The sequence below is a fragment of the Camellia sinensis genome, chromosome 8 (genome assembly GCF_055761805.1).
Source record: "Camellia sinensis isolate YWXY chromosome 8, ASM5576180v1, whole genome shotgun sequence".
NCBI lineage: Eukaryota > Viridiplantae > Streptophyta > Magnoliopsida > Ericales > Theaceae > Camellia > Camellia sinensis.
The window spans coordinates 25,443,774-25,515,862 of NC_138968.1; the positions used below are offsets into that span (position 1 = coordinate 25,443,774).

The window sequence follows — 72,089 nt, forward strand, 5'->3', positions numbered from 1 at the left end:
ACCAACTTTTAGGATCCTCCCAAGTGTATACATCACAAATATGTGGTTCAAAGTTCAAGAAAGTGGGCCCAAGGTGTTCAACATTAGCCCGGAAGGAGGGGTTCAAAAGGGTCAAGTAACATTAGTGGCCGGCCACCAACTTTTAGGGTCCTCCCATGTGTGTACATCACAAGTATGTGGTTCAAAGTTCAAGAAAGTGGCCCCAAGGTGTTCAACATTAGCCCGGAAGTGTGAAAAACGGGCATCGGAGGGCGTCGGAGCATATATAACTGGTTGCTACAACAATTACTGGCCTCCCACCCTTCAGTGACCTTCCCAGTGATAAAACAGAGGTACCTGCCAAAAATGAACGAAAACCGTTGCAAAACGAATGTTCGGGGGCCAAAACGCGCAGTTCGAGGTCCCGAAAATGGGCTGTTAAGCACCGAAAGTGGCATTTGGCCACGAAGTGGGTTTCTCAGACCCCAGTGTCCCTCAAAAGGGAGTAGAAAGGAAGTATGCCAAAAATCAGAACAAACGGAGATGGTTAAGCGGTCCCGAACCGAGGCACACGGCCTGACAGCTCCGAAAACTGGGAACCGGACTCCGAAATGGGCAAAATGGCCTACGGCCACCAAATGTAGCCCACGGCCACTGAGAGATGGTCTGCGGGACCTCTCCCTCCCCTCAGGAAAAGAAACAAAGAAAACCGAGCCTGGTTCGCAAACCGAGGCAAAGCACAAAAGAGGGTTCGGAAGTCCGGAGGCAGGGCTCACGGCCGCAACTCTGAAACTTCTGAACGAGCACATTATGCAACATCACCAAGCGCTCAATCAGTGACGTCTGAGTCTTAAGGTCGGTCAAAAATGGGGTGTCTACAGTAATGTGTTGAGATTGTCAACCTTAATTGAAATGGAAATTTTGAGAAGAGCATGAAAAATGAAATTTTCTTTAAAAAGCATGGCATAGCATGATCATTTATATTTTATTGAGATTTGGCATAACTGTATATACTTTGTTAGAATTCTCTACTGGGCTTTATGCTCACCCCTATGGGATTTGGTGTAGGTAAAGATGTGGTGATCCTGCCAAACTAAGGGCGTTGATATGTTTTGGTGAAGAGTAGTTTAGCTCTTATTTTGTTGTGATATTTTTGTAAGCCAAGGACTAACGTGCATAGGTCCGAGAGACTACTTTTGTGTAACCCAGCTATTGCCTTGGAAGATGTAAGCCCTTAAGGGCATTTTATTGTTTTGAGATTAGATGCTTCACAAGCTATAGATTCATGTATTCTTTTGTGTTGTGAATGTATACCGCATGTGGAACTTTTGTATTAAACCCATTTATTATATATATGAAGATGGAAAGGTTGTTATTATTGTATAGTGAATGCTTGTTAAATTGGGAAGTTCATGTTGAATTATTTTCGGGGCGTGACAGAATAATAGCGTCAATATTATCAAAATAAATAATTAAAATCATACATTAATGTTAAATTAAAATTAAATTTATTCTTTTATAACACAAATTGTAACATCAAATATTTTTTTTAAAAAAAATAGCATGTGTATTGCATGGGTCAGCTGTTAGTATATATTATTAAAAGTAGTGTTTTTTTTTTCCTACTTAGGTTGTTACATTCTCAGGCTTACATTTTTTCTAAAAAATCCTCATCAACTTGTCTTTTTTTCCATTTACTTATAAAACTTTATACAAATTCAATTTCAATTATAATAACTAATTTTAGATGGACTTTATTTGAAAAATACTTAATTTTCATATATATAATTATAATTTAATTATTATGATATTTGAAAAAAAATTATCTCGATATACAAATAAATAAAAAAAATAAGACAGAATGTGCTTAATTATGTGCATTACACGGATTAAATTAATTTTTTTTATATTTTTATTTTTTGTCTATCTTATTAATCTCTTAATATAAATTTATATTTAATGATATATATAAGTAGTGTTTTTCCTCAAAATTTTTCTCTATTATGTGGCATATCTCTTTTCCATTTTTTTAAGTGATTTTTTTTTTAAAGTGCCATGTAATATACCCTTATACTGAATTATTACTTCTAAAATCTAATATTTAAAAGATTTCTACTTAATCTAAACTATCCATAAATAAAATTTAAAATAATTATATGTACTAAAATTGAATATAGGATTAATTACTTAAAAATCCTAATGACAGCATGTGTGGTAGCTTAAGTCCTGTGTAAAAGTTTTTGAACGCACAAGTCCCATTTTGAATTGCAATTGACGTTCTTGCCCTTTTGATAGATCACGTCAATTTGTAAGTTGAATGATGATAACTTAATAAACTCAGAAGCAACGTAACAAAATCAAATATCAAAATTAGGAATGTTGGATTTAAGATCTGGAAATCCGATCTGTAGAAAGATCCGAAATGTTCTCAGTTTTGGAGTTTTGGAATTATGAATATTCTCAATTTTAAAACTAAAAATAATTTCAATTTATAATTACCAAAACTAAGAAATTTTTCAATTTTTTTCAGTACTAACTGAGAATATTATCAGTTTTGAAAAATTTCTCAATTTTTTCAAGAATAAAATTGAGAATATCATCAATTTACTCTCTCTCTCTCTCTCTCTCTCTCTTACCCTCACCTTCATCTTCCTTTTTCTACACTTTGCAAATCTGAAAATGTCCAGATCTGGTTCCAGATAGACATGAATGGGTTACAACAGTGAGAGGCGGCGACGGCGACAACAAGCAGTGGGCAACTATGATGGCGAGAAGCGATGGGAAACGATGATTATGTCTTCCTTCCTCCGAAAATCATCGACCTGAGATCCGACGATTGATAGGCGAATGGGTCTAATTCTAGGTTTGGATTGGGATCGAGCTGAGAATTGGGTCTATGAAGAAAGTACTGTTGTTTAGAGACCAAGGAAGGGAGATGAAGAGGCTAAGAGAGGAGAGTTGACAAGTAGAAGTGAGGTTGCAGCCATGAGTACTTTGCTTTTATGGATCTGCTAATAGTGATTCATATATGAAGTGAAAGAGTTAAAAGAGTTATAGATAGAGAGAGAGGAGAGGAACGAAATGGTAAGAGAGAGAAAGAGAGAGTCATTGAGAGTGTAGGGAACAAAATGTTTGCGGTTTTCAATTTGTATAAGTAAATTGGTCATATAAAATTAACATAGGACTTATAAGTTTAAAGTTTTGTGAGTAGGACCTAAGCTACTATTAATTGTCAAAACAAGACTTTTGTGTAAATGCCCCTTAAATATATTTCTTATCTTTTCGTCTATCGTATTTATATTTTATTTTTAATTTATATTGAGTTTCCTATTTAACATGAAAATTTTTATTTATCCAAAAAGTATAAGCATTTTAAAAATAGATGTTAAAGAAAAATCAATACTCAACATAATTAATTTATCTATTTTTTCTTAATCTAACCTCAACATACTTATATTTAATTTTTTAAAATATTTTTTTTTATAACTTCCATTCCTACTTTTTTTTTCGCCCAACGGAATAGAAAAAATAAATAATTAGAATTACTTTTAATTGTATGTTACTATTTTTCTTTTCAATTTAACTATTATTTTAAATATCAAATTGAGTGTTTATTTTATTATGTTATCATTTAATATCATATAAAATCATTATTTATTTATTTGAGTTGCACTTTTATAGCACGATAGAGTTAAGACTATTAAAATACACATAAATAATTGAAATAAAATTATTATTATATATATATATATATATTTGTTTAAATAACATTTTTATAGAATGATAAGATTAAGATTATCAAAATAAATAATTAGAATCATTCTTTAATTTTAAATGACTTTTTTTCTTCAATTTAATCATTAGTTTTAAAATTAAAATGAATATTTATTTTATTATATTGAAATTAATTACAAAAGTATTATATATATATATATATTGAAATTATACTTTCATAGTTTAACAAAATGAAAATTGCACTGTATATTTCGTAATATATTTTTTAAATTATATACATAGATATATACCTAAATAATTCAATTAAAATTATTGAATATTTATTTATGCTATATTTTATATCATGATAAAATTAATATTATTTTTTTGCATGCATACATTACAACATATTTCTAAAAATAATTTATATATAGACATATATAAATAATTTAATTAAATTTTATAAAATATTATTTAAAAAAAAATTAACCCTTGCGATGCAGGGGTCAACTACTAGTAAATATACTGAGATTAATGTGACTTCTATATCAGTTGGCACAATCATATGTCATTTATTAAATTTCTATCTCCGCAACTTGTTGATTGTTTAAACTTTGAAGAGAAGTAATCTGAAGTATGTTGCAGAATTTCTAAGGGAGGGAGGAGAGTTTACAAAATTTAAAGTTGCTAGACTGAGATTTAAACTTTTCAGTTTGTGTAAAATTTTATTAGAATTGAGAAATTTCTCTGTTTTCAAAAATTTTGTATTTAATATGGATCTTATTTTATAAATATCCACAAATAGTTTTCAAATATGTAAATTTTATGAAAAAAATACAGATGTGTAAAATTAAATTGAAAGATGTTGCTTTGATGTTTGGCAATAAAAATATTAGGGAAGTGGGATCCACCGTCTTTCATGGTTAATACACTCAACAAACATAAAACAAAATATTTTGTGGGGTTTGAAAGAAAAGTATTGAAAAAACTACACTTTATCTAGCTCAACTATAGGTTATTATCACTTTACCCATGTTGATTAAAAGTTGTTACATTTTGCCCTTTTGATCTTTTGATTTGTTTCAATTTCAACCTTATTTTAACATTTTGTTATGAAAATAGGATGAAAAAAATGACAAATGATTTGTAATGTCAATTTTACAAGAAAAATGCTCACATAAAAGTTGGTTCATATACATGTATGTATTTTCCCTTGTGGTCAAGAAAGTGCCATGAGTGTATATTTTCTCACATTTCTTCATTGGAGATGAGATATTTTACATATATGTAAACAAATAAAATTAGCATGTATAACTCATACATTACTTTTTTGTCCTAGTTTATAATAGAATGTATTAAAAGATTCAAATTGAAATTAATTAGAAGACTAAGGAACAAAATATAACATATTAAAATATATTTACTAAATAATTGTTTCTGTTTATGAACTTTATTTCCTCAATTTAATTAAAATACACAAATTGCAATATAAAGTGATGGTAGCAACAATTAAATTGATGTTGTGAAATATTTGGAAAACCATCAAAAGAGATACAATTTGAATTTTAATGAGTTTCGGGCCAAAATAAAAATAGGAAAAAATTTTACCATGTGAGAAGTGTGGCATGCCATGTGGTAAACCACATAGTGTGATGAATAGTAATGTATAGTGAAGGTTCTATCACCTATAAATAGGTGAGTTTGCTTGGTAATGAAGATATAAAAAAATTGTATATTACATGTGTAATCTTTTATTTCCTCTTCTATTATGGCTTTTCCTTCTTTATTTTCTTTAATTTTATAATACATTATCAGTACGAGATTCTAGCCAGTTGAGAACACAAAACAACTAGGTGGTTGTAGTAAGTATAAATAAATTCTAAAGTTAATTTTATATTTCCTTAATATATTTACATGGTACTAAATATATTATTTTTGTTAAATTTAGTAATCATGTCAAATCTTTCAAAATTAGAATTCTTAGCTCTTGACATTTCTGGAAAAAATTATTTATTTTGGATTTTTGATTTTGAGATCTACCTTGAGGCAATGAATCTTGGAGATACCATAAAACATGAAAATGAAGCATCCCTCAGGATCACGCAAAGGCAATGATATTCATTTGCCATCATCTCCAAGAAGAATTAAACAATGAGTACCTCAATGTAAAAGATCCACTAATTCTGTAGAATAATTCAAAGGAGAGATATGAGCGCTAGAAGACTGTAATCCTCCCAAGAGCCTGTTATGATTGGTTGCACCTGAGGTTGCAAAATTATAAATCAGTTAGTGAGTACAACTACTTTATTTAAAATAATCTCTTTATTAAAATTATGTAGAGAAAAAATTACTGAAGAAGATATGCTTGAAAAAAACATTCTCCACATTTCATGCTGATAATATCCTCCCGCAACAACAATATAGAGAACGTCGTTTTTCAAAGTACTGTTAATTAATTTCATGTCTTCTTGTGGCTAAACAAACTAATCAATTGTTATTGAAAAATTATCTAACCGGTGTAATGAAGCACAAAAGTAGGCAGTCATTGATATTGGGTTCGGTGGCCTCCTCGGGTTAAAGTGTACCCGTATAGATCACAACTTATGCCAATGGTTGGTACAGAACTTCGATCCCGACACTTCTTCATTGACTGTTCATGGCCGTCACCTGAGGCTCACCTGTAAAGAAGTGCATGTCTTATTGGGTATACGGTCAGAAGGCGATGACGTGTGTAGACACCCCATTTTTGACCGACCTTAAGACTCAGACGTCACCAGTTGAGCACTTGGTGATATTGCATATTGTGCTCGTTCAGAAGTTTCAGAGTCCCGGCTGCAAGCCTTGCCTTTGGACTTCCGGACTCTTTCGTGCCTTGCCTCGGTTTGCGAACCAGACTCTGTTTTCTCTGTTTTCTCTTCCCGAAGGGAGAGAGAGGTCTCGTAGATCATCTCTCAGTGGCCGTAGGCTACGTTTCGTGGTCGTAGGCCATTTTTTCCATTTTGGAGCCCGGTTTCCGTTTTTTCGAAGCCGACGGCCGTGTGCTTCGGTTTGGGACCGCCTAACCACCTCCGTTTGCTCCGGTTTTTGGCACACACCTTATTTCCTCCCTTTTGAGGAACACTGTGGCCCGAGAGACCAACTTCGTGGTCGAATGCCACCTCCGGTGCTTAACAGCCCATTTTCGGGGCCCCGGGCCGCGCGTTTCGGTCCCCCGAATCTCCGTTTTGCATCTGTTTTGGTTCATTTTTGGTGGAGACCTTATTTTCATAGTTAGGAAGCTTGTAAGAGGGTGGGAGGCCAGCAATTGTTCTGAAAAGCCAGTTTTATTTCTTCATCGCTCTCCGACGCCCGTTTTCCTCACTTGAAAGCCAATGTTGACCACCCCGGGGCCACTTTCTTGAACCCTAAACCTCATATTTGTGTTGTACACACCTGGGAGGCCACCAATATTTGGTGGCTGACCAGTAATTGTGCCTGACCCTTTTGAACCCCTCTAAAAAATGGGTTTTTCTCTCTCCTGGTTCCCATGCTCCGGGTTTCAACCACTTAGTTGTGTTGTGCAGACATGGGAGGCCACCAATATGAGGCGGCCGACCAGCAATTGTCATTGACCCTTTTGACCCTTGGTCAGCCGGCCATGGGGGGTGGCCGGTCGGCCCCCTGAACCCTCAAAACCTAGACGGCCATGACCCCCTCACCTGGTTCCTTACAGATATGCCCTCTTTTTCCCCCCAGATCCTGTATCCGAGGGGGGGTCTTTTGGGGGGAAAATTTGAATTTGATTTTCCCCCCTTTTCCCTTGACCTCTCCTCTATATAACCACCACCCCCCCTTTATTTCTGAGGGTTACAAAATTGGTTTTGAGCCTTTGCCTACAACTCTCACTCTCTCTCTACTTCAACCCTCTAAACCCTAAAAGCCTTGCACCATTTACACTACAACACATAACACAAGACCTCCACACTCCATTCCAGTAACTTGAGGCTGTTTTTCAGAGGATAGGAGCACCATTTCTTGGTCCAAAAGCTGATGTGTTGCTGCTCTACAAGGGTGAGTCTTCATCCTCCCTTTTCTAGCCTTTTCTTGGTTCATTTACAAGCCATACTTGTTAGCTTTTTTAGGCTCCGACCCAAACTGTAAATAGTCATACTTTGATCCCCTTTTCATGTTTGATCAAGGACCTCCTGCTGTTTGAGGTCCCCTACTACCACTTGCCTCTTTATCTCTCTTTTAGGCCAATTTTTGCATAGTATTGTAGGCTTATTTGTGAGCTGTCTTGGACTTTGCCATAAACTGTGAAATATCTTGTTTTGTGCCCCCCTTTAACAACATTGTTGAAAGGCTCTCCTCTGTTTGAGGCCTCCTGCTATCACTTGCCTCTTTATCTCTCTTTTAGGCCAATTTTTGCATAGTATTGTAGGCTTATTTGTGAGCTATCTTGGACTTTTCCATAAACTGTGAAATATCTTTTTTTGAGCCCCTCTTCAACTTTGTTGAAGGGCTCTTCTCTGTTTGAGAACAGCAGCTACCACTTGTCTCTTTACCCCTCTTTTAGGCCTTTTCTTGCATGATAGTTTGGCCTTATTTTTGATTATTTTCGTGGCTTGATGTAAACTGTAAAGTAACTTATTTTGAGCCACTCTTCAACTTTGTTGAAGGGATCTTTTCCATTTGGGGCCAGCTGCTATCCCCTTGTGTTTAATATCTCTTTTAGGGCCATTTTTGCATGATAGATTAGCCCTATTTGTGTTCATTTTTGAGACTTGCTATAAACTGGAAATATGCATATTTTGGGACTTTCTTGCATCTGTCTTCATTTTTCATGATCAAATAATGCATGCTTTGTATAGCTGTAAGTCATTCCATGTGCCTAGTTTTGAATTTCGAAGTTCATTCCATGCATCGGGTGCCATCTTTCCATGTTTCGGGGCTGTTTAGTATCACATTTCAGCACTAAAATTTGCATGTTTGCATACCATATTCCATGCCTTGCCATGCTTTGGTAGAGTGGCATTTCTATGCCTTAGGTTCGGTCCTCGGTTTGCGTGCACGCGTGCACGTATTTTGAGAGTCTCATTTTTCATCTAATGGCTACTGATGTGAGTGTGGCTGAGGTCCATTCATGTTGGTGTAAGTCCATTATGCATTGTGTATGCCATTTCGATTCATAGCATTGCGTATGCTAGGTTGTATGTTAGAGCATTGTGTATGCCTTGTTACATCGTGCATTGTGTATGTCATCTCATAGCATTGCGCATGCTAGGTTGTATATTAGTTGTATTCATGCATGTCATGCATATTGCATTGTGCTTGGGATAGGAGTTAGCCCGAGCACGGGACACGAGGGACGTTTCGTACTTTGAGTGACGGAACGTGTCTCAATTCCCAGTCACCGACACTCCGGATAATCCATGATGAAGTTTAGGTCTTATTGTGTTTATATGTGCATTCATTTCATATTGAGTCGTGCAATTCGACTCCTCGGCCATCATGCATCGATATGCGTAATTGGTGGCACGAAGATCGAGGACTATACTCCCCTAAGAGTAGTCATGCATACATATGTGAAAATACTTTGCCATGCCCCTTTGTTGCTCTCTGTTGCAGCAAATCAGAAATCGGTAGCCTTCCAGAGCTTGGCACGCATTCCAAGAACAGCTGCAAATAGAGGCAAATCGGGGCATCACAAGGGATTTTCTGACAAAGGCAACCCGAGCATGCATCATTCATCATCCGGAGCAGATTTGAGGCAGTCCCTGGCTTGCATGCCAATTTATTGCTCTCCCAATTTAATTTGTTAATTAATTAGGATTTTGTACATATTTGGACTGTAATTATTCATTTGGGACTGTATATTATTTATTCGGACCCTCTGTGCGAGGGCAATGTTGTAATAAGTGTGCGTGTGTGTAATGTATGTCTTCTAACCCCACGTCTTTCTCCCTTTTATTTACCCGCTTATGATGACTAGATTAGGGCATGTTTCAATTAGCATACAGTATGATAGCATGCTTGCATTCATTTCATCTGTCTTGAATGCACCAGGCTCGGCGCATCATACTAACTGCATTGTATTTTCAATTCCAAATTGAATACATGTTAGCTGTAGCATTTCATATGCCATGTCTAGAATAGCCGAGCCTGCTATAGTTGCACTCTTGCATGTGTTGCATTAGGCATTTCTGTATAATTAGGATCATGCATGGATTTCTAATTAGCTTCTGTTTTGGCTTGGAGTACTCGGTAAGTTTTATGCTTTAGCATCCTTGCATGCGTGTGAGTGACTGCCATGAATAGTATGCTTACCATGAGGCTATATGCTTATGTGATATAACTGCCTGAATGCCTGTGGGTGAAGGTTGGGTCATTTGGATTGGAACAATTCATCAATTGTGAGTTTTAAGCCCACTAGACAGTGGCAAAACCATGTTTTCTAAGCCCACCTGAGGGTGGCAAAATCTACATTTTAAGCCTACTTGCGAGTAGCAAGCCACTTTCAAATAAACAAACACGAGATGTTTTTTTTCCAATTCAGACAATCCAGTCTATACTTGTGTGCTGTGCGCATCACATAGTAAATCTAGGCTAATAACCAGATTAAGAACGAATAATGTTTTCAAAAATAGATATCATGGTTAGTAGAGGCCGACCTTTGATCGGGCGAGCGGGGGTGCTCACGAAGTGACGTTCCCCAATCGTACCCAAGTTCACGAGCCGAGGCAACTTTGGTGATGACAGACACGTGGCCTTAGGCAAACGAGTCAGGATTTCCTAAATTTTCCCAAAATAAAATATTTAGGTGGCGACTCTGTATCTGGCAAAGCAATCCATGTTTGGCACTTCTTTCAAAATCTGTTTTCTCAAAACGATTTGTCGAATTTGGACTCTTTGGTTCAGATTTAGAATCGTGACAATTTGAGAGTCCGAGTTGTAGTTACCCCGATACGAACGGAACGGGACTCACCCTCCCGGGGCGTTCGGGGACGTCTACGGTTTCTAGCGACTCCGCTCGGGAGTTTAGAGAACTTGACTCGAACTCATGATATCTTGTTGTGACTACACTTGTGTGTTTCTTTGCATTGCATGTGCATTGGTGCGCCTAGGACACCGTGTTTGCCATCTGCTATTCCTGAACGGTTTGCCGGAGGCTTGTCTTGTCAAGGCATGTTCCTGAACGGTTTGCCGGAGGCTTGTCTTGTCAAGGCATGACCATAAGGCTGACCGGTTATGGGCTCTGCCAGTATGGGAACACAAACTCCGGTTTTACCGGGGCACCCTTTTCGACCATTCGACCTAGTGCATATTCAGATCCATAGTGACCATTCCAAACTACGACAGGTTGCTTACCCGATATAGGTTGTTTGAAACCGCTGCGTGCGTAGTGAAACCCTAGCTCCTGACAAAATAGGACAGGGAAAATCCTACCCCAACATAGGGGTGTTTTGGCTCTCACTTATCTGCTATGTGCTTTTAGAGTGCGTCTCTACAGGGAAATGCATGTATCAGTTTATGAGTTTGGGGCATCAGGCCTGTGGGCATCAGTCAGTGTTTGAGAATCAGTTATCTGCGGGTATCAGATTCAGTCTTTGGGGACAGTGATTCAGGGATAATGATCAGTGATTGAGGACAGTGTGTGTTCAGCTTACCGACCGTGTGTTGTTATGCCCGGCTGTGTGTCGTGCATTTACTTTAAGCTGTTATGCTATCCGTTTATCTGTTTATTTATTTCCTTATTGCTTTATTTATCTTTTTACTAGGGGACAGTTTTAGCACAATTGCATCTGACCAAGTAGATATTCCCCAAGCACCCTGGACAAGAGGTCGCCGACTCAATCGATCCGAGGATCTGGTTGACGGACAACCAGTGTTTCACTCTCTACCCCCAGTTATCAGACGGAGGCCAAGAAATCGCAATGTATCCGAGCAGAGGTTGCCAGAGCAGTGGATTACCCCATCAGTGGACAGTCAGATTGAGATCCCGATTGTCGCTATAGAAATAGACCTGACAGTAGTTCAGACAAATCAGGGCAGTATGGCGGCACCGACAGGAGTTGAGGAAATGATGCGTTAAATACAAGAGACCATGAGAGCCATGCAGCAGGACACTGTTCGCCAGGATGAGTTTGCCAAATAACAGGCCGAGATCATGGCCCAGCAAGCAGAATTAATTGCCAGGCTGCAACAACAAGTCGGAGTATCTGCTTCACACCCGGTTCCTCCTCCACCGGGAATCCCAGCACCCGAAGAGGCACCAAATGTCCAGGAAGATACGGACATACCAACAGGGCCAGTTCCGCCCCCAATTCTGCCCCAGCTATCTAAGGCACCTACGCCTGTCAATCAACCGGACTCTCCCTTCGAGTTCGAGGTAGACCATACAACATTGAAATTGAGCAAGCTCAAGAAGTTATTCAAAAAATCCTAGGGGGTAAAGGCTATCCCGGATATCGAGGACGGATATACCGACGTGGCTGTAACGTTGCCGGATAGATTCAAAATGCCGCAGATCGATCGCTTCGACGGGTCTGGGGATCCCATGGTCCACCTCCGGCTATTCTCAGATATATTACGGCCAATGGGCCTCACCAGACCCCAGAAGCTTTCGCTATTCGGCCGGACCCTGTCAGGCGTGGCCGCTATCTGGTATGCGAAGTTGGAGGATGATGTCAAGCGAAGTTGGGATGAAATGGCCGAGGCCTTTGTTGTGCAATACTCTTACAACACCCAAATTGAGATTACAACTCGTGATCTCGAAACAACAAGGCAGGAGCCCAAGGAGAGTTTCTCGGATTTCGTAACCCGATGGAGGGCGAAGGCCTTGGTGATGACTTTAAGTTCCACCGATAAAGACCAGATCAGGATGATTGTGCGCAATCTCTAGCCAAAATTGATGCAAAAGATGATTGTACTCCCCTTCCCCACTTTTTCAGATCTGCACGAGATGGGGGTACAGATTGAAGATGCAATGAAACCGGGTCTGATCGACCAAGATAGGGAGCAACCAAGGAGGACTTTCAACCGTAACAACAATGCAGACCCGAGTGGCGCTGCAACTGCAAGAGCTTCAGAGGTGAGCATGGTCACCACCATTCTCCCTCCCCTTTCAAGACCCATGGCAGCCACGCCCTTCTCCGGTGCAGCCGGAAGCAACACGCAGACCACCAAATACCAACCCAGAGGCCAAAGAACCTTCACACTCTTATACATGCCCCTGTCCAAAGCTCTAGGGGTATTAATCAGGAAAAAGCATTTGAAGCCCCTGGAACCGAGGCCACTACCAAATCCACTCTCTCCCTCTCATGACCCAGCAAAATACTGCGCGTATCACCAACAACACGGTCACGACACCGACCGTTGTTTTAGATTGCGTCACAAGATCCAGGATCTTATTGACAAGCAGGTGATTGCGCCTCCCGACAAACCCAATGTCACAACCAATCCTCTCCCACCGCATAACCAAGCTCCCCCTCCCAATAGAATCAATTTTATCCAAATTGGGGTCGCATCTTACGATCCTAGTATCTATATCACCCCATCCCACCTACCCAAGCCGGAGGTGCTCCTTCCTGACTGCACTGACTCTTTGTGCATGTTGGACATCTCCACAACCCAACCAGAGCCAACGGTGGTGACCATCGAAGATGGGGCAGGGCAGACTTCAGAAAAGAATGGAATTGTTGAGTCTGGGATTGAACAGTTTGAGAGTTTTGCTAGGAAAGTCTATGATCCGAGTGAGTACATCTTGTCAACAGGCCAGATTGGGCTGGATATAGAATTGCCAGAGAAGGAAGAGCTGTGTGTGATCCAGGGGGATGGATTTGAGCAAGGGGCAAATGATTTGACGGCTGTGGAGGAGGACTTTGCCAACCTACAGTTTTTCGATGACCAAGAATCAGGGGGCGCGGCAGTCAACTGGTTTGATTATGAGGAATCGGCAGAGGCCACTAGATGGCTGGATGATCAACCGGATGTGGTGGAAGAGTCCCAACTAGAACAGAGCCCAGCAGGGGCAGGAATATTAGCTGTGGCCGGAAGGGCCGGAAGTCAGATTACATTGCTGGAGAGCGCCGGTACGAAGAATTTCGCTCAGAATAGGAGCATTGTGAATGCAGGGAAAGCTGAACAACAAACTGCGCTAACGCAGGTAGAACAAGAAAAGATTTGGGATTCTGAGAGAATCCGGAAAGCCAAAGTCCATGAGGGGACTGAAAGTGTTGTGTGCACAAAGACAGAAGATGCTGCGGGTATGTGGATTGAAAGTACTGAGAGTACAAACATATCGGAGCCAAACAGGTGTCTGTCGGCGGCCGATGGAATGTGGTGGGAGGACGATGATTTATGTCTTGCCCACACAGATGAAGATTGGGGAAACCATCAGCCAGACGACACCTAGTATGTCGGAGAGGTCGACTATATGACGAGAAGTGGGCGGTATTTCATGCCCCCGCACCTGGACCAGCCAGAGACATCTGGGAAGGATAAAGAAGCTGAGAAACAGAAGGAGAAACAGCTTGAAGAGGAGGCTGTACTCAAACAGTTAAAGAAGATACAAGCAGACATCTCTATCTGGGGACTGCTTATGGCTTCACGAGTGCACAGACAGGCTGTCCTATTTGCTATGGACAAGGCCAAACTCTCTATAGATACCACACTAGAGCAGCTGGTTGGACTGGTCTTTCCGGGAGGAGGTTCCCCGACACTAACCTTTTCAGATAAAGAACTGCCGCCTGAGGGCGCAAATCATAACAAACCCCTTTACATCTCCGTGGAATGTAGAGGCAAGTGGGTGCCAGTGGTTCTTATCAACACGGGATTCGCCATTAATGTATGCCCGTCAAGGACGGCATATGCGATCAGGTTGAAGCCCGCGGACTTCGTGCCGACTACTCAAGTGATCAGAGCCTATGATAACACCAGCAGAGAGGTGATGGGGACTGTCAAAATTCAGACCCAAGTTGGTCCAGGACAACACAACATTGAATTCCATGTCTTGGACGTTCCCGTAACCTTCAATCTACTCTTGGGGCGGTCGTGGTTACACCAAGTGAAGGCAGTCTCTTCCACTTTGCATCAAATGCTGAAGTACCCTCACGGGAAAGGGGTGGCCATTGTTTTCGGGAATTCATCAATCTATCCACCGCCAGAAGTGTCTACACCAGTCTTGGAAATCGAGCACAGCATGGAGGATGTGTTCTTATCAGGGTTTACTCTGGCTGAGGCTCGGGTTGTGCAGAATATCATGGCCGTTAATAAGGGAGTATATGTCAGTGCTCAATCTGTATACCTCATGAACAAGCTACAACACATCCCCATGATGGGATTAGGAAAGAGTAGCCGGAAGGGCGTCGCAGCATTGGCCGAAGTGCCACACAACCCTCATACCTTTGGCTTGGGATATCTGTCCCACCAAAGAGGACTAGGTAAGGAAGGGAAAGGAAATGGCTGGAAGAGCCAGAGCAAAGCAAGCCGGGAAGCCTTTTGAGCTGATGCATAGGCTCATTCAGGGTACCCTAAACGGACGCTTCGTCCAGGAAGGGGAAGATTTTCCATTTTGTGGCTTCCCAGAGCCATGGCTGAATGCGGAAAGGAAGCGCATGCTGGGGTTTGAGATTTTCTTTGACCTGCAATTATCCGGGGATGACGTTGCCGAAGAGTAGACAGACCTATCAGCTGAGGTTGAACAGAGTAAGAAAGTACAGTCTGAGGACACCGAACTTGAAATGGGGGTAGCACTGGCATGTCTACTTTTAGATCCTCCGATCGACCAGGAGTGCTTGGGGGATAACTTTTCGGTATGCATGGTCGGGAATGAGACGGCTGCGGGCCCGCCAGCAACTATTTTGGATGCATCCATCGTACCCTCTCTCATTTGGCAATATGAAGAGGGATTTTTGTCCAGCAGCACCGAGTCAGGCAGTGAGCCGGAATCTGATTCCACCGAGTCTTGTGAGTCGGAATCAGGTTCCAGCTCGACTGAGTCTAAGTCTGGTAATCCTGGGGATGATAACCCGGATGCCACAGTCTTGTCTAGGTCGTCTTTTTCTTTCTCTTTTAAGTCTGTTGTAACCGAAGAATCGGACGATTTGGATGTGCTTAATGAGAATCAAGTAGCAGTGGTTTTTGAGTACTTTTCTGTGCCTTTGATTTATTGCATTAACTCAGACTTTCAAAATTTTGATGAAAACGACGAGGACGAAGTTCCTCCGGTTTTGCAACGCTTAATTGAACAAGAGCAAGAAAGATTTGTTAAAACCCTGGTTGATGAAATCACTACAGTAAATATTGGTACTAAGGAGGACCCGCGGCTGGTCCAGATCGGGTCCACGTTGTCTTCAGAGGAACGCGAGCGCTTAGTCGCTTTATTAAAAGATTTCAAAGATCTTTTCGCGTGGTCCTACGAAGACATGCCTGGAATCGATCCTGAGATTGTACAGCACCGAATCCCTCTTGAACCCGAGGCCCGACCTGTTAAGCAGAAACTCAGGAGGATCCGCCCCGACTGGGCTCTCAAGATTAAGGAAGAGGTCACCAAGTAAATCGACGCAAGCTTCCTACTGGTATCCGAATACCCTACTTGGTTGGCCAACATCGTTCGAGTGCCGAAGAAGGATGGCAGGATCCGAGTGTGCGTGGATTTCAGGGATTTGAACAGAGCTAGTCCAAAGGACGACTTTCCCTTGCCGCATATTGATGAGTTGGTGGATTTCACAGCAGGGCATGCTTTGCTTTCGTTCATGGATGGCTTCTCAGGTTACAATCAGATAGTGATGGCACCAGAAGACAGGGAAAAGACTGTTTTCACCACCTCGTGGGGGACTTACTGCTACAGAGTGATGCCGTTTGGATTAAAGAATGCTGGAGCTACATATCAACGGGCCGCGACTATAATATTGCATGATATGATCCCCAAAGAGGTTGAGGTGTACGTGGACGACATGATTGTCAAGTCCAAAGAAAAAGAGGGCCACTACACCGCCTTGCAAAAGTTCTTTCAAAGGATCAGAGAATTTCGGTTGTGGCTAAATCCTCAGAAGTGTACGTTCGGTGTTACAGCGGGAAAAATGCTGGGATTTCTGATTACACAAAGGGGCATCGAGGTCAACCCTTCAAAGATCAAGGCCATCTTAGAAATGCCACCACCAAGGACTGAAAAGGAGGTGCAAGGCTTTCTAGGTAAAGTGCAATTCATAAGACGGTTTATCTCAAAATTAATCTTGACTTGTGAATCACTTTTTGGTATCCTGAAGAAAGGCAAGAAATTCCAATGGGACGGCCGATGTCAAGCTGCTTTTGAACAAATCAAGGAATATTTACAGAACCCGCCCGTGTTGTCACCGCCAGAGTCGGGGAGACCGTTGATATTGTACCTTTCAGTGACCGAGACCACAATGGGCTGTATGCTCGTATAAGAGTCAGAGGACAAGGTGGAGAGAGCCATCTACTATCTGAGCAAGAAGATGCTAGAGTATGAGACTCGCTATACGCTGTTGGAGAAGGCTTGCTTAGCTTTGGTATGGGCTACCAGGAAGCTGCGGCACTACCTGTTAGCTCACTCCGTAATGTTGGTTTCACGACTCGATCCCATCAAATATCTTTTCGAGAAACCGGCACTTACAGGTAGGCTAGCTCGTTGGTTGTTATTGCTCTCCGAATTCGACCTGAAATATGTAACAAGCAAGTCAGTCAAGGGAAGAGCAGTAGCAGAATTCTTAGCCGATCATCCAGTGGAAGGAGGTGAAGCAGTTGAATACTTATTCCTAGATGAATCCATTTTGCATATCAACGACGAGTATTGGACGATGTACTTTGACGGAGCGTCAAATCAGTACGGGTATGGGATAGGAGTGTTGCTGATAGCACCCGACAATTCCCGTATCACTCTAGCCTTCAAACTCCGGTTCAAAGTCTCGAACAACGAAGCAGAATACGAGGCATGCATTACCGATCTAGAAGCGGCCCTAGAACTAGGAGCAAGACGGTTAGACGTCATCGGGGATTCAAGCCTTGTTGTGTCTCAAGCAAAAGGAGACTAGAAAGTCAAAAAAGAAAAGATGATGATGTATCACCAGACCTTGGACTTGTTAATTCCTCGGTTTGAAAAGCTAAACTTTGCTCATCTTCCAAGAGAGAACAACAGGTTCGCAGATTGTTTAGCAACTCTATCTTCCATGATAGACATCCCGTTTGGAATCCGGATGCGTCCAGTCATCATTGACCAGAAATTTACGCCAGCCTATGAGTCGATCGCTGCTATAAATGAGGTTCAGGACGAAAATCCCTGGTATTATGACATTTGGAATTTCTTGGAGAATGAAGCATATCCGCCAGGGGTAAATGCCAAGGATAAAAGGGCGATAAGAAGAATGGACGTTCAGTTCATCATCTGTGGGGGTAAGTTGTATAAGAGAGGTCATCTGGGAATGCATAAGCTGTGTGTTGAAGCCGAGGAATCGAAGCACCTGATGGAGGCCATCCATGGAGGAGAATGCGGTGCGCATATGAACGGAGTAATGCTAGTACGGAAGATCCTCAGACAGGGTTACTACTGGTCCACCATGGAGGAGGATTGTATCGGTTTTGTTCGGCGATGCCACAAGTGTTAGATTCATGCAAACCGCATGAACATCCCGCCGTCGAAGCTGTACAACATGACTTCGCCATGGCCATTTTCAGTTTGGGGAATCGATGTGATCGGGGCTGTAACTCCAAAAGGGTCGAATGGGCATGAGTTCATCCTAGTCGCGATAGATTATTTCACGAAGTGGGTCGAGGCCCAATCGTATGCGGTGTTGAAGGCCTCGCACATTGCAAAATTTATCAGAAACAACATCATCTGCCGCTACAGGGTCCCAAACGAGGTCATTTCAGATAATGGTTCCCACTTTAAGAAGGAAGTGATTGACTTGTTAGAAAAACACAACGTGGCTTTCCATAAGTCATCCACATACCGGCCGCAAACCAACAGAGCGGTCGAGGCCGCCAACAAGAATATCAAACACATACTGCAAAAGATGGTGGAAACCTACCGGGATTGGCCAGATAAGCTGCCATTTGCTCTGTGGAGCTACAGGACTTCAATTAGAACTTCTACCGGAGCGACTTCGTATTCATTGGTTTATGGGATGGAGGCCGTTCTACCTATCGAGATTGAGGTTCCGTCATTGCGAGTGTTGGCTGAGTGTCAAATAGCCAAAGCAGATTGGCAGCAGAGCAGGTTTGAGGAACTCATGCTCTTTGATGAGAGAAGACTGAAAGCACTGTACCATGTTCAGGGTTATCAGCGCAGAATTGCCCGGGCTTTCAACAAGAAAGTTAAGTCCAGGAATCTAAAGGAAGGAGATTTGGTGCTCAAGGACAACCGAGCTCCCATCCACGACCCAAGGGGCAAGTTCAGACCCAATTGGATTGGTCCCCTACATTATTAAAGCTATCTGGTCAGGTGGAGCTGTGGTTCTGATGGATCTAGATGGCCTAGAGTTCTCCCAACCGATCAACATGGACAAGTTGAAGAAATATTATCCCTGAGAGGCTCGCTAGGCCGAAAACCCGAAAGGGCGACCTAGGCAAAAGTTAGAGCATAAAAAAATTGGAAAACATAAAAACTGAGATCGCAAGGTTGAAAACCCGCAAAGGGCGGCCTTGGCAAAAGTTAGATAAAAGGAGAGTGAAAATACTCGAGTGAACCTAAGCCTGAACTACGTAAGGCTTGATTCCCATTTTCGGGATACGTAAGCAACTTCACCCTGAAGTTCAGCCATAAACTTTTCCCCGATCAACTTTTTCCATTTGATCATCTCAGTCATCTTTGTCTATCAGCATTTAAGGGCTTCCATTGGAATCTCCGGTGTAGTGCTATTCAGACTAGGGGCAACTTTCCGTTGCCATGCAGTGCCGCGGTACTCTTCAGACTAGGGGCAACTTTCTAGTTGCAGGGATCCGAGGTTGTGCATCTCAGTGACAGATCTCAGGCGTGTCCAGTTTTTGATCCATATCGAAAATGGTTTTGAAAAGTTTTAATAAAAAGTTGACTTTGTTCAAAATTAATCTTTCTACAACTAAGACCATTTTGGGACCAAAGCGGAAAATTTTCAGTACCACAACCTTCAATTTCATTGATTTCAAAACAGAGTTCTCCTGCTCTTGCATATAATTGAAGTTGCTTTCTATTACATTCATAAAGAAAACTTGAAAGTACTAATAAAGCAATAAATCCGGGGCATAGTCAAGTCAGGTGTCCTTGCGCCCCCTCCCAGAGCTGGTCGAAACTTCTGATACCGAGCTGGGCCCAATCTGTGCCTCTTCATTGAGCCAATCCATGCACTCGTCAGACAAAGTATAACTGAAAGTGGGAGTGGGGGCCAGGAGTTCTCTCGTCCTCCATGCTGTGGCATATCGGGCAAGCTGTGCACCTCGAACTGGGAAGACAGTCAGATACTCTATCCCCTCTGGCAGGCAAGTCTGATCATGACCAAACTGGCGTTGGACCCGGAACGGAAAGTAGAATACACAGTGAGTCAGACCAACCAACTGGATCCCGGTCTGCCGGAACATACTATAGCTCATTGCCGGGAGATTGAGCCAAGGGTAGCGCCAGGCGATGCGATCTGCAGACAAATTGCACATCCAGTCGAACCACCATCCCTCATCAAAGGCATCGATTAGGCGTTGTCGAAAGAAGTAGCCGCGAGCTAAGTAGGCGGGGCAAGAGTCCACGACTTGCAATTTATCCATCAACCATACCTGGAGAGGGATGAAAAATGAGAGAATAAAGAATAGAGAGATGTACGTTGAGAGAAAAGTAAGACGTGAGAAAAATCGAGCATGAGGGCCGAGTGATGTGAGCATTACATATGTGAGATTGGGTGGGAAACATTACCCGCAGTAGTAGTGGACTCCCCGCAAATCTGGTCGTCTCCCGGCGATGGGAAGCATCCAAGCCCATCAGCGTCTCAGCCAGTGTCATCGCAATACAACTCTTTCCATCCTTCAAGTCTTGAGCAACTTCAATCAAGCGAATGCTAGATCCACTAAAGCCCAACGCAAGCAGAAAGTGAGATAGCATACACAAACAAAGGGCATGTTGTCGGAAACCTTGCCAATGATGGTCGCCACGGTCACCGGCGTCAGAAAAGCGATAAATCAATCCGAGGATGTCCAGTTCCCCATTACAGGTCAGAGACCGAGCGTCATGCGTGGTGAGTCCACACATCCGCCCTAAAGCTTGGGCGTGACCAAAGCGAAACTGAGGCAAGATCTCTTCACAACTTTCAGATTCCATCAAAGCTTGAAAATCTTCGAAAGTTAGACATACCTCTTGCTCGCCGAAGCTAAAGACATGCGTTACCGGGTTCCAAAACCTTGCCGCGGCATGAAAGAAAGGAAGGTGTAGCGGAGTGCGGCTCAGCGTGAATAGTGCATTCAAGCCAAAGCCTTGGAAGTTCAACTTTTTCGAGCCGTCTAAAGAAACAATCCAAGCTGTGAGATTTTCGACGAGAAACGCTTCCATTTTGGTGCAAAACTGAGATGAAATGAATGAGACACAGAGCTAGGACTTTTAAAGGGGATAAGGCACTGTTCGGGGGGGGACATGTGTCGAAAATTTGGTGGTGGCTGGGCTAAGTGGCTGGCCGGCCACCTTTTCTAGCAGGCCGGCCACCTCTTCCCCCCCTCAAATGCAAAAAGCTGGTCGGCCAGCTCCCAAAAGTGGCCGGTCATGCTGCAATCTGCGTATTTGGCCCTGTTTTACTCTCCAGAAGAAAGTTCCTAGCATTTCCATGCATCGGGAGTGTCAAAAGCCTCCATCTCTCTCTGTTTCGGATGCGTTTCGTCGCCCAAATCGTCCGAAATACACTTTGTTTATGGAGTTATTGTTAAATCTTGCTTATCGAGTTGTTGTTTTGCTTATCGAGTTGTTGTTTTGTTGGTCGAGCTGTTTCGTTTACCGAGTCTTGTTTAATCGAGTCGCCGAGTCTTGTGCATTTGAGTTGTTACTCTTTGTTTATCAATTTTGTTGTGTTTTGCTTATCGAGTTGTAAACTTGCTGAGGTTTTTTTTGTTGTTTCTAAGTGAGATTAGGTTGTTTTGTTTGTCGTGTCAGTTCGCTACCTGACTTGGCACATACACAATGCACATTTACCGTTTAATCTCTTTACTTGCAAAATGATGCGATGCGATGCGATGCTGAGAACATAAAGTACAACACTTTTTCAAAAAAGCTGTTTCATTCCATCATGCTTCCTTTGTCACAACATTCTACAACAAAGGTACAAGTTTTACAAAAAATAAAACTACTTAATAATGTACAATGTGCTACAACTACTAGTAAAAAAGATAAATAAAGCAGGAAACAGCTGCACCAATGCTCTCAAGAGCAGGAATAAGAGGCCCTCTTCGTCCTCTTCTGCGGAACAGGCTCTGCACCACCGGCACCATCTGAGTTGGAACTGTCATCCTCAGGATCCTCCTCAGCCTCCTCTCCACACCCAGAACCAGGATCGGAACCCTCCTCTCTGTCAGCAGAGGTCTCTGACTGACGATCTGTAGCCTCCTCCTCCTCCTCGTCCTCATCGGGCTCCTCCTCTACGATGTGTGTCCTGCGTCTGCTAGACGACTCCCCTCTCCCGGCCCCGCAAGAAGGCCGAGATGGCCCGGCTCCCCGAGAAGGTCGAGATGGCCCGGTCTGTGGCGGATATACTGGAGGCATCTGAAAATAAAAAAGTGAAATTTGAATACATCAACTCAAAATGTGTGTATCAGATACAGATGCAAGCAAACTACACGAAATGAGGGTACATGCAGATACAGTATATGAATGTGGTGTGTCAGATGTGCTCTACACGTGCAATTAATCAAAGCAGTAAAATGTTCAAGGTCATCATGTCATCAGAAGTACGATAAATGTGAGAAAACTAAAGAGTACCTGGAAACCCATGATGGACAGCTGCGCCTCTTTCCGCAAGACCATGCCCTCGAGTGAGGCCACCAATCCGATCACCCCCTCTATGTACTCTCTGGGTGGCTGCAGATACAAGCTCAAATCATCAATGAATAAAGGAATGTCTAAGTATTTGAATGATAGATGGAAAGCAGTGGGGCATACCGGCGGTGAGTCGGGATCAATGACATATAGATGATCAGGCATGGGAGGCTCTATCGGAATCGGATAGGAGGTCCCGTATCGCCATCCTGTCAACTCGGTCGGCATGTCTGGCCATCCGGCATGATGATGAGTCGGAGGAATCGGGGGGACCAGTCCAACCCCTCCTCTCGATGTGCCAGCCCTGCTAGTAGAAGGGGCGCCTGCAGCCCGAGCTCGACTCAAAGACGGCATGTCAGTAGACCTCCTCGAGGGAGTACAGACACCTGTCAACGGAGGCATCAAGTAGGTGTGACGGTAGGTCGCATACTCCCCGTCCTCTATATGCAGCAGTGCATTAGTGCCCAGTCTAGCGTCAATGACACCCTGGGGAGTAAGCCTATCAGCGAGCCGCATATCGTCCGGAGGTGCTGAGGGAACACGCGGCTCAGGAAAGCCCATAGTCTGACGAAGGAAGCGTTCCCCCAAGAACCAGGCCCTACCAACTGGCCCCTCGAACAAGATCCTATACCGGGAAGAGCCCCATCCTCCGAAAAACTAAAATCGAAGGTCCCCACCCAAAGGCAACAGGGCTGCCAGGTAATCTGCGGGTAACCAAAGCATAGGCTGATCAGAAACCGTAGATGTACGGAATAAACCAGAGATGAAAACATTGGGAATTGGGAGTTTTGGATTACTTCTAACGGCTGCACCGTGTCGAAGTACTGCCGTAGGTAGAGAAAAGTCTCCCGAGGCCACGGCCGGTACTGGCCCTCGAAAACAAGCGAGTAAGGGGTCACAAGGGGCGCCTCCACCTCCAGCTCTGGCGCTAGTATGGGAAAATATGCGAAAACCCCATAACTGCAGAAAACGGGGCAAAAGCCATCAGAATGCAGAATGCTGAGTGCAGGATGTCAGGACAGAGTATAAAGTGTGCCGTGTGTGCAATATACATACATTGAAAAGTAGAAATGTAAATCAAGAGGGCAGAAGGTACCTCCCAGGTTCTCCAGTAGCCGCTAACTATGTTCCCCCGTCCACGGGAGGTCGCGCTCATATAGCAATAGAGGGGTAGCCAAGCTAGCGCCACCCCAATCATACCGACTAACCTGTGTGAGGTCTGCATGGGCACCCAACAGATATAGCCCAACGGTGTTCCCCTTGTCGGAGAACAGAGTGGTCCCGAAGAGGAACATCAGAAACCCGCGGGCGTACTGTGTAATCTCCTCCAGAGTCTCGGGCTCAGTATGCCTAAAATGTGAAAAAAACCAAGTGTACCGGACTCGGCCCGAGGATCGGTCGACCGGTGGACGAGCTCCCAGTAAGTAGATCCAAGCGGCCTCCCACTGGCCCATATCCTCGTCATATGGGATCGCCCAGCCTCCCACGTCAAGGCCGGTCAATACGGCAAAGTCGAATGGGGTCATAGTCATATCCCCGGCAGATGAGAAATGAAAGGAGTTGGTGGTGTCCCACCATCTCTCTACCAGGGCGCCCATCAACATCCTGCTAGCTGGATAACGAGATATCCCGGCACAAAAGGGCCCGAATCCTGCTAGATCAACCCAATCGCGGACGGCCTCTAGGAGCTTCGCGTACCAATCTCTCGCAACAATGGAGCCGTATCCCCGTGTAACACGGGAGGACACCTGCATTCACGGTGAATACATATATTCAGTTTCAGAATGAAATAAACCAGCTGCGTGCAAATGAGATATACAAGCTGCGTGCAAATGAAATGTATAAGCTATATGCAAAATCAAATCAGAATTCAAGTGTTTGGGCTGCGTGTTCAACTCTTAAAATCAGTGGGCTGTGTGTTCACCTCAACAATGGGCTGTGTGTTCAGAAATTCAGAGTTTGGGCTGTGTGTTCTACTCTCAAAATCAGTGGGCTATGTGTTCACCTCAACAATGGGCTGCGTGTTCAGAAATTCAGAGTTTGGGCTGTGTGTTCTACTCTCAAAATCAGTGTGTTGTGTGTTCACCTCAACAATGGGCTGCGTGTTCAGAAATTTAGAGTTTGGGCTGTGTTCTACTCTCAAAATCAGTGGGCTGTGTGTTCACCTCAACAATGGGCTGCGTGTTCAGAAATTCAGAGTTTGGGCTGTGTGTTCTACTCTCAAAATCAGTGTGCTGTGTGTTCACCTTCAACTTGGGCTGCGTGTTCAGAAATTCAGAGTTTGGGCTGTGTGTTCTACTCTCAACAAGTGTGGGCTGTGTGTTCACCTTCAACTTGGGTTGCGTGTTCAGAAATTCAGAGTTTGGACTATGTGTTCTACTCTCAACAAGTGTATGCTGTGTGCTCACCTTCAACTTGGGCTGCGTGTTCAGAAATTCAGAGTTTGGGCTGTGTGTTCTACTCTCAACAAGTGTGGGCTGTGTGTTCACCTTCAACTTGGGTTGCGTGTTAAGAAATTCAGAGTTTGGGCCATGTGTTCTACTCTCAACAAGTGTGTGCTGTATGCTCACCTTTAACTTGGGCCGCGTGTTCAGAAATTCAGAGTTTGGGCTGAGTGTTCAACTGTCAACATATATGTGTGCTGTGTGTTCACCATCAGGTTATGGGCTACGTGATCAGGAATTCAAGCGTTCAAAACGCAAACAGAATACTGTATCATGGGCTTAGGCTTCGTTTGGGAACAGGCTAATTTAGTAACTTTTTGGCTATTTGGCTAAAAATGTAGGTAAAAAAAAACTTGTATGTTTGGGATGACTTTTTGGCTAATTACGAAAAGATGTGCAAAAAGTAGAGAGAAAAGAGAATCTTTGACTTTTTGGTATGGGTTGTTGGCTTTTTGGCTAATTTAGTAACTTTTTGGCTAATTGGCTAAAATAGCCTCTTGCCAAACGAGGCCTAAGCGTCAGAACAAGCTACGTGCTAAAAAGAGCAGATATGCATAGCAAGAGGCATGAAACGTACAAAAATGCGGAATACGTTGCAAAAAAAAAAAAAAAAAGGCGAAATAAATACCTCTCGTGTCTCATGAGAGAGGTGAGACTCCGGCTCTCGCAAAAGCAGATCCCCAGGCGCTCGATCATCAAAATCAGTGAAGTGATAAAAAATAGCCCGCGAAAGGATATGTGCTCGAGGGGCGTACCTCTCGGGTATAAAGGGTCGAACCCTCGGAGGCAGAGCCATAATATTGGGATCATCCCCGGCACCCGGAGGACCTCCACCGTGAGGAAGATGACCGGCCATTTCAGAAAATCTGCAAAAGGAGCAAAAATGAGCAAAATGAGCCAAAATTGGAAAAAGTCAACAAAAGTCAACTCTCGGGAAATGAAAAAGTCAACAAAAGTCAACCCCCGAGGAAATCTTTCAAATGTTGAGACAAACTTACCTCAAGTGGTGAAAATGAGAAAAGAAGCACCGAAATCAAAATTGAATCGGTCCAAAGTGACGAAAACTGAAAGATTTCACGAAAACAACTTGTGTGGGGCGTTGGAAAACGCGTATAGAGCTCAGATCAGAAGAGGAAAATGGTCTAGGAAGGTAGAGAAGGTGTTTTCGGAGCTGAAGTTGTGAGGAATGAGGCTTTGGCCGAGTGTATTTAAAGAAATGAGAGCAAAATGACCAAGCTGCCCCGGATTTGGGCTAGGGGGTCGGCCGACCACCTTTTGTGGCAGGCCGACCACCCCCTCTGCAAAATGCTAGTCGGTGGCCTCTCCCTGGGATGAGACCTAGTCGGTGGTGTTCCCCAAGTGCCCACCAAGCTCTCTGCAAATTTTGGGAAGAATTGGAGTCCCCGGGACCTGAAAAAGTACAAGAGAAGTGCACTTTCCGTCGCGAAATCGCTCTACCGGAACTTCAACCCCAACTTTCGATGCGTTGTTCATCGTTACTCGTCAAAAGTGAGATGTATCCTTTTCGAACATGTTGTGACCCCTCCGAGAGGTAAACCGAAGGTCGCAATTGAGTCACCCTCATCGAAAACTCGCATTTCTTTGCCCGTCGTTTTACGACAAATTCGCGTTCGAATTCACATTTATTCTGCATTGTTATACGCGTCACTTACATTCTCATGCACACCACTCATACTATTGTGCACGTTTCACAGGTGTTGTCAAATCCTCGTGCTTAACCCGCGTTGTCACGTGCGTTACTCCTCGCATTGCGATGCACCTTTCTATCGACGCCGCGATTGTTTGCATTCAATATCACTTTGAACATGTGTTGCTGATTATGTTGTGCTTGTCGAGTTTCTTTCTTTTGCAGGCACGATATTGTATGTACGGTTCATTTGAGGCTGGTGCGACCAGACAAACCGCGCAAGTATTGTATCTTCTCCGTGGGAGACGTGGCGAGAATTGAATAATTCTCCGCATTCTTAAACTGCATGAAATGTAGTTGTTGCTTTGCGTTCTTGCTTAAAACTGTTGCATCTATTGTGAATATGTGCTTCATTACAGCTTGCTGCATTTGCATGATCATTGAGATACCTTCAGCTTCTTGCATTGTCGGTTACATTTTACCCCTGCCTGCGGGCATGCCTGCGAGCACACCTCTGCTTGCCTTGCCTGTTTGTCTAAGTCTTCGGTCTTGTCAAAAATGGGTCATCTCTGGGCTTTGACATTCACTCCCGTCACTTATGACTTCCGAGTTCTGTCAAAGAGGGGCAACTGTAGACACCCCATTTTTGACCGACCTTAAGACTCAGACGTCACCAGTTGAGCACTCAGTGATATTGCATATTGTGCTCGTTCAGAAGTTTCAGAGTCCCGGCTACAAGCCTTGCCTCTGGACTTCCGGACTCTTTCGTGCCTTGCCTCGGTTTGCGAATCAGGCTCTGTTTTCTCTATTTTCTCTTCCCGAAGGGAGAGAGAGGTCTCGTAGATCATCTCTCAGTGGCCGTAGGCTACGTTTCGTGGTCGTAGGCCATTTTTTCTATTTTGGAGCCCGGTTTCCGTTTTTTCGGAGCCGACGGCCATGTGCCTCAGTTCGGGACCGCCTAACCACCTCCGTTTGCTTTGATTTTTGGCACACACCTTATTTCCTCCCTTTTGAGGAACACTGTGGCCCGAGAGACCAACTTCGTGGTCGAATGCCACCTCTGGTGCTTAACAGCCCATTTTCGGGGCCCCGGGCCGCGCGTTTCGGTCCCCCGAATCTCCGTTTTGCATCCGTTTTGGTTCATTTTTGGTGGACGCCTTATTTTCATAGTTAGGAAGCTTGTAGGAGGGTGGGAGGCCAGAAATTGTTCTGAAAAGCCAGTTTTATTTTTTCATCGCTCTCCGACGCCCGTTTTCCTCACTTGAAAGCCAATGTTGACCACCCCGGGGCCACTTTCTTGAACCCTAAACCCCATATTTGTGTTGTATACACCTGGGAGGCCACCAATATTTGGTGGCTGACCAGTAATTGTGCCTGAGCCTTTTGAACCCCTCTAAAAAATGGGTTTTTCTCTCTCTTGGTTCATATTCTCCGGGTTTCAACCACTTAGTTGTGTTGTGCAGACATGGGAGGCCACCAATATGAGATGGCCGACCAGCAATTGTCATTGACCCTTTTGACCCTTGGTCGGCCGGCCATGGGGGGTGGCCGGCCGGCCCCCTGAACCCTCAAAACCTGGACGGCCATGACCCCCTCACCTGGTTCCTTACAGATATGCCCTCTTTTTCCCCCCAGATCCTGTATCCGATGGGGGGTCTTTTGGGGAGGAAATTTGAATTTGATTTTCCCCCCTTTTCCCTTGACCTCTCCTCTATATAACCACCACCCCCCCTTTATTTCTGAGGGTTACAAAATTGGTTTTGAGCCTTTGCCTACAACTCTCACTCTCTCTCTACTTCAACCCTCTAAGCCCTAAAAGCCTTGTACCATTTACACTACAACACATAACACAAGACCTCCACACTCCATTCCAGTAACTTGAGGCTATTTTTTAGAGGATAGGAGCACCATTTCTTGGTCCAAAAGCTACTGTGTTGCTGCTCTACAAGGGTGAGTCTTCTTCCTCCATTTTCTAGCCTTTTCTTGGTTTATTTACAAGCCATACTTGTTAGCTTTTTTGGGCTCCGACCCAAACTGTAAATAGTCATATTTTGAGCCCCTTTTCATGTTTGATCAAGGACCTCCTGCTGTTTGAGGTCCCCTACTACCACTTGCCTCTTTATCTCTCTTTTAGGCCAATTTTTGCATAGTATTGTAGGCTTATTTGTGAGCTGTCTTGGACTTTGCCATAAACTGTGAAATATCTTGTTTTGAGCCTCCCTTCAACAACATTGTTGAAGGGCTCTCCTCTGTTTGAGGCCTCCTGCTATCACTTGCCTCTTTATCTCTCTTTTAGGCCAATTTTTGCATAGTATTTTAGGCTTATTTGTGAGCTGTCTTGGACTTATCCATAAACTGTGAAATATCTTTTTTTGAGCCCCTCTTCAACTTTGTTGAAGGGATCTCCTCTGTTTGAGAACAGCAGCTACCATTTGTCTCTTTACCCCTCTTTTAGGCCTTTTCTTGCATGATAGTTTGGCCTTATTTTTTATTATACTCTTGCCCCGCCAACTTAGCTCGCGGCTACTTCTTTCGACAACGCCTAGTCGATGCCTTTGATGAGGGATGGTGGTTCGACTGGATGTGCAATTTGTCTGCAGATCCCATCGCCTGGCGCTGCCCTTGGCTCAATCTCCCGGCAATGAGCTATAGTATGTTCCGGCAGACCGGGGTCCAGTTGGTTGGTCTGACTCACTGTGTATTCTACTTTCCGTTCCGGGTCCAACGCCAGTTTGGTCATGATCAGACTTGCCCGCCAGAGGGGATAGAGTATCTGACTGTCTTCCCAGTTCGAGGTGCACAGCTTGCCCGATATGCCACAGCATGAAGGATATCCCCGTGCAAATAATTTTAGAGTCCGAGTTGAGTCAAACTCGGGACGATATCCCCGTTCAAGTTTGGCTTCGGAGCGGTGTTAGGTATACAGGAGGCACATGGGATATATGTGTAGGCCGGAAGGAGAGGGCCGAAGTGGTGGAGTTAAGGAACAAAGAATTTAATTATGAATTTATTAGTATAGTGTGAATGGTACTGATATGTACATGATAAAAAATATATATAATATAAAATGATCTTGATAAATTATGAAATTTGAGCAGAAGCATGTATACGTGATTCTAGACAACTTTTGTGTTTTATCTTTTTATTAAAAAGATCGATTAGAACTTATAATCGGATGATCTTGATTATTGTTGGTTTGATTCATTTTAGCAAGGCAGATTTTAGAGGCTATTTTAACCCATGAAACGAGCTCATTTTTATTGGTTTCGCGTAAACTGAAGTAAAACATTATTCTGCACACGTTTCATGTTTTAAAAATTTTCGAAAAAAATCATCTTAGGGCAGTTTTGGTTCATTTTCAGCTTCAGATTTCTCGATTGAATTCTGTCTAGATTTTTATATCAAGTTTTTCTCTTAACCTGTTCAGTTTCTGTTAAATTCGTTCACGTTGTCTTATAGGAAATTTGATTCTGTACAACTTTCGTTCTTTGAGTTTTGATCAATTCAAATTATTTAAGTATGAAACGGTATAATTTTATATTTTTTTTTAATAAGTTACTTATGATTAAATTATACTAACTTTATTTGTTTTGCAGGATGGTGAGTCTTACTAACTTTTTATGCAGGGCTGACCCACCACATTTTTTATTTCTATTTTGTCTATTCTATAATCAATTTATATTTTGTTGTGTACGGACAAGAAACTAAATCCCACCGTATCTCGGGAAACTACCCATTCGTCTCGGTACGGTTGGAACTACTTGTCTTGTCCCGTGATAAGAATTAAATGTATTTTTGTCTGTGTCTGGTGGACACATGGGTGTTAAATCTTGTACTCATACCAGTATACCCCGTATACTGACCCGTTTTGTCTCTTGGCAACTCGGGTGTGTTCTGTTTGAGCGCAGCTGAGTTTCCTTTGCAGGATTAGTTGAGGCTACGGTGGTGACGAGAAGTAACTAAAGTTTTTGGGCATATCTCTTGGATTTCTTTTGTTTTTTTTGAGCTTAGGCTTGTTAGTAGTTTATGTATTTATTATTATTATTTTTTTTTTTTATGACTTTAGTATTAGAATAATTTGGCATGGTTTGTAACCGTACTTTATTTAAGTTGTTTTGACTAATTGTTGCTACCTTAATGTTGAGGTATTTGTTAGTTATGAATTTAGGGTGGATGGTTTGGTTAGCGTTTTAGTTTTTTTTTGTTTCACCCCTAGGATTTGGATGATGGAATATTAATTGGGGTTTAGTCCTAATTTAATATTTAATTGTCCAAATTTTGAGGCGTGACAGGCATGGTAGCAAATGAGTGTAAGGTAGCTATAAGCGGGGGAGACCCATCGGTGCAAAAGACAAAATTTCTTGAAAGATGAAAGCTCAAGAATAACCAGTTGATACTTTAGAAGAAACCATAAATAGATCTCCTGGAGAGATCATACCCACAAATGAACGCACCCCTGAAAATGTTAGAACCATAAAACAGGCTATAGTAAGTCTATCCAAATCTCCTATTTATGAACCTCCAGAAGAGAAATCTCTTAAAAAGTTATTCCCTGAAGGAGAAAAGGTACTTAAAAATAATGAGATCTCAATACATTATATGAGTACAGGAGAAGTTTGGGATAAAAATCAAATTGTTGTCGACAACATATTTTCGTTTAAAATTGCTCTTGACATTACCAGAAGTAATGCTGAAAACATTATCAAAAGTGATGATGTATTGCGCAAGGTTTCTCCCAGAGACTTGGTATTGATTATGAGGAAACATATTCACCCATAATGGATGCAATTACATTCAGATTTTTGATTAGCTTGGTAATCACAGAAAATTATGCATACAATGGATGTAGTTACAACATATTTATATGGATCACTAAATAGTGATATATATATATATATATATATATATATATGTATATATGAAACTCCCTAAAGGATTTAAAATGCTAGAAACATCTAATTCAAAATCCAGAAGTATTTATTCAATCAAGCTACAAAGATCTTTATACGGGTTGAAACAATCCGGACGCATGTGGTATAATCGGCTCAGTGTATATTTGTTGAATGAAGGATATGTGAATGATCCGATTTGTCCATGCATTTTTATTAAGAAATCAGAATCCGATTTGCAATTGTTACAGTATATATTGATGATTTGAATCTTGTAAGAACTCCAAAAGAGCTTACAAAAACTGCAAAATATTTAAAGAAGAAATTTGAAATGAAAGATCCTGGAAAAATAAATTTTGTTTTGACCTGCAGATCAAACATTTGTGAAATGGGATTCATATACATCAATTAACATATACAGAAAAAGTCTTGAAGAAGTTTTATATGGATAAATCTCATCCTTTGAATACTTTTATGATTGTTCGATCTCTTGATGCAAAAAATGATCTTTTTTTACCTTGAGAAGATAATGAAGAACTCCTTGGTCCTGAAGTACTATATCTTAGTGCAATTGGTGCTCTCATGTATTTTGCAAATTGTACCAGGCTTGGTATTTTCGTTGTCAATTTATTGGCAAGATATAGTTCCGCACCAACCCGAAGATATTAGAATGAAGTAAAGCAAATATTACATTATCTTCGTGGAGCAACTTATATGGGTTTATTTTATTCAAACAAATCCAAGCCGCAGTTAATCGAATATGCAGATACTGGATATCTTTCTAGTCCACATAAAACCAAATCATAAACAGGATATGTTTTTACCTATGGACGTACTGCTATATCTTGGCAACCAGTAAAACAAATATTGATTGCTATTTCTTCAAATCACTCAGAGATACTTGTTGTGTGGGTGATTTTCTGACCACACTGCCCGCTTAGTAACCACCTGGAGAGCACCGGCAGAATAGATGGCACCTAGCCGACCTGCAACAGAAAGAGAAGTCTCCGGCGGTAGTTCAACCACCCGGGGGCACTCCGATGATCAAGTCAGTATATCTCTCAAAGATAATCAAGTGCTAAACTCACAAGCTTGAGAATCAAAAGCATACCTTAGATCCATGGGGGTGCCTCTCTTTTATAGCCAACATAAACCTAGTCCCAATAGAAGCCTAACTTCTATGGACTCAGGATTACTGCTAATCTTAGACTCCTAGTAAGATTAGGATAAACTCTCTAAGAGTCTTTATCTTTACCCAAACTGAAGTCTTCTCCCAATCTAGGACTCTTGTCCATATCTAGGTTGAGTTCCCTCTTTATTCTAGGACTCTTGTCCTTTATCTGCTTATCTCGGATTCCGATATCTTTAGAGATAACCTCGGCCTTGCCGAGATCACCTCGGCGTCACGACCAGGACACCTGGTACCTCGGCTGACACGTCGGCGTCACCTTGCCACGTGTTGGTACTCAGAAAATATATCCCCATACTTGTAATTCATGAAGCAAGCCGAGAATGTATTTGGCTTAGATCCATGATCCATCATATTCAAGAAAGATGTTGATTGCCATCAACAAAAGATAGTCCAACTATATTATATGAAGATAATGTTGCGTGTATCATACAGATCAAAAGAGGTTATATCAAAGGTGACTGGATTAAACATATTTCACCAAAATTCTTTTACACACACGAGCTCCACAAGAATAGTGATATTGATGTTCAACAAATACGCTCAAGTGATAGTCTGGCAGATCTATTTACTAAAGCATTACCGATTGTAACATTCAAGAAGCTGATGTATAATATTGGGATGCGTCGACATAAAGACCTATTATACAGCATTAAGAGGGAGTCATCAATTTTAGTAGATTTGTAGATGGTATTCTTTTTCCTTTGTCTAAGGTCTTTTCCCCACTGGATTTTTCTTAGTTAGGTTTTAACAAGGCAATCTAAATAAATCATATATAAGAATATTATACTCTTTTTCCTTCACCAAAGGTTTTTTCCCACTGGGTTTTCCTTGGTAAGATTTTAACGAGGCATATTCTTAGTATATGGTTATTCATGAAGGAGTATTGTGGAATATTTAGATAACCATAAAAAAAGATGGAATTGGAATTCTAATGAGTTTTGGACTAAAGCGAAAATAAGGAAAAATTTTATCATGTGGGAAGTGTGGCATGTCATGTGATGAACCACATGGTGTGATGAATAGTGGTGTATAGTGTATGTTTTATCACTTGAGTTTGCATGGTAATGAAGATATAGAAAAATTGTATATTACATGTGTGATCTTTTATTTCCTCTTGTATTATGGCTCTTCCTTCTTTATTTTCTTTAATTTTATAATAATTGAGATACTAAAGGATTTTAGCAACCTTGTGAAAGAAAATTTGAGCTTTATTTGGAATCAATTCAATTTAAAAAGATATAAAGCTATGATACATACATATGTAATGTAATGATAGTATAAAGAATTATAAAATCAAGTCCACTTAAATTTGATGCACTACTCGTAAGAAGAATATTCTGCGGGTAAGGTTAAGACAATAATTTACCAAACTTTCATTTGTCTTTTTATTCATGTCATTAAGATGTTGGCCTTAATTATTAAATTTGTGAAAATTTTGAAAAGAAAATAATTACAAATGGAAGTTTTATATATAAAAATTCATACAACATTTTTACAATTATGAGTCACATTAATGGATATTTTGTATTGAAATGAATGAGCTATGACGTCACATTATTCTATTTCAAATTTTAGTAAAATTTTTATATTTATATTGGCATTACCCAGATAAAAAGATAGGAAAAAGGAATTAAATGAAAGATGCACCTTTTGCATTTGTTTGGTTGAATTAGGAAAATAAGAATAAATGATTATATATGTCATTTTCTTTTGTCTTGAGAAAAATAGTAGTTTTAAAAAAAAATTAAAATCCAAATATATAAGTGAGAAAATTCATGGATTTTTTTTTTTTTGGCTAGGCAAAAAGGTTGGAAGGGAAGGATCAACCAACATTTCCTTCTGAGCGGACCAAAGGAGCTTCTATTTACTAACTACTAGGAACCACCCGAGCTAGAGGGGTCTAAATGAGCGAACAACTGGCGTTCTGTTGGTCAACAAACAAGTCTGAGTCACAATTTAATCTTAATCTCACTAAGATTCTAATCGACAGAAGTTTAGAACAAATATAGATGAAAATAATGTCACCCCATGAAGACTCAACTCGAGAGCCACTTGCTCACAAAATGAGAGGGAGATCCCACATGGCACGTCACTACATTGGCGGCAATTCATGGTAAGGCTTGTTTTGACAAGTGCCTAAAAGGTGACTTTTTGACTTTTAACCTATTTTGAGTTAAATTATTTTTTTTATTTTTTTTTACGTTTTTTTAAAAAAAATTAAATAAAATCAAAAAATTAGTTTTTAACTTACTTTTCAAAACAACTCTTAATACAACATTTTTATGAAGTTTTTTAGTTAGCTAGTTAGTGCATGCAAAGACATTCATGCGTTATTTCATTTGCAATTGAAAAGTAATGAAGACAAGATTTTTTTTTTTTTTTTTTTAAAAAAAACTAGAAATATCTCTAGATGATACACAACTAGGGGTGTAAATTGGGCTTGGGCAAACCCATTTTGGGTCGTCCAGGCTTCAACCAAAATTTGAGTAGGGCTGAACCAACCCACGGGCTAAAAAATTAGGTTCAGGCTCAGGCTTAGGGGGTATTCAAGCATTGAGCGGGCCAAGGCTTGGACTCGAGCTTGGATCGGGCTTGAACATTTTTTTTTAAAAAAAATTTCCGATTTTTTTACCAAATTTTTTTTTTCACTAAACATGACATTGGGCTTTGGACAGGCCGGACTTTGAGTGAATCTTGAGCGAGTTGATGGACCAAGCCAGACGAGTTAGATTTCAAAATGACGACCCAAGTTCAAGTCCAAACCCAAGCCCAATATCTCGAACTAGGCTCAAACCCGAATCTAAACGGGCCAAATCCATCCCAAGTTGCGGACAGATTTTGAGCCATCCACAGACCGTTCAGCATTTTTACGCACCTCTATCTAATTTATTCTACAATAGAATAGTAACAGAAGACAATGCTACAAATGGAAATGCCAAATGACTAATCCACTAACTAGTTGTCGTCACCCAATTCATGTGGGGCTTTTGTTGCACCAACTTTAAAGTGAATATTTCGAATTAAAATTTTATAAAAATTGAAAGTGCTGGGTAATCTTTCTGTATATGATTTTTGATTAAAAAATAATTCTTTTAATCTTACTAACATATTGTTGAAAAAATAGTTTAATATAGGCATATTTTTTAATTCAATTTTAAGTGAGCCCTATGCGTCTTTTGGGGTGGGTCCGAAGAGGTGACGTGTTCCTTGTCGCGTGACAAGTCACACGGTGAAAACGGAACGTCAAAACCATTGATAAGTGAAGAGGAAGTTGACATCGTTTTTGAATCAAACATTAATTTTTATTTGATAAAATTCATTTAAATTTTTTCAATAAAAAATTATTATGGGAATTTAATTTAATTCTAAATTCAAATTTTGAGTTCCTGAATGGTTTTCTAAAGTTTGTAATTGTGATAATTTAATTTAATTCTAAATTCAAATTTTTAATTCCTAAGTGATTTCCTAAAAATTGATTAAATTATTTAAATAATTTAATAAAGTTATTCCATTCAGTGAAAGGTTTTATTGATTTAACTATTCTAATAGTTTAAACAATAAAGGTACAACAGTTTTGTAACTGTTCACCTTTGAAACCTTTTTCAAATTTTTTGAAAATTTGCAACGGTCATATCATCTATGAATAGTGTTGCACTTTTTCACTTCTTTGTTGAACCTGTTCGGGGCTAAGGGTTTTTGCCTATATATATTGCCTGATTCCAGCAGTCTTGGAACCGGAATTTCAGTCTGAAATTTTTCTCTTTGCTGTCCAGATTTCTTTTAGTGCATTATTCTTCATTTATAATTTTAGGAATAAATATTCAGAGAGTTAGAACACGTTTGGTTCGCCGAACAAATTGTTTGGAGTACTACTACAATTTGTGAAGATCATTGTATCTTGGGAGATAAACGCCACTCAACCGTAAGTACCGTAGCAGGGCGAATCTGTCTTAAGGACAGAGTATCACACACTCGACTTTGTCTTTGAATTTTTAATTCGGTTCGATAAATAAATCTGATATGTTATTTATTTATTTTGTTTGATTTTATTTCAAATTATTTTATTTACATAGAAGATTGTTCCAACAATATTTCTCATGAATTGTGTTAAAATGTTGATTTTTTATTATTTTTTATGAAAGTAAATTGTTAATCTCAAAAGTAGATATAAGAGCATCTCCAATGAATTACTAAAACAGTTGCCAAAGTCATAATATAGTAGCTTGGGAAAAAATGGCTTCTCCAATGACATGCTATAGTAGCTGCCAAATCATGCGCCAAATTTGGCAGCTGTTTTGGTAGCTGCCAAATCTGTCAAGTCACCAAAAACCAACTGATTTCTTCCTTCCCTCCTTCCATTTCAGTTGAGACTTTTCCAGAATGATTGAAGTTTTTTTTTTTTAAACGAAATTCACCAATTTGTTTAAAACAAAATTTACACAAAATTTCAGTAAATACCAAATTAATCATCTTCAATATCGAATTAATTATCTTCAAAAAATCACCAAATTTCAGCAATATCATCTTCAAATAATCAACAGGAATATCAATAGACATTGTCAAATGAATTTCTCAAATGAAAAATATCAACAAAAATACTAATAAGAAAAATATCAACAGGAATATCATCTTCAAAAATACCAACATAAATAATCTCAAATTTATTTCTCAAATAATCTCAAATGAATTTTAGAAGAAAAATACGTGGATTTGAAATAATCCAGGTTGAATTTGAAATACCTGGATTTAAATAATCTCAAAGATGAAGTTGATCTGAAGCTCATCGATCTGAAAATGAAGATAAGAGAAAGTCTCATCGATCCGAAGTTTATTGATTCGAAGATGAAGTTGATCCGAAGCTCTCTCTCTCTGATCTTTATTGATCTGAAGAGTGTGATGAAATTGATCCGAGAAACAAAGGGTTCTTGTGGAGACATGGAGAGAGAGAAAGTGAGAACCAGGGAGAGAGAGAGATGAAAATAATGAGAGTGAGGGAGATAGAGGCTATAGTGAGTGATGAAAAGTGATGAGAGGATAGAGACACACATAGATTAAAGAGAGCAGATGTCAGCAAAGGGGCTATTCTTCATATTTGAGTAGATCATTCTAGGAGATTGATATCAGCTGTTGATTAATAACAATTCAACGGTTGAGATTCAAGTATGTTATTTTGTTCATTAAAAAAAAAATTAAAATAGAAGTGAAACATACGCACAATAATATTTTTGTAATGATATATTTTTTGGTAGGGTGAATTATATTTAAATTAATTTTTCTAATTTTTTATTATTTTTTATTTTTTTATATTTGTTTAGTCGTGAATAATATAAATATATAATTTTTTTTAGAAATAATTAAAAAAGATCACAAAAGATAAAAAATAAACAAAAATAAAATTTCTAAAAAAACTATATCCAAACAACAACTAAAAATTTGGAGGGAAAGTTGGTTGAGTTTGCCAAAATAGCAAGTGACTATTGGAGCACCATTACTATAATTTGGCAAAATAACACTATTCATTGCCAAATTGTGGCAATAGCAAATGTGTTATAGCAACAACCATTGGAGATACTCTAAGAAAAAGTTTTAAAATATGATTTTTTTTTAGAGTGAAGTATCAATAAATCTTAAAAAGTAATCTTGTGAACAGTTTAATCCTTTATTTTTTTTATGAATCCAAAAGTTTTATTAAATTAAAAATTACACAAAAGAATAGTAACTTTGATCGAAGGCTAAATGTTACATATTTGACCCACTAACATATAATTTATTAGTCTATTTATTTGTATTATTTTATAATTTTGTGTGATTTTATATGTTTGTATATATTTTAATATTTATACATAAATTAGTATAAATAATATATTTTAGATAGTTTATATATCAATATATTATAAAGTGTACAGTAAAATATTGTGCACTTTATGAAAATTGAAGCCAAAAGTGAAAAGAAAAAAAGAAAGAAAAGAAAAAAACTAAAAACAAACAAACAAAGGAGGTGGTGGTAGCTAATCATCCCACCCCTTAATTATATATAAATATATATATTTTATTATAATATTATATTGTTTATATTATTATTATTTGTTTTTTTTTTGCAGGTACTTTGCCTATAAAAGGAGAAGAAGAAAAGAAAAAAAAAAAAAAGAAAAACGCGGGGGGTAGGAATGGCAACGGGGCGGGGCGGGGTCGGGGATCACCCTCCCCGTCCCCGATCCCCGAAGACCAGAAAATCCCCGTCCCCGCCCCAGATCCCCGACGGGGACACCATCAACCCCCCCGCCCCCGCTCCCTAACGGGGATCGGGTTTCCCCGATCCCGAAAAATCCCCGACCTGTTTTTGTTTTTGTTTTTTTTTTTAATTTTGTTCAACACAGAAACACAACAATTTTTTTTTTAAATCTGTTTCTTCATGATCATCAACAATCATCATCAACTTAAAAATAAAAAACTTAAAAAAATATAATCTGAAACACAAAACACACACAAACATAACTATCATCATCTTCATCATCAACAACTTGAAAAATAAATAAATAAATAAACAGATCTGAGTGATGATGAACTGGTGATCAACAACAATTTGAAAAAAAAAACAAAAAACAGATCTGAGTGATAAGCCGTATGCCGTCGTCTAGGTCAAACACCGGAGCTGCGACGGAGGCCGGATATAAGTGGTGCTGCGACGGAGGAGGAAGTGATGTTGAAATCTGCGGCGGAGGACGGCAGAGGCTGTGTTGTTCAGATCTGCGGCAGAGGATGTGGTGGTGGAGGATCGACGGACTGAGGCCGAACAGAGCCGCCGTGGCCATTCTTAGAGCTGTGGTTGCGGGGGTTCTACGAGGAGAGAGGAGCCGCCGTGAGTGAGGGAGAGAGAGACGATGGCGATGTGAATGTGATCTGTGGAGGAGGAGAGATGTGAGGAATGGAGAGAGAGAGAGAGAGAGAGAGTAGATCTGCTTTATGAGAGAGAGTAGATAAGATGGAGATGAAATCAAAAAAGTATGAATAAATATATACCTAAATGAATAAAAGATAGGGTTATAATATTATAATATATATAATAATATAGGATTATAATATTATAATATATATAATAAAAGATAGGATTATAAAAAGATAGGATTATAATATTATAATATATATAATATTTATCAATCGGGGAGATCAACGGGGCGGGGCTCGGGGCCGGGGCGGGCCGGGACTGAAACGTGTGTCCCCGTCCCCGGCCCGAATATCGTCGGGGATTTTTTTTTATCACCATCCCCGGCCCGTCGGGGGTATTTTTCGGGGAATAACCATTATATTCGGGATCGGGGGGTCGGGTCCCCATCGGGCCGGTTTCAGATTGTCATTCCTAGGGGGGGCTCGCAAAGGGTTTAGGCCCAAGAGATGAATGAGAGAAAAATAAAAAGAAATGGACAGTGAGAGAGTTTAGCCTGTAAATGCTTGAATTTATTTTTCTGTCTTAAAATAGAGATGGAATCTTAACTAAATAATTATAATAAGTTGTATTTGGTATTTTTAATTTTAATTTGATTTGGATATAATTGTATAATTCTAGATATTTTTAGTGCAATAAATATTGTACTCAAATTATGTTATACAATGGTTTTTATTGCTGTAAATTAGAATTGTTAAACGAGTCATATCCAGTAAGACGGGTTGTGCATCAATATAGTTTAGTTTAATTTAGTTTAGTTTAGTTTAGCGGTGATAGTCCATGCTAAGCAAAGATAATTTGTGACTTTCTGATTTCGATATACAAATCTTTTTGCCAATGTATTTTAAATCAACTTACATTACAGTATCCAAATCAATGATTTTCTAAAGACTGAGTACAATTACTCTCAATTATGAGGTTAATGGTGGATTTGAAATCCTAAGATATTTATTTTATTTTGTTTAGTTAATTGTTTAATTAATTAGTTTAATTTTCACTCCAAATATTTGTAAATAAATCTAAATTTCTAAATTAAATTATTCGTCATTAGTTCTTGTGGATCGACATCTGATTTTAACCGCTATTCTACAGAGCAATTGTGTTTATTTGGTTTTAAATAAAATATTTTTGTGTGCAAACGACCATACCAAACTCAATACATTTGTGTTTAATTTTTTAGGGAAAAAAGTGGGTTTCTCTAAATGTGAAATTACACATTTGGGCAATCCACAGTATAGAAGTTTTTGAATTTTTCCTCATTCTGGAGCAAATCCTACATTACGAACAAAAACGTAACACTCTAATATAACGCTCTAATAACGTAACATTCCAATGTAGCATACTAAAAAATTCCTTAGTCTATTTTTTTCAAATGTAACAACATAACACTTTAAAAAAAAAATTAGTGTACTTTTCCTAAACGTAACTCCCCAATCTAACACACAAAAATTTATTATTGTACTTTTTTCAAATGTAACACTCCAATCAATGTTATCCTAAATGTAACACTCTAATATAATACACTCCAATATAACACATACAAAAATCCTAAAAATTTCCTAGCGTACTCTTCCCAAACGTAACACTTATGGTGTGAAATTATACATTTGCCCAAAACTTACTAAGAAATTTTTGTACTCATTTTGGAATGATTTGAAGAATCCCGTATCATTTTTTTTGAGTGTTATGTTTGGAAAAAAATACACTAATGAATTTTTTTTGTGTTATATTGGAGTGCTATACTAAGAATTTTTTTTGGAATATTATATTGGAGTGTTACATTTGAGAAAAGTACACTAAGGAGTTTTTTTGAAGTGTTACATTGGTGTGTTACGTTTGAGTATTACATTCGAATGTTACAGTTTGAAATTATACATTTGCCAAAAACTTACTAAGAAGTTTTTATACTCATTTTAAAATGTTTAAAGAATTTCATATATTTCAAGTCATTTTTATACTCTCTTTGAAATGTTTTCCAAAAAAAAAAAAAAAAATCATATAAAAATTTATCCCAAATTTGATTCTCATAGATTGTGTATATTACCTTTTTAACACAAAAGAAAAAAACATAATAGAAATAAGGCTATAACTATAAATCCAATTTCTAAATAATATATGATCCATAAGAAAATTGTTGGAACTAAATGGATAAGCATTCCTCAAGATGAGATTTATTGGTAAATTTTCTTTTTTTTTAAGGGATTGGATTCAAATCTGGACTAGAGAGGAGCTATTTGGGCCAATGGGACCTACTACGAGTCATGTTTTGATGATCTAAATTGTTTATTGTTTAGAGTTCTTTTTGTATATAATTTATAAAAAAAAATCAAGTTAATCTGATAATTGTACCATCTTCATCTTATTATGTTTTTCTCTAATAAAATGAATAGCAAGTATGTTTTTTTAAAACAAAAATGTTTCAGACCCTCACTGGGGGTGACCCCCAGGACCCCAGTGGGATGTGACTTGCCGAGATTTTTTTTTTTTTTCTAATGACCAATCCCCACGTGTGTGTGCGGGTGGTGGGGGTGTGAGCAGTGTGAGGGTCTCAATCACGTTTGTTTTTAAAATTGACCATTCATTTTTTTAAGATAAATGCGATAAAATAAATATGCTACAATTAGCTGATTGATCTAACTTTTTTTATCTTTATTTTTATAGATAATATATACAAAAAAAAATAAATAAATAAAAAACTTATAAAATGAACAGTTTATACCAACAAAACAGAATTCATAATAGGTACCATTGGCCAAATAACAATTCTCCAATCCAGATCAAAACTGGAGAAAATCCGATCTTTTTTTAAAAAATCAAATTATAGTTTTTTTTAGTCCAATGTCAAGTGTTTAAATAGACTTATAACTAGCTAACAATGAACCTTTTTTAAAGTCAAATTATAATATTTTTTAGTCCAATGTCAAGAGTTTTTGTTTGATTAAGTTGGTTGATACTAAAAACACACAATAAATAAATACTTTAAATAAATTAATAAAATAAAATATCATATTTAAATTATAATTATTTTATTTTTTTCACAAAAATTAAAAAATTGTTGCCAAACAAACTTTTTAATTCTAAACTAAAAAAAATTCAACTCCAAAAAATCTAACTAATTTTTTTTTTTTTTTTTGTTGCCCCAACCACTAACAAGAAGTAGCTAATAATGAATTTTCTACGTTCAACTCTTTAGTACATGTTTACCAAGGAATTTTTTGGGCAAGAAATTTTAATCATTCTATTTTGTTTCAGTTTTTAAAATTTACTTTTAAGAAAATTTGTTTTTTTATTTTTCATATATATATATTTTTTTGTTATTGTGGGGATATATTTTCTGTATACCAACACGTGGCATGGTGACGCCGACGTGTAAGCCGAGGTGCCACGTGCCCTGGTAGTTAAGCCGAGGTAATCTCGGAGAAGCCGAGGTCATCTCCGAAGACATCGGAATCCGAGATATGGGGCAAGAGTCCTAAGGCACAAAGGGGATTGAACCAAGATAAGGATAAAACTCTCAAGGAGTTTATCTATATCACTTAAAAGAGTCCAGAGTAAACAGTGAACTAGAATCCATAGAAGTCATACTTCTAGTGGGACTTGGATTGAGTATATTATAAAAGAGAGGCACCCCCATGGGTCTAAGGTATGTAACTTATACTTTGAGTATTCAATTTAGTACTTGATTATCTTTGAGAGATATACTGACTTGATCGTCGGAGTGCCCCCGGGTGGAAGAACCACCGCCGGAGCTTTTTCTTTCTGTTTCAGGTTACTTTAGCCATCTATTCTGCTTGTGCTCTCCAGCTGATCACTAAACGGGCAGTGTGGTCAGATTTTCACCCACACAATTTGGCGCCGTCTGTGGGAATCAAAGGAAGAATAGATGGCCAGTAACGGACAGCAGGAAAATATTGGGGAGGACGCTCCCACTGGGAGGGACAGCCCAATTGATCTTGATATCGAAGGAGATAACCGCAATGCAGAAGCCCGTGACCAGGGTCACAGAAAGAACGACGTCATCCCAGAAGGCGACACGTCAAAAAGAGCTAACCAAGGAAAATACTACAATGAAGATAACCTCCAGGTATGGAGGGACAGGTGCCTACGGATGGATGAGGAAGTAAAGGAACTAGCAAACAAGTTGGCGGACCTCCAGTCAGTCGTCAACTTCATGATGCAGAATAATGTTATGCAGCCACCATACCCGCTGCAAGATACGCCGATGCCAGCGAACAACACTCAGAAAGAGGTAAGAAAAACAATCCCCGAGGTCCCTCAGCATACCAGAAGCGGAAGGCATTCACACCGACCTTCCAGGGAAGTCGGACGAGAAAAGCGGAGGCAAGAGGAGTCCCGACGGACACACCACATGAAGAATCCAGACCCCAAAGAACATCGACATGTTCAGGGGCAAGTACTCCATTTTGACACATCCCATGAAGAAAGATCCAAACGACCCCACCACGAGGCCGAAAGCAGTGTACCAAAAAGACTAAAATCCAAAGACAGCCGAGCTCCAGGGAGGAGCAAAGAAGACTTAAGGAACTACCTCAAGAGGAGGCAGCAGAATGCAGAAGCCGAGGTAAACTCCCCAGTGAAACCGAAGACAGCCTTCTCGGCGGAACTGGACAAATTCGAACCACCCAAAAGATTCAGTATGCCGAGGTTTCAAATCTATGACGGTAAATCGGATCCAAACTTTCATGTTGGGTTGTACCTAAATTCAATGGCGTTGTATAGCGGGAACGAGCCATTGCTCTGCAAAGTATTCCCCTCATCCTTTGGGGAAATTGCATCTGATTGGTTCTATAAGTTACCAAAAGGAAGCGTAAAGACATGAGAAGGCTTGGCCGAGATGTTTGTGGCCAGATTCGTGACCAACAAGCTGCAACCCCTGAGGGTTGATGCTTTGATGGCTCTACGAATCACCAAGGAAGAAGGCCTCAGGGCCTATGCGAAGAGGTACTACGAGGTGTTCAACCGAATACCTGAATGCAACCAGGAAATAGCAGTCGTATCCTTCAAGAACGGCCTGAAAGATGACTGCCCACTACGGAAATCTTTGGCAAAAACATTGCCAAAAAGCATGGAAGAACTCATGGCAAGGATTGAGAAATACGCCAGGGCCGAGGAAGATACATCGGGAAACAAGGAGGTGAAACAAGAAAAGGGAAACGGCTCGCCAAAGCGAGGCCGAATCAACAATGGACCGACCAAACAAGAAATAGAATTAAGAAATAAACAGGCAGTAACAACGGTATTCCGGATCCCAATCCATAAAATCTTAGATCGGATTCGAAATCAACCTTATTTCAGGGCTCCAGCAAGAGCACCAGTGGAATTCATGGGAAGGAACGTTGGTAGACGTTGCGCCTACCACAATGAAGAAGGGCATCCAACTCAAGGTTGCAAAGCCTTAAAAGCACACTTGGAAGACCTAGTAAGACAAGGCCTTCTGAGGGACTTGGTCGACGAGGCCAGAACGAGGGAAGAACAGGCAAGGTTGCCTCAAGCACCAGCGGCACCCCCTCCCCCAGCACAGCTACCACAAGCAGGAGAACCGAGGGTGGTTAATGTGATCCATTCAAGGGTCAACGAAAATGAAGTCAGAGGAGAAACCCAGAGGGTAAAACATTTACAGCATATCTACCAAGTCGGGGAAAAGAGACATCGGCCAGAAGAATGCCAAGGGCCAATGATAGCCTTTACTGAAGCCGACCTAGACCTGGTCCAACATCCGCATAATGATGCCTTGGTAGTATCCCTCCAGGTTGGGGAGTGCCAAGTAAAACGCATCCTAATAGACCAAGGCAGCTCCTGTGACATCATGTACGTCAGATGTTACAAAGAGCTAGGCCTTCACCCTGATGACCTAGAACAATCCAGCGGCCCGATGGTCGGCTTTAATGGAACGCCGACATGGCCACTGGGCGCAACAAGCTTGGAGGTACAAGCCGGCACTAAGAAAATCAGGACGGAATTCCTGGTGATTGACACACCCTCACCATACAACATCATCCTGGGAAGACCGTGGTTGCATGCAATGGGGGCAGTTCCCTCGACGTTGCATCAACTACTCCGGTTCCCAACAGAGCATGGGATTGAAGAAGTCAGAGGGGATCAACTACAAGCCAAAAATTGCTCCATGGCAGCAATAAAATCCACCTGTAGTATACGAGAGCCAAAGAAAGCAGAAGTTGAAGACGAGGACATGGAAGTCCTAGAAGACGTCGGGAAAGAGCCAGCCGAGAAAAGCGAAGAGGCGCTAAAGAAAATCCTCGTCCAGGAGGGCGACGAAGAACGGTTTTTTCTTCTCGGCTCAGGCTTAGCTAGAGAAGAAGAAAAAGAACTGGAAGATTTTTTAAGGGCAAACATAGAGGCGTTCGCCTGGACACCTTATGAAATGCCTGGCATTGACCCCGAGGTCACTTGCCACAGTCTGAATGTCGACAGATCGGCAAAACCTGTGATTCAACGAGCCAGAAGGCCGACGTTAATGCACGTCGAAGCAGTCGAGGAAGAGGTAGACAGACTCCTTGAAGCCAGGGCCATCCGAGAAGTCCAGTACCCAACGTGGCTGTCCAACACAGTAGTAGTAAAAAAGAAGAATGGCAAGTGGAGAGTTTGTGTAGACTTCACCAGCCTCAACAAAGCTTGCCCGAAAGACAGCTTTCCTCTGCCCAAAATCGACCAACTGGTAGACGCCACCTCGGGACATGAAAGGATGAGTTTTTTAGATGCATACAGAGGGTACCACCAGATTGCTATGTACCCTCCAGATGAAGAGAAGACCGCGTTCATCACCCCGAAAGGCCTGTACTGTTACAGGGTAATGCCTTTTGGGCTGAAAAACGCAGGAGCAACCTATCAGAGGTTAGTGACAAAGATGTTTAGACACCTGATTGGCAAAACGGTAGAAGTTTACATCGATGATATGGTCGTAAAAACCAAGGAATCAAAAGGTCATCTTGCCGACCTAAAAGAGGTCTTTGACATACTCAAAACATATCGGCTCCGACTCAACGCCTCAAAGTGCGCATTCGGAGTTGGGTCAGGTAAATTCCTAGGATATCTGGTAACAAGAAAGGGCATTGAAGCCAGCCCAGACCAAATCAAAGCCATCCTGGAACTACAGAGCCCAACATCGGCAAAGCAAGTTCAAGTGCTCACTGGAAGGGCCGCAGCCCTAAACCGATTCATCAGCAGAAGCTCAGACAAGTGCAGACCCTTCTTTAACCTGGTGAAAAAAGCCACAGACTTCCTGTGGACAGAAGAATGTGAAGCTGCCTTAGCCGACCTAAAAAAGTACTTGACCACAACCCCGGTCCTTTCTAACCCAATCCCAGGGGAGGAATTGTTTTTGTACTTAGCAGTCTCTGAACACGCAGTCAGTGCAGTGCTAATCCGAGAGGAAAAAGGGGAGCAAAGGGCCGTCTATTACGTAAGCAAAACTCTGGCTAACGCGGAAACAAAGTACCTACCACTGGAAAAATTGATGCTAGCCTTGGTAATGGCCTCAAAGAAATTGAGCCATTACTTTCAGGCACACAAGATTGTGGTTCTAACAGAGCACCCACTGAAGTCCTTATTACATCAAGGAGACTTAACAGGAAGAATAGCAAAATAGGCAGTAACACTAGGCCAGTTTGACCTAGAATTTAGGCCAAGAACAGCAATAAAGGGCCAAGTTTTGGCCGACTTCGTCGCAGAACTCACACCTGAAGCCATCACACCTCGGGCTCCGTCGAGCCAAGAGGAACATTGCCCCGACAAGCAAAAAGAATCCCAGTCAAAGACAAAAAAGCAAGAGAAAGAAAAGCTCAGACCATGCAGCATCTACATCGGCGATTCATTCAGACTATTCGTCGATGGAAGTTCAAACCGCCAGGGAGCAGGAGCAGGAGTACTGCTGATATCTCCAGATGGAGAAATTGTAGAACAGTCCATCCGTCTGGGGTTCAAAGCCTCCAATAATGAAGCAGAATATGAAGCATTAATTGCAGGGCTAAAGCTAGCAGCAGCAGCAGAGGCAGACGAGGTAATTGTTTTTTGTGATTCACAATTGATTGTTAACCAGTCAACAGGGGAATTTGCAGCCAGGGACGAAAGAATGTCGGCATATGCAAAGGAAGTCATCCGACTGGCAGCCCTATTCCAAAACTGCAGATTACTCCAAGTAAGCCGAGATGACAACACCCACGCCGACGCGTTAGCCAACTTGGCCAGCTCAATTCAAACTGGAAAAACAAGGACAATTATGATCGACTACATGTCGGCCCCGAGCATAGATAAACAAAGCATTGAACAAGAAGCAATGTGCGTGGGCCTTGGACCAAGTTGGATGGATGCAATCATTGCATTCCTAAAAGAGGGAAAGCTGCCAGAAGACCATAAAGAAGCACATAAAATTAGGCTGAAATCGGCCAGATTCAGTCTAACAGAGGAAGGCCATCTCTACAGGAGGTCCTTCACCGGATCACTTTTAAGGTGCGTACATCCTTTGCAGGTTGAAGATTTCCTTTACGAGATTCATGAAGGAATTTGTGGAAGCCACGCAGGGGGCAGATCGTTAGCCCACAGGGCCATTACCCAGGGGTATTGGTGGCCCTACATGCAAAAGGATGCCGAAGCTTATGTAAAGAAGTGTGAACAGTGTCAAAAGTTTGCACCTTTGATACATCAGCCAGCTGCCGACCTAAACCCAGTATCCAGCCCCTGGCCGTTTGCCCAATGGGGCATGGATCTGGTTGGACAACTTCCCCAGGCAACTGGGCAGAGAAAATACTTGCTGGTAGCAACAGACTACTTCACAAAATGGATAGAGGCAGAACCTCTTGCCAAAATCCGAGATGTGGATGTCAAGAATTTTATTTGGAGAAACATAATCACCAGATTTGGGATTCCAAGAGCTATAGTTGCCGACAACGGAACACAATTCGACAGCAAACTTATCAAAAACTTTTGTACAAAATTCAAGATCAAGAATTATTTCTCAACACCAAGTTTTCCTCAAAGCAATGGGCAAGCAGAGGCATCCAACAAAGTAATCCTGGATGGAATAAAGAAGAGGCTCCAGGCAGCAAAGGGAAAGTGGGTGGACGAATTGCCCAACGTACTTTGGGCATATCGGACTACGCCGAGAAGATCAACAGGAGAATCCCCATTCGCCATGGCATATGGCACAGAAGCAGTCATCCCATTGGAGATCGGCATCCCAGGGATCAGAACCCAGGGAGTAGAGAATGGCACCAATGACATACTCTTAGCCCAAGACCTGGATTTATTGGAAGAACGAAGGGAGAAGGCTACAATTCAGCTCGCAGTATACCAACAACAGCTTGCCAGAGCTTACAACAAGAGAGTCAATCCAAGAGATTTTCAAGTTGGCGACTTAGTCCTAAGAAAAGTCGTCGGGAACAAGAGGGATCCCAGGAAGGGCAAGCTTGGCCCAAACTGGGAAGGACCCTACAGAGTTACTTCAGTACTTGGGAATGGAGCATATCGGCTTGAGGACAATGAGGGCAAAGCATTGCCCAGACCTTGGAATACTTGTAATTTGAAATTTTTCTATCATTAGAAAAACATCATTGTTTGGCCGATGTTATCAATAAAATCTTTTCAGAATCCTTTCAACATGATCGATTGATAAAGTTATGCATGGATGTTTTTGAAGACATATCAAACTCAAAGCTAAGCCGATGTTATTCCTTAATCCACTTGTTGAAATTTGTAGCAATTTACAAGTTGGAATTAAGCTGATTCCTTATCTTCACTTGTTGAAATTTGTAGCAATTTACAAGTCGAAGTTAAGCCGATGTTATTCCTTAATCCACTTGTTGAAATTTGTAGCAATTTACAAGTTGGAATTAAGCTGATTCCTTATCTTCACTTGTTGAAATTTGTAGCAATTTACAAGTTGAAGTTAAGCCGATGTTATTCCTTAATCCACTTGTTGAAATTTGTAGCAATTTACAAGTTGGAATTAAGCTGATTCCTTATCTTCACTTGTTGAAATTTGTAGCAATTTACAAGTTGAAGTTAAGCCGATGTTATTCCTTAATCCACTTGTTGAAATTTGTAGCAATTTACAAGTTGGAATTAAGCTGATTCCTTATCTTCACTTGTTGAAATTTGTAGCAATTTACAAGTTGAAGATAGGCCGAGGTTATTGCTTAAGTTCTCATAGCAATGTGTGGGTCGTTTAAACCCAAGGGAAGATGCTTAACACTTGTTGAAATTTGTAGCAATTTACAAGTTTATGTTAAGCCGACGTATGATCACCCGCCGAGGTATACAGTAAGTTACAGGTTAAAATAAAGGCTAAGTATATTGTTCATTACTTGTTGAAATTTGTAGCAATTTACAAGTAGGTAGGACTAAGCTTACTATTTAATACTTGTTGAAATCTATGAAAAGATTGCAGGACAGTATCTTGCCGAAGTAAAAGTTTCATGGTTATACCCGAGGTATGAAACCCCGAGGAGATTGCATAAAGAAAGCAACATGAGGAAATATGCAAAAATTTTCTAAGCACAAGACTATATATCACAAGATTGAAACATTCAAAGAAAGAACTGTTGCAGTTACATACTGAAGAAGCCACGTCGGCCAAAAGAAAGAGTTCTACATTACCCAGAAAGTACAAAGTGCAAAGTACAGAAAAAAAAAGGAAAAAAAAAAAGTACAAAAAACATTTTCAAGATTCTTCAGTATCAGCCACTGCAGGAACGAGGACCTCGGACGATTCAGGTGGAATCTCCTCGGCCATTTTCTCCGCTTGTATTTCGGCATCTATCTCTGCCAATGTTGTGTCAAGACTTCTTTCAGTCAGAAGGAGGTCAGATGATAGATACCCTTGAACAGACTCCCTGGGCACTTCCTCAGCATCATCACCCCCCTCATCTTGAGTTAAGTCCATAACCAGCTCAGCAGGAGGAGGGGACTTGACTTCGGCAACACTCTTGGGTTTTCTCACCAAGGCCTCACCATCATCTTTTTCTTCATCTTCCTCCTCGGCCTCGGACTCTGATTCACCTTCAGGAGGAGGTGGAGGAAATGGTAACGGAATAGCGTCGGCCTGACGCAATGGCGAGTCAGCAGGAAGGTCAAGCTTCTTTATCAAGGACATCCAACCAAGGGAAAATCCCCTGTTGCATGCCTGCCTGACTTGAAGCTTGTAGTCCTCTGTGACGTCGGCCATACCTTGAGCATAGGCCTTTTCATCGGCCTCTTTGATTTCGGCCTCTTTAGTGGCCAGAGCTTGCTGGAGTTCTTTCTTCGCTTGAGCCTTCTGAACCTCGGCCTCTCTTTTCTCGGCCTCAGCAACCTTTTTAACGGCCTCAGCAGCCTCGGCCTTCTCAAGAGCTAGAGTTTGAACCTTAGTTGCAGCCTCGGCTTGATCCTCCAATTTTTTCATTTTTGCTTCAAGAGACCTAATCTCTCTCTTCATAGAAGATGCTTCCCTCTTCATATCAACCAACCTTTGATGATTTTCAAAGGCTTGCATGGAAAATGAGTGGGCATGCTGAATGGCCTGCAAAAAGAACAGAAATGTGAGACAGTACTCTCAGTGAAGAACGGAAGAAAGAATCACAAGTACAGACAGAAATACTTACTTGAGCAGAGTGTTGGAGCATCAGAGCGTAATTTTCATACTCACTAAACTTGGCATTTCGCTCCAAGTCATTTGGTAGAAGAAGAGCAGTGCTAAGGGCGACAGCAACGTTGATGTCATCAGCACTTTCACTAGCCATGATAGGCCTATCCTCCAGGGATAGATCAGGGGCCCAGGGGACGTCGGGCTTCTTCGAAGCCGAGGTCGTCGCAGACGATGACCTTGGCCTCTTTGTTTGTGTAGACCCTGAGGGTTGGCCCTCAGCAGACCTTTTGGCTGAAGTAGAGGCTGATTTTTTGCTTTCAGCTAGCTTCGAAATCGGCAGAGCATCCTTAGCCTCGGCATCTGTAACCTTGGCCTTAGGCTGAGCCTTTTTTACCCTCTTCGGTTTGGGTGGAAGCATTGTTTGCGTTGGAGCGGCTTCGGCGTCAGTTGGAATGTCGGCAAGAAGATCTTGGACGACAGGCCTTGGACGAACCATTTCGGCTGTTTTTACAAGCTTTCTTCGGCGTTTACGTTCTGGAATTGGTATTAAGTAGGGGGCCGAAGTTGATGGAAGATCGGCTGGGTCAGATGTGGATTCTTGATCTGTTCGGGATGTAGAAGCAGTCAAGGTTGTGGCTGTAGGTGGAGAAAGGCTCTTTTTCCTTTTTCTTGGGACGTCGGGTAAGGTGGATTTGTATGTAGGGATGAAGTTTAGTAATGCTGGGGCTTTTCGTTTATGGATTGGGAGGCCAAGAAGTGTTTTCAGATCTGTTCCTGGGAAGAAGGATTGGCGAAAATTTTTCGGTGGCTGATGAAGATCTGCAAAGAAACAGACGTCAGAAATAAAGTATTAAAGTCTTAAGTAAAAACAACTAAGTGTTGACTCAGGGCTCTTACTCTTGCCCTCTGTAAGTGTTCGAGGAAGAGGGTAGAGGTGGACATCTTCATCTGGGCCAAATTCCCAATTTCCAGAAGCAATGAGAAAATCATCTCCAGCCCCCTTGTTGGAGTCTGGGAGGTCGGCTATAATTTTGTACTGAGTGGATCTCGGCTTAAGGTAATAGACAAAACCCCTATCCTTCAGATCGAGAGGGCACATGGTATAACAATATTGAAGGTCGGCTAGGGTGATTCTAAGGTTTTCTTGCCTAGCTAAGGCAATAATACCGTTAATTACCCTATAGGAGTTGATAGTAAGTTGCATAGGGTTCAGCTTATAGAAATGGAGAACTTGACGAAAAAGGGGATCGAGTGGAAGCTGAAGTCCACATTCGGTAAAAGCAACTATTGGAAAGGGCATTGTATGATCTGTGGGCACGATGGTATCATTATCCCCAGCCAATTTAAGATGAACATCGGCTGGGATAGAGAATTCTTGCCTAAAGTATTCAAGTTTTGTTGGGGTATTCACCCTATGCCTCCACATACCCATTATGTTGGCTTAAACTAAGAGGAATATGTTTCAGAAGGTGGGCGTTTTTCAGGTTTCCCTAAAGATTAAGGGTTCTACAGACAAATCCCAAATCTATAAGGTATGAAGATAAAAATCGAGGGCACAGATCTGGGGCAGATACAAAAAAGAGAAAACAAAGATGAAGTTTCAGATTCAAGAACAGAGGTATAGTTCTCAGAAACAATAGAAATACAGAAAAAATTAAGGACAACGGCAAAGAGAATGATGAAAAAGCATAGAAGTTCAAGGTAAAAGCCACAAATTCAAGATACAAATAAATCCAAGACCTCGAACAAGATCAGTAATGGCAACAGACAGACAAAAGCACATAAAGAGAATGGAAAAATTAAAGAAGAAGATCTTACCAGGACAAATGAAGCCAAGGCTGTGCTCGCCGAACTCAGAAATTGATTGCAACAGCAAAGAGGGCTTTTGCAAGAATTAAGAGCAGTTCCAGAAGAAAGAATGAGGCAATGGCAGATTCAAAGAAGAATGAGCTTTTCAGAGAGAGAAGGAGCGAGAAGATGGAATGCAAAAGTGAAGAAAAGATAGAGGCAAAAGAAAAGTTTTGTCAAAAATATGAAACGGCGGCAAAATTAGGGCAATCATTACGCCTAGGGTAACGCACGCGTCAGACGGCGCAGACGAAATGAACAGACAACTTCAGGTGCGTCACTAACACGCTCCAATAAAGACGAAACACGTAAGAGAAACAGTTAGAGATGCATGACAGCTCATGCGCATGGGAGAATACGATCAAAGCCTTGTTCTCCGAAGAGAACACGTCGGCTGAAAGTAGATAAACTTGACAAAATAGTTTTTGAGCCATTACTCAGGAAAGAAGCGATAAAATTTCGGAATAGGTTCCATCACCTCAGAATGCCGAGGTAATAGAACCTAGGGGGCAGTTGTGGGGATATATTTTCTGTATACCAACACGTGGCATGGTGACGCGGACGTGTAAGCCGAGGTGCCACGTACCCTGGTAGTTAAGCCGAGGTAATCTCGGAGAAGCCGAGGTCATCTCCGAAGATATCGGAATCCGAGATATGGGGCAAGAGTCCTAAGGCACAAAGGGGATTGAACCAAGATAAGGATAAAACTCTCAAGGAGTTTATCTATATCACTTAAAAGAGTCCAGAGTAAACAGTGAACTAGAATCCATAGAAGTCATACTTCTAGTGGGACTTGGATTGAGTATATTATAAAAGAGAGGCACCCCCATGGGTCTAAGGTATGTAACTTATACTTTGAGTATTCAATTTAGTACTTGATTATCTTTGAGAGATATACTGACTTGATCGTCGGAGTGCCCCCGGGTGGAAGAACCACCGCCGGAGCTTTTTCTTTCTGTTTCAGGTTACTTTAGCCATCTATTCTGCTTGTGCTCTCCAGCTGATCACTAAACGGGCAGTGTGGTCAGATTTTCACCCACACAGTTATCATTGAGTTTATTTTAGTAGTTTAAACAGTTTATTTTAATTTTTAAACACACTTAATATAAATATACTTAAAAAGTATAATATTTGTGAAAAAAAATCTTTAAAAATTTACTAAATATCAAAAATATTAAAAAAAATATGAAATTCAGTATATATTTTTGTATTTTTGTGTATTTATTAGTTTTTAAAAATATTTTTTCATAAATATTTTACTATTTAGAAACATCTAAGTAAGGTTTATCTAAAAAAGTAACAAAATTGCTTAAAATTTTAAAAATATTCACTAAAAACAAAACAAAAAATAAGAAATACAAAAAAACTCAATTTTTAAAAAACTGAATTCAAATAACTGAAACCAAACACACTGAATAATAGCTAGCCTATGTAGTACTTCCTCTGCCTCAAAATAATGGTTTCTTTTGAGAAATCTATTTTTTTTTATAGTACAATTATTATATTTTAAGAATATTAAATTTTCAAAATTACCTTTTAATAATTCGTCTTTTGAAAATATCAATTGTCATAATTTTACGTTTTGTATTATTAATAAATTTAAAAGAAAAATAAAATAATAATTTATACAACAATGCTAGAGGGCCACAATTTTTGTGGCCATAATGGCTCAAAATTGTCAAAACGACGTCGTTTTGGCATGTTTTGCACCCAAAATGACGTCGTTTTGACAGTTTTGAGCCATTGTGGCTACAAAAATTGTGACCCGCAAACATTTTTCTAATTTATATTATTTTATTCTTTAATTTTAAAAAAGAGACTAATATTTTGAGATAATAAAAAATAAAATAAGAAAACTAATGTTTTAAAAGGGAGAAAGTAATAAATGTTGGGATGACAATTTATCCCGTTCCTGTACCGTATGCCTCGACAAGTTATTTCTAACAATAAAAAGTCACAAATAGGCCCTTGTGTATATATAATTAAATTTGTTAAATATTGAAAAAAAAAAGATTTTTATTGATAAGTCCAATTTAGAAGTGTTTTAACCCAAGAAGTCTATGAAAGAATTTTTTAACCTATTTAGTCCCATATATGTATAGTTTTATTCCATAAAGTCCATTTTCTTGGTTTACACTATTTTCTTGGACACTTATGCCCTTATATTTAATTTTGATACCCTTATAAATATTTTTTGAACGATTAGCAATTTAATGATGTGAACATTCATATTTTAAAATTCACATTGGTAGGAATGTAAAATTGGCCCGTGGACGGCCCGAAACCCGGCCGCGAGCCGGGGCGGGCCCGGCCCGTTGACAATGTGAATATTCACATTGACATATTAACATTCACATTAATAGAAGTGTAAAATTGACCCTCGTCCCGTGGCGGCGCGAAACCCGCCCGCGACCCATGGCCGGCCCGGGGCGGTCCCGGTCCCGGTTCGGCCCGTCGACAATGTGAATATTCACATTAAAATGTTAACATTCACATTGATAAGAGCATAAAATTGGGCCGCGGCCCATGGGCGGCCAAAAGCCCACCCGCGACTCGGCCCGTTGACAATGTGAATATTCACATTGACATGTTAACATTCACATTGATAGGAGTATAAAATTAGCCCGCGCCTCGTGGCTGCCCAAAACCCGCCCACGGCCCGTGGGCGGGCCCGACCCGGCCTGTTGACAATGTGAATGTTCACATTGACATGTTAACATTCACATTGATAAGAGTATAAAACTGGATAGCAGCCCAAGCCGGGCCCTACCCGGCCCGGCCCGTTGACAATGTGAATATTCACATTAACATGTTAACATTCACATTAATAGGAGTGTAAAATTGGCCCCCGTCCCGTGACGGCGCGAAACTCGCCCGCGGCCCATGGGCGGCCCGGGGCGGGCCCGGTCCGGCCCATTGACAATGTGAATATTCACATTGACATGTTAACATTCACATTGATAAGAGTATAAAATTGGGCCGCGGCCCATGGGCGGCCAATAGCCCGCCCGTGGCCCGGGGCGGGCCCGGCCGGCCCGTTGACAATGTGAATATTCACATTGACATGTTAACATTCACATTGATAGGAGTGTAAAATTAGCCCGCACCTCATGGCTGCTCGAAACCCGTCCACGGGCCGTGGGCGGGCCCGGCCCTACCTGTTGACAATGTGAATGTTCACATTGACATATTAATATTCACATTGATAAGAGTATAAAACTGGACAACAGTTCAAGGCGGGTCGACCCGGCCCGGCCCGGCCCGTTGACAATTTGAATATTCACATTGACATGTTAACATTCACATTAATAGGAGTGTAAAATTGGCCCCCGTCCCGTGGTGGCGCGAAACCCGCCCACGGCCCATGGGCAGCCTGGGGCGGGCCCGGTCCGGCCCGTTGACAATGTGAATATTCACATTGACATGTTAACATTCACATTGATAAGAGTATAAAATTGGCCCGCGGCCCATGGACTGCCAAAAGCCCGCCCGCTGCTCGGAGCGGGCCCGGCCCGGCCTGTTGACAATGTGAATATTCACATTGACATGTTAACATTCACATTGATAAAAGTGTAAAATTGGCCCGCAGCCCGTGGGCGGCCCGAAGCCCGACCGCAGCCCGAGGCGGGCTTGGCCCGACTCGTGACAATGTGAATATTCATATTGATATGTTAACATGCACATTGATAGGAGTCTAAAATTAGCCCGCGCCCCGTGGCTGCCCGAAACCCGCCCACAGCCCGTGGGTGGCCCGGGGCGGGCCCGGCCCGACCTGTTGACAATGTGAATATTCATATTGACATGTTAACATTCACATTAATAAGTGTGTACAATTGGCCCGTGACCCGTGTGCGATGCCTGACCTCATGCCGGGGCGAGCCCGGCTCGTTGGCAATGTGAATATTCACATTGACATGTTAACATTCACATTGATAGGAGTGTAAAATTGGCCCGCAGCCCGTGGGCGGCTAGAAGCCTGATCGCAGCCCGAGGCGGGCTTGGCCCGACCCGTGACAATGTGAATATTCACATTGACATGTTAACATTAACATTGATAGGAGTGTAAAATTTGTCCGCTGTCCGAAGCTCGCCCGCGGCCCGGGGTAGGCCCGGACCCAAACCCGGGCCGCCCACGGGCTTCAGGCCGCCCGTGGGACGCGAGTCAATTTTACACTCTTATCAATGTGAATGTTAACATGTCAATGTGAATATTCACATTGTCAACAGGCCGGGCCGGGCCCGCCTCGGGCCGCCCACGGGCCATGGGCGTATTTCGGGCAGCCACGGGGCACGGGCTAATGTTACACTCTTATCAATGTGAATGTTAATATGTCAATGTGAATATTCACGTTGTCAACAAGCCGGGCCCGCCCCGGCCCGGGGCCGGGCTTTGTGCTGCTCACGGGTCACAGGCTAATTTTACACTCTTATCAATGTTAATGTTAATATGTCAATGTGAATATTCACATTGTCAATGAGCCGGGCCGGGCCCGCCCTGGGCAGTGGGCGGGTTTCGGGCCGCCCACGGGCCACGAGCCAATTTTACACTCCTATCAATGTGAATGTTGATATGTCAATGTGAATATTTACATTGTCAACGGGCCGAACCGGGCTCGCCCCGCGCCGCCTACGGGCATCGTGCCGCCCATGGGACGCGAGTCAATTTTACACTCTTATCAATGTGAATGTTAACATGTCAATGTGAATATTCACATTGTCAACAGGCCGGGCTGGGCCCACCCCGGGCCGCCCACGGGCCGTGGGCTAGTTTCGAGCAGCCACGGGGAGCGGGCTAATTTTATACTCTTATCAATGTGAATGTTAACATGTCAATGTGAATATTCACATTATCAACGGGTCGGGCCGGGCCCGCCCAGGGTAGCCCACGAGTCGCGGGCGGGTTTCGGGCAGGCCACAGGCCGCGGGCTAATTTTACGCTCCTATCAATGTGAATGTTAACATATCAATGTGAATATTCACATTGTCAACGGGCCGGGCCCGCCCCAACCCGGGCCCAGGTTTCGGGCTGCCCACGAGTCATGGGCCAATTTTACACTCTTGTCAATGTTATTGTTAATGTTAATATGTCAATGTGAATATTCACATTGTGAACGGGCCAGTCCGGGCCCGCCCCGGGCGGCGGGCTGGTTTCGGGCCGCCCACGGGCCGTAGGCCAATTTTACACTCCTATCAATGTGAATGTTAACTTGTCAATGTGAATATTCATATTATCAACAGGCCGAGCCGGGCCTATTTTTTTGGCCTGTGGGCCGGCCCGGCCCGACTCGAATTTTTTCGGGCACCCACGAGGATCGACATGGGCCGGGCCCCTACACATTGACGATATGAACATTTACGTTGACAGTGTGAACATTCACATTAAGGGTATTTTGGTAATTATGTCACCCATAGGACTTATTAAAATATAAGAAAATAATGTGAACTAAATGGAACATAAGTAGATGAAAAGGGTATTTTGGTCTTCTTATCTCAAATTGGACCTAATGGAATAGTCAAAAAGAATATGGGTTGGATGGAATAAAGCTCTTAGAAAATGGATTTATCAAAAAAGCTCCAAAAAAAAAAAAGAAGCTTTTTTGATAAATCTATTTTTTAAGAGTTTTATTCCATCCAATCCATATTCTTTTTTACTATTCCATTAGGTCTAATTTGAGATAAGAAGACCAAAATACCCTTTTCATCTACTTATGTTCCATTTAGTTCACATTATTTTCTTATGTTTCAATAAGTCCAATGGGTGACATAATTACCAAAATACCCTTAATGTGAATATTCACACCGTCAATGTAAATGTTCATATCGTCAATGTGTAAGGGCCTGGCCCATGTCGATCCTCGTGGGTGCCTAGAAAAATTCGAGTCGGAACGGGCCGGCCCACAGGCCAAAAAAATAGGCCCAGCCCGGCCCGGTCCGTTGATAATATGAATATTCGCATTGACAAGTTAACATTCACATTGATAAGAGTTTAAAATTGGCCTGTGGCCTGTGGGCGGCCCGAAACCAGCTCGCTGCCCGGGGCGGGCCCGGGTAGGCCCGTTCACAATGTGAATATTCACATTGACATATTAACATTAACATTAACATTGACAATAGTGCAAAATTGGCCCGTGACCCGTGGGCAGCCCGAAACCCGGGCCCGGCCCGGCCCGTTGACAATGTGAATATTTACATTGACATGTTAACATTCACATTGATAGGAATGTAAAATTAGCCCGTGCCCTGTGGCCGGCCCGAAAGCCGCCCGCGACTCGTGAGCTGCCCTGGGCGGGCCCGGCCCGACCCGTTGATAATGTTATTATTCACATTGACATGTTAACATTCACATTGAAAAGAGTATAAAATTAGCCCGCGCCTCGTGGCTGCCCGAAACTACCCCACAGCCCGTGGGCGGCCCGGGACGGGCCCAGCCCAGCCTGTTAACAATGTGAATATTCACATTGACATGTTAACATTCACATTGATAAGAGTGTAAAATTGACTCGCGTCCCATGGGCGACCCGAAGCCCGTGGGCGGCCCGAGACGAGCCCGGTCCAGCCCGTTGACAATGTGAATATTCACATTGACATATTAACATTCACATTGATAGAAGTGTAAAATTGACCCGTGGCCCGTGGGTGGCACAAAGCCCGCCCGCTGCCCAGGACGGGCCCAGCCCGGCTCATTGACAATGTGAATATTCACATTGACATATTAATATTAACATTGATAAGAGTGTAAAATTGGCCCGTGACCCGTGGGCAGCCTAAAGTCCGACCCCGGGCCGGGGCGGGCCCGACTCGTTGACAATGTGAATATTCACATTGACATGGTAACATTCACATTGATAAGAGTGTAACATTAGCCCGTGTCCCGTGGTTGTCCGAAACATGCCCACGGCCCGTGGGCGGTCTGAGGCGGGCCCCGGCCCGGCCTGTTGACAATGTCAATATTCACATTGACATGTTAACATTCACATTGATAAGAGTGTAAAATTGACTCGCGTCCCATGGGCGGCCCGGGTTTGGGTCCAGGCCTACCCCGGGCCGCGGGCGAGCTTCGGGCAACAGACAAATTTTACACTCCTATCAATGTTAATGTTAACATGTCAATGTGAATATTCACATTGTCACGGGTCGGGCCAAGCCCGCCTCTGGCTACGGTCGGGCTTCGGGCCGCCCACGGGTTGCGGGCCAATTTTACACTCCTATCAATGTGAATGTTAACATGTCAATGTGAATATTCACATTGCTAACGGGTCGGGTCCACCCCGGCCCAAGGTCGGGCTTCGGGTTGCCCACGGGTCACGGGCCAATTGTACACACTTATCAATGTGAATGTTAACATGTCAATGTGAATATTCACATTATCAACAGGTCGGGCCGGGCCCGCCCCGGGCCACCCACGGGCCGTGGGCGGGTTTCGGGCAGCCACGGGACGCGGGCTAATTTTACACTCCTATCAATGTGCATGTTAACATGTCAATGTGAATATTCACATTGTCAACGGGCCAGGCCGGGCCGGGCCTGCCCCGGGGCGCAGGCGGACTTTTGGCCGTCCATGGGCCGCAGGCTAATTTTACACTCTTATCAATGTGAATGTTAACATGTTAATGTGAATATTCACATTGTCAACGGGCCAGGCCGGGCCGGGCCTGCCGCGGGGCGCAGGCGGACTTTTGGCCGTCCATGGGCCGCAGGCTAATTTTACACTCTTATCAATGTGAATGTTAACATGTTAATGTGAATATTCACATTGTCAACGGGCCGGGCCCACCCCAGGCCGCGGGCAGACTTTTGGCAGTCCATGGGCCGCGGGCCAATTTTATACTCTTATCAATGTGAATGTTAACATGTCAATGTGAATATTCACATTGTCAACGGGCCGGACCGGGCCCGCCCCGGGCCGCCCATGGTCCGCGGGCGGGTTTCGCGCCACCACGGGACGGGGGCCAATTTTACACTCCTGTTGATGTGAATGTTAACATGTCAATGTGAATATTCACATTGTCAACGGGCCGGGCCGGGTCAGGTTGGGCCCGCCCTGGGCTGCTGTCCAGTTTTATACTCTTATCAATGTGAATGTTAACATGTTAATGTGAACATTCACATTGTCAACAGGTCGGGCCGGGCCCGCCCACGAGCCGTGGGCGGGTTTCGGGCAGCCACGAGGCGCTGACTAATTTTACACTTCTATCAATGTGAATGTTAACATGTCAATGTGAATATTCACATTGTCAACGGGCCGGGCCGGGCTCGCCCCGGGCCGCGGGCGGGCTTTTGGCCGCCCATGGGCCGTGACCCAATTTTATACTCTTATCAATGTGAATGTTAACATGTCAATGTGAATATTCACATTGTCAACGGGCCGGGCCGGGCCCGCCCCGGGCCGCCCATGGGCCCCGGGCGGGTTTCGCGCCGCCACGGGACAGGGGCCAATTTTACACTCCTATTAATGTGAATGTTAACATGTCAATGTGAATATTCACATTGTCAATGGGCCGGGCCCACCCTGGCTCACGAGCGGGTTTCGGGCCGCCTACGGGTAATTTTACATTCTTACCAATGTGAATTTTAAAATATGAATGTTTACATCATTAAATTACTAATCGTTCAAAAAATATTTATAAGGGTATCAAAATTAAGTATCAAAATTAAATATAAGGGCATAAGTGTCCAAGAAAATAGTATAAATCAAGAAAATAGACTTTATGGAATAAAACTATACATACATGGGACTAAATGGGTTAAAAAATTCTTTCATGGACTTCTTGAGTTAAAACACTTCTAAATTGGACTTTTCAATAAAAATCCCCAAAAAAAAAACGCAAAATATTAATATACTTATATTTTAAACTCTTGTTAAGACTTGTTTAGAACAAAAACTAAAAAAAAGTTAAAAAGTTATTAAGCTAAAAAATTAAACAACTATATAAAAATAAAAGATTTTGAAGTATTTTGAAAAGATGATTAAAAGTTAACTTTTTAAATTTTTTTTATTTTTTTATGTGAAATGTGATGTGATCTAAAATTAGTTAAAAGTTAATTTTTGACTTTTTATTCATGTTTCCAAATGGCCCCTCTATTATTTTTTTTCTATTTTTTATAGTATATTTTTTCGTAAAAAATTAAAAAATCATTTCAAATATACTAATTTTTTTCAACTCATATTTTAGTTAAAAATTACTAAAATAACATATTTGCAAACCAACTTTAATAATCATTAAGAGAATTCTATTATGCATACCTCATATCATATGGATATTTAGTTACGCCATTTTTTTATTGAATAATATTAGAGGTCTAAAAGATTTATTAAAATTTTTACCAAATGTCTCATATATGTGGGACTCGCATGAGACCTACATAGTGTGAATCTCACACCCATGTAAGACATTTAATAAATTTTTTGATAAATCTCTTTGAAATATCTATCATTTTCCTTTCTTATTTAATTATGACTAATTTTCTTCAATAATTATAATATTATTTTAAAACTTTTGTTATAATTTTTTTTGTATTTGTTATATTTTTTTATTTAATTTAAGGGGGGATGCACCAATAAATCCCAAATTAATAACTTATACACTGTTTAGTCCTAAACGTTTTCTTATAGACTGAAAGGTCCCATTACAATGTTTCAAACATCAGATTAATGTTTCGAACATTAGATTTCGAACATCAGATTAATGTTTCGAAAATTAGATTGATATGCAAATGGGACTAAATGGAGCATAAGAAAATTTTTAGGACTAAATAATTTAACTTTTCAAAAACTAGGACTTATAGATAAATTTTTCTTAATTTAATTACAATACAAAAAATATAAAATTACATTATTTTCTTCAATAATTAAAAAGTCTTTCACTAATTATTATCCGTCTTATTTCATATCATCTTCCATTCATTAGCGCCGCTCCTTGAATCTGTTTGGAAGGATTTTCAAATCTTGATTCTATCCCTACATTGGAACATCATGTTTGGATAGAGTTTTAGAATTAATTTTTCATAATAAACACAAAACTCTGTAGAAAATTCTCAGTAAAGTGCGATTTTTGATTTTTTTTTTTTAAAAAATTTGGCCTAACCGCTCGTCTCACCAGATATTCTACCGGACATCCCATTGGTCGTTTGACCGATTGACCAAAACAGTACAATTTTTTTTTTTGTAATTAATATGTTAATTTTTATATATTCAAAAAAAATATTTTCCAAATTTTCAAATTTTTTTTATGTGTTTTAATAGAATTTTAAATTGTATGTTTGGTTATAAATTGTAAGTTTTTGTATCAAATATTAAATGTCACATCAAAAATTTCTCACTCACTTTAAAATTCTTTTAAAAATTATTTTTAAAACTCTTTCTCCAAACAAATTTTTCACATTTAAATTATAATTTCAAAACTCACAAACTCAAAATATAACTCATACTTTTAAACTATAATTAAAAAGTTATACCAAACGCAACCTAAGAAATTATCCGACATATTTTCAACCCTTTCATACTCTCATCCTGTTCCGCTCTGTTCTCAATCAAAACATCAAACTCAAGGGCTAAATTTGCAAATAAAATACATCCAAGGCTCAAAAAAGAAAAACAAGTCCGACACCCTCTTATCCATTGACACGTATTGTAACATCTCTGAATAGAGAAACTTGTCGAAAAGACGTAACGTAACGTACCTTCTCGTTCTTTCCTTTCCCTTCTCTTTCCACATCTCTCTCTCTCTCTCTCTCTCTCTCTCTCTCTCTCTTCCCTTTTCTCGCTACAGGAAGCTTCTAGAATTACCAGAAAAATGCTCACACCTTTAGCATCGCGCTTCTCTCTCTAATCTTCAACATCCACCAGATCTGCTTCAATTCCTTCATATACACACTTGTCGATTTGGTATGACTTTTCTTTCAATTCATTGATTTTTTTTGTTTTTGTAGTTGTGGATTTTGTTTGAAGCTTGGCTTATTTTCGTTTTGATTAGGTGGATCGCGATGGCTCCGCCTCCGCCTCCGCCTCCGGGAGAGCAGAACGGTGGAGAATCAATGGCCGGCGATGCGTCCAGATCTCTTCCGACGCCGTTTCTAACCAAAACGTACCAGCTCGTCGATGACAGCACCATCGACGACGTGATCTCGTGGAACGAAGATGGATCTACGTTCATCGTCTGGAATCCGACCGAATTCGCCAGCGATTTGCTTCCAAAGTATTTCAAACACAACAATTTCTCCAGTTTTGTTCGTCAACTCAACACCTACGTAAACCTAATTGCTCTGATCCGATTAAATCCTCTGAGTTAGGCTTTATTTTACCCCTATCTGATTTTTTGTTTTTGTTTTTGTTTTTGTTTTTAGGGATTTCGGAAGGTCGTTCCTGATCGATGGGAATTCTCGAACGAATGCTTCCGTAGAGGTGAAAAACGGCTTCTATGCGATATACAGCGTCGGAAAGTTCCGACACCAGCCACCGGCGCCGCCGTCACCGTCGCGGCGGTGCCCGTGACAGTCGCCGGGGTAGCAGCACCGTCGAATTCAGGAGAGGAACAAGTGATCTCATCTAATTCATCTCCGGCGGCGACACCTATGCTCTGTCGCGAGACGAGCCCCGGCACTACCGCCGAGCTCATCGACGAGAACGAGAAGCTAAGGAAAGAGAATATGCAACTCAATACAGAGTTGAATAAGATGAAGAATTTGTGCGACAACATCTACGCTTTGATGTCGAACTACGCGATTAATCGGCCGGAAATCGGTTCTCCGGCGGAGAATCCGCTCGATCTGTTTCCGCCGGCGAAGCGGTTAAGCGAAGAACCTCCCGTCGGCGCCGCCGGAAACAACCAGTCGAAGAAGGCGGAGGACGAAGCTAGGCCGAGATTGTTCGGTGTTCCGATTGGTGCGAAGCGGTTGAGGGAATGTGAAGGTGAGGCGGCGGAGCAGCAAAAAGAGCTGCGCCTACAACTCGGCGGGACGGAGGTGAAATCAGAGCCGTTGGATCATATGGACGGTGGAGATAATCAAGAGATCGTGTGGCTAAGACAGTGCCAAAGGGTTAATCAGAGGGTGTGTAATTGATTTTGTTTGTAGGTGGAGATTATTATTATCTATCTATTAGAAAGGTGTAGAAAGAAAGGGTTCGCATGAGGAGAGGCACGTGCCAAATGGGTCACATGCTTCGGAAACCTTTTTTGTGGGCCAATTTCAGAAGCTTCTTGGACTTCTTTGTTTTTTTTTTTTTTTTCTAAGATTTTCAGGGAAGAAAAAAGGACTCGTTTATGCTAAGTGGTGAATGACTAGTTCCAGAGGCTTAACTTTTTAAATGAATGTTTGTTATTGGTAGTATGGTTGGTGTTTGCGGTTTCCTATAATGGTTAAATTGTAACTCATTTGTAATGTTTAATATATTTAGCCAGATATTAAACAGTATTATTTAATAAAAAATAATTTTTGGAGATTAATTATATCAAGATTTTTTTAAAACTATTAGCGAGTAATCCATTTTAGAGATGGTTTAAAATGGTGAAAGTAATATATTTTTATAATTAAAAGTATTAATGTATAAATTAATATTTGTTAACAGTTTAAGGGTATTGGTATAATTAATTTTTTTAATAAATTAATTAAAAATATATTTGTTCGATACTTTAAAGACAGTTGAAGTGGATAAAAATTAGCGTAGTCTTAGTGCTGGATCTGATGCTAGGCCCATTTTGAAGTTGGGCTAAGTTGGAGCTTGGCCCTATGGCCAACACTCGCCCCAAAAGAGGACAATCATTGGGATTTGGCCCAATTTACAGGCGGTACTCCAATATTGATACTAGGAAGTTCAGCCTAACGTGCATGGCTTTCTCCGAAGCGAATTGAGCAACAAGTTATACCTTTAGGTGGGACAACCATTTCGAAGTGGACTAACTTGGAGAAGGTCAACACATTGAAGGCTTTTCTTGAACTCGCAAGAGACAAACAACTCTACTCCTTTCCTTCTGTCTAAACAGAACGTGAAGGGGCAGAGGAACAATGCGTACACACAATAGACCTATGCCTGAGAGTCAGGCAAAGTGGTTGTCATCCTCTAATGAAAAACGATTACTAATGAGACAAAAAAGACAGACATGTTTTTGAGTGTCAGGCGGAGTGGTCGTCTAATAGGAGACAACCATGAATAAGACAGATGGCGAAGAGAGAAGGTTTTCAAGGACAAGCAACTTTCTCCTATAAAAGGTGAGCACTATTCACCCTCAAGGTATTGAAATCTACACACTCAACATATACACATTCTTTGCATTCTCTCTTCTTCGTCTCCTCTAGTTCCTGATTACCATCAGAGGGATTTCCAACTAAACTTGGTTGGATAGCTTCACTGTTTGCTACTTTGTGCATATCTTCACTTCTTGGACTATTCTTCTACAAAGTTCAACCCTTCTTCATAGTGCGGAAATCACCGCCGCACACTCTTGAATATATGGTGGCCACATTTTGATGACAAAACAGGTTTAAATGTTATGGAGAATTAATTTGATTATTAAATAAGTCTAAATGTTTGGTTTGAGTTCATTCACATAGTAAAAGAGCGGGTTTAACTCAAGTTTAAAGTTTAAGCGTGAATATGCGGTGGCTAAATTTTGATGACAAAACAGGTTTAAGTGTTATGCAGAATCAATTTGATTATTAATAAGTCTATACATTTGGTTTGAGTTCATTCACATAGTAAAAGAGCCGGGTTTAACTCAAGTTTAAAATTTATTCAATTGAAAATCATTAAAAATTTGTTCAACAGTTTAACCAAATCAAATTGAAATACATTATTAATATTAATTAAAATTTCAATCTAAACTTAAATAATACATTGCTTCTCTTGATTTAACTTGTTAATAATTTTTTTTTTTTTTTTTTGGATTGCAATGGGTTAGTAGCACATGGAATGCGTGTGTTCTCAAAAACAAAAAGATAATGACTACGTAAAGTTATTAGTTGATTTTGGAACATTATGTAATCATGTCTTAAAGATATTTTCTAATCATCATGAGATTTAATCCTTCCATCAATTATAATATATATGGAGTATCACATGACGCTGCTGCCCTTACAGTAAACAATAACTTCTCGGATGAAAACAAGTGATCACGGAGACTAGATTTTAATAACAATGATTTGCTTCCATTTGTTTGAAAACAATCCAACATGTGTTAGAGATAGGATTGAGCTAATTTTGAGTTATTTCCTTTCCAAGTGGACTTCATTTTAGATGAGTTTGGTTACAGTTTGTTTGGTCACGGTTTGTGGAAATCATTTTAGATGAGTTTCGCTTGTTTTTATTTAATTTTTTTTTATATTTTAATTAATATTATTATTTTATTTTTTAAATATATCAAGATAAAATTTATTTAAAAAGTAAAAAAAAAATTGACTAAAAAATAAAATATTTACACTTTGGGTGTGTTTGTTTTGAAAGATTAGGGGGTGAGATTGAACTATTAATTCCACCGAACTAATAGTTCATTGTTTGTTTAAAAAAATTTGCTCCGAACTAATAGTCTCGCCGGACTATTAGTCCCACAAATATGGGACTATCCTATCCCATGGGGGAGGTGGGATAGAAACCATGGGATTGGTATCCCATGAGATTATTTTGTGAAATGTCCATTTTACCCTCTATGCTATTACTTAGTAAACAATTAGAAAAGGGTAAAATAGTCTTTTCAACATTTATAAATTATTTTTTTAGTGTTGTTAATTTAAAATTATATATTAAATAAAAAAATTAAATTATAAATTAAATTTAATTAAAAATAATAAATTAAAAATTATGGCTTTATAAATTAAATTTTTTTAGTGTTGTTAAAAAATTAAATTTACATATTAAATAAAATTATTTTTTTAGTGCTGTTAATTTAAAATTATATATTAAATAAAAAATTTTAATTGTAAATTAAATTTATTTAAAAATAATAAATTATAAATTATGGCCTTATAAATTAAATTTTTTTAATGTTTTTAAAAAATTAAATTTACATATTAAATAAAATTATTTTTTTAGTGTTGTTAATTTAAAATTATATATTAAATAAAAAATATAACTTATAAATTATAAATTTAATTTAATTGAAAATAATAAATTATAAATTATGGCTTTATAAATTAAATTTTTTTAGTGTTGTTAAATTATAAATTATAGATTACAAATTTAAAATTATATATTAAATAAAAATTATAAATTACAAGTGTAAAATAGTCTTTTGAATATTTATCCTTATCCAGTCTGTCTAACTAAACATTGGATTCACTAAAAATAGTTCAATCCAGACATATAATCCCATGACTAAACAAACATAGGATACAAATCCGGTCTAACCAAATAGTCCATGGACAATGTATTCCGGGACTAATAGTCCGATGGATTACAATCCCCCTTATCCAGTCCGTCCAAACAAATACAACCTTTGTCCTTAATCCCAAAAAATATAGTTTGACTAATATATATATATATATATATATGTGTGTGTGTGGAGAAGTGGTTTGGAAATACTCTTCTGATCCTGGGAGACGCTCGCGATTCTCAAATAGACATCTGAAAAGAAATGAACACTCCAGTCGGGGTGCCGGAATTAGCACTCTGACGGACAAGTCAGTCTCCACTCTCTTTAGGTTACTTGTATTTTAAGTTAAGCATACTAGTTCTCTCATACCTTTCTTCGACTATTGTTCCTTTATTTATACTCGTTTCCTGGGCCTCGGAGCCTGGTCCACTTTTCGCTCACTATCCACTTATTTATTTGGCCCCATAGTTCAATAGTTACTCGGCCTATTTATTGTATTCGGCTTCCTGATCGTGCAGGTTAGAGCCGAGTAATGTCTATCTTCTAGAGCGTACGCTTTTGATTCTGCTTTTTATTCGGTTCCCACAATTGCCCTCCAAACTCCTTATTGACGGCAGTTAATTGGTGTGTTTGGTTTCGAATTTGAAAAGTCAAGAGAAACATAAGTTAGGCAGCTTCACCTATCCCAATGTGAATGTCAGAACGCACACGCCTTTTGGTCATCATTATACATTCCCGCCTTATTCGTGCATCTTTTGCATTTATTATGATTTGAAACTCTAGTCTCTTCGAATGCATGCTTTTTTGAATATTTGAGCCTCCTAGATTGCTAGCCGGTATCTCTTCTCTGTCTTGCGTCTTCTGCAACTTCTTCCCGTCTCTCATTGTCTCCTTTGCCTTTCGTAAGTTTTCTTCTCTTCTCTTTGTAATCCTATTTTCCGTGTTCATTTTTGATTTAGAATACCCTTGAGTCCTTACTAAAATGGCTAAGCATTTGAAAGACCTCCTTTCCGAGTGTCGTATTTCTGGGTTCCGACGACATTTTTCTATCCCTGATGATGTCCATCTATCTCTGGTGACGGACAATACTCTTGATATGGAGAGGGATGAACAAAATACAATCGTCTTTCCTCTCATGTCCATTGCGGAGGGCGGAGTTCGCTTTCCCCTGCACCCATTTCTTAGGGCCGTCCTCCGCCATTGGGGTCTGATTCCTACCCAACCCAATGTGAATTTTTTTCGAATCATAAAGAGAATCGTAGAGTTGAACCAGCGCCTTAGGATCAACCTTGGCATTCCGACGATTCTGCACTGCTACGCTTTAGCCAAATCCTTCGGTCGGCTCGGGCGCTACTTTCTCAGGGCCAAGGACACTGACCATCACTTGGTAACCATGCTTGCCAGCTCTGGTAAACGAGTTGACGATGTAATGGTCAATGTCCGAGGCAACTGGGAATTCGGCGAAGGCAAAGATCGCCTAGACCCTATTCCCAGATGGATGGGTGAACTAGGTTGCCGTGTAACTCCTTGTGTTTATTGATCTTTTTTTTATTCGGCTTTTTCTCCAAGTCTAATCCTTTGTTTATGCAGGCAATAAGTTGAAGAAGATTCTGACCTCGACTGACGACGCAATCTTTGCGGAAATTAAGACCGCACTCAAGTATTTTGGTCGTTCAAACGTACAAAAGCAAGGGATAACCGCCCATAAACTCCTACGGTACGAGCCTACTTATACTACGTTCTCAGCTGCGGATGACATTCCGATCCCATCCGACGAACAACACCTTACGGCTCTTATCTTCCCCAACTTCAAGACCCTTAGGCAAATTGGTTTCGAAGCTTCTGATTCGGAGTAAGATGCAGAGCCGGTGGTCGAGGTAATTGTCGAACCAACGAGAGAGTTTGCTGCGGAGGCCGAAGAGGTCGACGAGGCTCTAAACTCAACGTTTGAGGCAGCCAGTCTTAACCAGCCTAACTTACCGTCCACTTCTGGTCGGGCGGAGTTTTCTTTCGAAGATATTTTTACTGGTTTGGCAGATCTTCCCGGCTCCTATTCCGAGAGTATGGCGAAGGAATCTCTTTCTCAACTGGCACGAAAAAAGAATGCTGAGCGTTTGGCCGCCCGTTAGAAAGCCGAGGCCATTAGTTCTAAACCTGCCGTCCCTGAATCATCCGAGCCAGTTGTCGTGGTTGAAACGGCTCAAATTGTTTCTGTCGAGACGGAACGGTCAGTTGGGCGCTTGACTCCAGAGGCCGATAAGGGGAGGGAGAAACGACCCGTCGATTTTAAGGCCGTTTCCAAAGAAAACCCAGTCGAAAAACGGCGGCACTTAGAGAAGTCGAACGTGGTTGTTCCTTTTGTGGTTCAGCTGAAGATAAAAAACGTGCCGATCTGCTCGAACGCATCGGCTGTTAAAGACCCAGCCGTGGCGTTGAGCCTGGCTTCGTCGGTCTCGTTGTCGGCCGACAAGGCGGCTTTCCGCTCGGAGCCGGACGTGTTAGCAATTGCATTGGCTGCTCAGACAGATCTTCTAGTATATAGCTTGATCTTGTCTTTTGTGTTTCTGCGCATATATGTTTTGGTTTTAATTTTCTATTTTACAGACAGTCGAAAGGATAGCCGAGATAGGGCGGTGCCAGCATGACGCCGTCAAAGAAATTGGCTGTTTAAGATCGAAGGTGGAGGGCGAAAGGAGTAGGGCCAACTTTGAAGCGGCGAGGGCGATGATGAAGAGTGCAAGGGCGGAGGCCAAGATGGAAAGAGCGAAAAATGCTGAAGAGCATAGATTGGTCGCCGAGCAGAGGGAAAGCGCAAGCGAGGAATCGCTCAAGTTAGCCAAGGAGGCGATTGCCAAGGTGGAGGCCGAGTTAGAAAAGTTGAAGAAGGCCAAGGAAAAAGCCGACTCTAAGGATTCTACGGCGTTCGAAGCTGGAAAGGGCGCCGCTCATGAAACCTACGCAGAAGAAGTCCCCAAATTCGAGAATTGGGAATTCAAACATGGGTGGCTCAAAGCCCTTGCTGCCACTGGAGTTACATTGGCCATGCCAATTCCATACGAGCAAGTGGACGTTGAGCCGCTTGAGTCTAATCCTGAGGTTTGATTTGGGAGACATTTTAGTTTTATTAGGGATTTTCTATTTCAATATATGTTTTTTGTTAGTTGATTTTCATCTTTTTTGGATTTTCATGTGTAAAATGTCTGCTGTTAGCGCCCAATTTATGAATAAAAATTTTCTATGCTCTCAAGTTATTGCTTATATTGTTTGTTATATGAGTACATAATTAAAAGAATTAGCAATTAGAACAAAATGTCACGACTACGTGAGGCGGCAAACTTAATAGCTAATTAAATTAATGAATTTGATTTAATCATAAATAAAATGAATTCATGAGGTGCCGATAGGTCAGCTCATAAGGCAGCTTGACGAATCTGCCTTTAGCTGGTTCATGAACAAGAACGCCGAATAACGAAGGTTTGTGAACTAGAACGAAATGAGCATAAAACGCCGAATAAAATGAACTTATGAATATTGTACTGATGAATAGATTCGTGG

At 40.9% G+C, this 72,089-nt stretch overlaps 2 protein-coding genes across 7 annotated transcripts; one reads left to right on the forward strand and one right to left on the reverse strand.

The window, feature by feature from the left end:
• Positions 1-21,876: 21,876 nt before the first annotated feature.
• On the reverse strand, positions 21,877-37,882 carry LOC114289172 (protein MAIN-LIKE 2). 6 transcript variants are annotated; one of them, XM_082882319.1, is made up of 7 exons: positions 32,475-37,882; positions 25,742-25,979; positions 23,766-24,417; positions 23,467-23,629; positions 22,793-23,373; positions 22,613-22,711; positions 21,877-22,396 (listed from the first exon to the last, which is right to left on the reverse strand). In XM_082882319.1, the coding sequence occupies exons 5-7, from the start codon at positions 23,228-23,230 to the stop codon at positions 22,058-22,060; spliced, it is 876 nt and encodes a 291-aa protein (XP_082738445.1). In that variant the 5' UTR covers positions 23,231-23,373; positions 23,467-23,629; positions 23,766-24,417; positions 25,742-25,979; positions 32,475-37,882; the 3' UTR covers positions 21,877-22,057. The 6 variants fall into 6 exon arrangements, 5 of the variants coding, with proteins under 5 accessions (XP_082738445.1, XP_082738444.1, XP_082738447.1 ...); XM_082882318.1 differs by having other exon boundaries at positions 22,793-23,629; XM_082882321.1 differs by lacking the exon at positions 25,742-25,979 and having other exon boundaries at positions 22,793-23,629; positions 37,583-37,882.
• A 25,833-nt stretch (positions 37,883-63,715) lies between these two features.
• Positions 63,716-65,559, forward strand: LOC114289171 (heat stress transcription factor B-2a). The gene is made up of 3 exons (XM_028232844.2): positions 63,716-64,117; positions 64,206-64,479; positions 64,576-65,559. The coding sequence occupies exons 2-3, from the start codon at positions 64,216-64,218 to the stop codon at positions 65,290-65,292; spliced, it is 981 nt and encodes a 326-aa protein (XP_028088645.1). The 5' UTR covers positions 63,716-64,117; positions 64,206-64,215; the 3' UTR covers positions 65,293-65,559.
• The last annotated feature ends 6,530 nt before the right edge of the window (positions 65,560-72,089 follow it).

What these genes read in the sequence shown, in the direction of transcription:
- LOC114289172 (XM_082882317.1), bottom strand. Translation starts at nt 37,779, where the DNA reads ATGTCTCCACAAGAACCCTTTGTTTCTCGGATCAATTTCATCACACTC. An exon ending in TTGAGATTATTTAAATCCAG is followed by an intron (nt 25,980 to 37,582) that starts GTATTTCAAATT and finishes CTCCTTTTGCAG; the next exon opens with ATTTTCTGAAATGGCCGGTC. An exon ending in TCTCTCATGAGACACGAGAG is followed by an intron (nt 24,418 to 25,741) that starts GTATTTATTTCG and finishes CCGTGAATGCAG; the next exon opens with GTGTCCTCCCGTGTTACACG.
- LOC114289171 (XM_028232844.2), top strand. Translation starts at nt 64,216, where the DNA reads ATGGCTCCGCCTCCGCCTCCGCCTCCGGGAGAGCAGAACGGTGGAGAA. An exon ending in TTCGTCAACTCAACACCTAC is followed by an intron (nt 64,480 to 64,575) that starts GTAAACCTAATT and finishes TTTTGTTTTTAG; the next exon opens with GGATTTCGGAAGGTCGTTCC.